The sequence below is a fragment of the Drosophila kikkawai genome, chromosome 2L, assembly GCF_030179895.1.
Source record: "Drosophila kikkawai strain 14028-0561.14 chromosome 2L, DkikHiC1v2, whole genome shotgun sequence".
Taxonomy (NCBI): Eukaryota; Metazoa; Arthropoda; class Insecta; order Diptera; family Drosophilidae; genus Drosophila; species Drosophila kikkawai.
In genome coordinates this window covers 19,920,930-19,993,018 of record NC_091728.1, presented here as the reverse complement: position 1 = coordinate 19,993,018, position 72,089 = coordinate 19,920,930, and the positions used below count along the sequence as shown (strand labels likewise).

The window sequence follows — 72,089 nt, the reverse complement described above, 5'->3', positions numbered from 1 at the left end:
ACTTAGTCTTTTTGATAGCAACGACCTATGTTATAACTGATAAGAATGTGCACATTTCTTCAGGCCCGAGGTCTAGTCGTATTCGATATTATAATTTATGTATATTTATATTATAATATCTGTTTTACAATTTTACATTCATTGAAAAAAACTTTTGACTGCAGGCGTATAATAAAAATGAAATGTATTCAATGTAAAATGTTCACGAAATGTTTCCGCAAAGGTTGCAACATTTCAAACTGCTGTGGCCAATAATTGTTAGCAACAACGAATGAAAAATGTTGTTACGTATACGCCGCGTGGCCGCTTGGAACTCTGTTGCTAGCAACTTTTGTTCGAAGCTTGTCAGCAACTTTGCTTACATTTTTGTTGCCGGGGAAGCCCCTTTCGTACGTATTCACCACCCCCACCCCTGCAACGTGTTGATGCCACATGTTCGGTACAAAATTTCACTCAAACTTGGAGGGTAAAAGTTGCGTCAGGACTATAGCAGCATGTTGCTGAGTTGTGGATTCAGAGTTTATCCGAGATTTTATAAATCGAACCATGGCCCCTTTTTGCCAGTCGGAGTCTGTCTATTTTACATTCAAAGCGTCAAGATGTAGCTGTTTATGTAACTACAAAAATGGAATATTGGCAGGGAATATTTTAATTGTAGGTCTTAATTTTTAAAATTCATTGAGTAAATACGTACATATATTCTTTTATGAATTTAAAAATGTTTTATTGTTAAACATAATAATTTCCACAGTCATCATTTAAGGTTTTTTAACCCTTCAAAGTATTTTAATTTAACAGCAATTTTTGCGTATTTTTTCCTCCTTCTAATCTTGCTTTTCTATTTTAGATAATTATTTAGTAAAATTACACTTTCCACGTCTCATGAGAATTTTATGTGAAAGGGTCAGAAGAAGGCCGCGACTTTGACTGACTGATGACTCGTCAAAAATGAGGCAAAAATGTTAATTAGCCATTTGTTTGTTTTGGGTATCCATCCTTCGTAGTCATTAATTAGTTATTCATATTGTTTCACGCTGGTGGAGCAAATTAACTGTCCACTAATATTTTTTTTGACTTAAATGTGATAAAATGTGATAAGGATAAAAAATAAATACTTTTAAATTAATTTAAATATATTCGTACTGATTAATTCATTTAGTAAAAAACTTCTTATTATAAAATACGGTTTAGAAAAGCCAACAGCCTAATAAGCCACTCCACTTTATTTAAAAATTCCATTTCCATTTAAAAATTCGTTTACAAAAAAATTACTTGCTGATATAAGTTTAGTGCACGCAATCTTCAATGTTTGAAATTATGATTTCAGTCTCCTCTCCCGTATCAAGGCACTTTCCATCTCTTCTTCAGCTTGGTTGTCCTGGCGCCACTTATCTGGCGGGTCTGTATGGAAATAAGAAAATGGCAGACAACCATGGAGAACAATTTGGTTATGCCGCGTTCAAGAAAAGTGAAATTAGCATAAAGTCCTTTCTTTCTCCTACACTTTTAGTATCTGCTGCTGTTGCTTCTGAGTCTGCTGGGTTAACTTTTTCCAATGTCCTGCTGTCCTTATGCATTTCGTTTTTAATTTCTTTGGCGTCGCATCCATTTTTGCTTTGTAGTTGTAGCGGTTTCTGAACAATTAAGTGATGGCAACGGATGCTTAACGAATTAACAAAGTTCTCTGTTAATAAAAGTAATGGAAAGGAAGTCTACTTTTATATTATTAAATTCCATTGCAGTAATAAAGGTTGGTAGGACCCAATAAAGCTGAGTTGGGCATAAGATAAAGCGAATAGAGCAACACAAAAATAAATAAATAAAATAAAATACCTAAAAACTACCACTACCTCGCTGTAATTAGCTTATTGATACTGATCAAGAATATATATGATTTATAAGGTCGAAAATTACCCTTCACTGCTTTGCCAGCTTTTGACTAAAAATGTTAATACCCTACAAAACTATAATAAAAGCCATTAATAATTCATTTTTGCCAACTGAACCTTGAAAATAAATCTAGATGGCTTATATTAATACTAATTAACATAAATTTATTTAATTATAATTCAGTTCTTAAATTCATATGGCGCTGGCAAGCTTGGAACTGACAATATCGATGGCTGCTCTCACATATTTTATAAAGTGGACATGCAAAGTGGAAATTCAATGGCCCTCACACACCGATGCAGAGACGCACAATCAAAATTATTGCATGTAATTTATTAATGCCGTGTGTGGCACAATTTGTTTCATGAAGCATGTAAAATGGATTTAACGCCCTCGATAAGGCTTGGCCATGGTCGGAAAGATAAAAGTGGGGTCGGGAGACACAATGCATTTGGGAGGGAATTGCACAGGCGACAGTTGACCGAACATGAACGAGCATTGACTTTGGCCATTTTCCAGCGATTAATGCTCGACACATATGCATCCTGGTTGGCTCAACTATCTGGCAGCATATTGAGCGACTAATTAAAACTGCACATGTCTCTTCTCGGTATTTTAATCTTTAGTTTCTGCCTGACCCTTCCAGCTGTTAGGCAGCAGCCAGCAAAAGGCAAACAAGCTAGCATTTGTGACAACAACCTGAAAAGCCAATTGATGTCAGCCGAAAATGTTGGCCAATAACATGAAAAGGAAATCTTGTCACATTTGGAAATTAGTGTGAAATGCTAATTAAGTTGGAATTCTTGATCAGAGGAAAATCAATTAATTATATAGTTAAATATTCTGATTATTAGGTCAGTAGTCATAGTTTCCATTGTAGAGAGTAGAGTTTCCAGATACTTGAAACTCAATACGTATCTATATAATTCGTATATGATGTATTTCTTCACCATAAATATACATGTTTAAATTCAAGTAGCGTCTTTGCCAAGCATCAATCATCCCTAATTGATCCCATGTACTTCGGCACGCCACTCACGTTCGATGTCAATTAAAGCCTGGATGAATCTATAAATTTTTAATTGAAACACACACAACTGTGTGGACTGCAGAGAAGTCAAATGGATTAATTATTAATTGTTCGTTTCATTCCCTTACTGTATCTAGTGAAAAACTCTTAAACTCCACTGCGGACCCCAAGCTAATATTGGTTCATTTCAGGCATTCGAGGAGGCGAGGAGGTAGCCAGAGCTCAGGGCAATCGCCAAGTTAAATTCTAAACAAATTTAATTGAAAAACTTTTCCATTTCTTCTTTGGCAAATGGTCAGATTTGACCAGGCCCTGAGAGTCCTGGAAAGGATACAAGTGCATATGCAATTGTTGGCTACTTGAAGTTGCCGTTGCAGTTGCAGTTTCAGTTATATTATTATTATTTCTCTTTTTACATTTTGCGTTGATTGTCGCGATTCACTTGGGACCCGTTTAGCATTTAGTTTTGCTTTCTGGAGTCCGCTGCAGCTCCTCCCCCGTGTGGCTGTTTTTTTTTTCTTATTTAATTATTTGCTAGATGTTTTGGCCAAAAGTCACCAAAGAGCTGCGAAAAGTTTTCAGTTGTTGCCGAAATTGAAATTATAACTTTTGACTACTTTCTGTTGCTCTGCGGCTCGCCCCGAACGAAAGCTAGCGAAGTTTCAACTTGGTTTTTCTGGGGGCAGAATAGCTTCGGGGATTGCATCATTGAACTCCGAGAAATTTGTGTTCTAGTTAAAGTGCATATAGTCTTTGAGAAATTGCAAAATAAAGAGTATAAAGTTTTCAAATATATTGGAGAATATTATTTGAAGAACTGGTACTCCAGGCTTTGGGTTTTGGTAGAGCAAAGGGGCTAATATAAAGGTTAAAGGAAAAATATTAAAAAAATATGCTTTTCGGTTTAATTTCTATTTAATGTCCTACTTTAGTATTTTTCTACATTCGACCATTCTGACAGTGAGATACGTCTGATATTCAAATAGAGATGGACGCTTGCTATTCTCATTGTTGAACTTTAAGTTTTCCCAACTATCTTGCAATTGTGCGTGTCTATAAACCTAAGATTTATATTCACATATGTAGGTTTTTTTTTTTTTTGTTTTAAGCTGCCATATATTTATTTGAAAACTCAAGGATCAACTTGCTGGAGATGCTGCAGCTTCCTCTTACAAGTAGTTGCATTCGTCTGCTCCCGTGTGAGTGAGTATCTATGTGAGCATGACATTCACCGGCTGCAAGTGGCTTCGTCTTTGGCCACTTGCCTGTTTGGCTCCAACGAGCCAACTTGCATCCTCAAGTTGTTGACGACCAAGTTATGTATGTCCTTGCCTGTAATGTGAATACATGGTTTTACAGTGAAATCAGGAAAATCGAATGTTATTTAAAATAATTACAATTAAATCAAACTAAACAAACTAACACTTATAATAAATATAACAAATAAATTATAAAATGTTTATATATTAATACTAAGTAACTCGTTTTCGAGGGTCGCCTGTAATGCACATTCACTCGTATATCCCCTGGATCGTCAGTTATTTGTGCATATTATTCTTTGCTCTTTTTATTTTAATTTCCACTTGAGCGTGTTGACTTGAATTTCTGCCATCCTGCTGTCAGCAAACATACAGGCAGAAGGACAGACGATTCGAGCGGCTGACATATAGTATATCCCATCCATGTTCCATGCATCTCGGCTTCCGTAAAGAAAATGCACATCGGTTTCAGGCTCTGTCCGAGTTTCATCTCTCGGGTTTCTCTCCCAGATGTTGTCGTTGTTGTTTTCGCATCCTTTTGGTTTTTTCAGTGGGGCGACCTGTGCCCCACTTTGCGTCTGCGAATTGCAACTTTTTGTCTTTGTCTGGAGGTTCGTCTTTGGCTCCTCCTGCTGCCCTTTTTGCACTTTGTCGCATTGTGCGGAAGTGTGCTGCACTTGAGAACTACTTTTACTTTTGTGTATACGCAACACTGCAGGCAGCTCCTTACCATCAGCCTCATAGTTAGTATTCCTGGTATTTACGCCAACTTTTGGGCTACGTCTCTCTCATATATCGGCATTCTAAGCGGGACACCTTTAAGGTGAGCTTCATTGTCCTTTCAAAACCTACATTTCCGTTGCGTGTCCTTGCAACTTGAAAGTGTATGTGATATTAATGCCCCACAAACGTGTTGCCAATCCAGGATGAAGGTGAGATTTATAACTTCAACGGGCGGTGACAAATCGGAGAAAATTTTTCCTAGAAATCTTTTCATAAAAAAGGATAAGTAGCTGAGCGGAAATGAAATAATGTAGGTCAATGTAAATCGTTTAAAAGTTATTTTAAAATATTTTAAGAGTTTGTATAGAGAATAGAAGTTTCAGTGTCAAAAACAGAAAAGTTTACAATTGAATTTTGATAAATTCTATTTATAGACCTATTACCTATTACCTAAAGTATATATACTATATTGATTTTATTTTAAATTTAGCTATGCCTTTAATGTTAGTTTCTAAGTAGAACCCCAAGTCATAACATTTTCGACTTGATCAGAATGACCTGCAAAAAGGGCTGGGCTGGGCAAAGGTGTATTTATTTTGCGTAGATTGATAAAGACAGTTCAGGTGTGTCCCAGTCGCGACATTATTAAAACGTGACTGCGAATTTTTAATTGCCCGTTTCTAATTGGACCAAGCATTCTCGAACATTTCATGACCTGGGCTTGTCCCAGACTTAATGCTCATAATAATGGCGCAAAATGATAATGGAGGGGCTATTACAATCAAATTGTCGAGACAAAATTATTTATTTTTGTGAGGTAGAAAGAAGCTTGGTGAAAGTGAGTAAGGTTCGACGACATGGAGAACCGTAATGAAGTCGTAAAATGTTTTACATCGCACCCAATGTTATGTTGTTTTTCTTTTTATTTCTTAATATTTTGTAAGCTAAAATTTGTTATTCTTTTTCGTTTGTATTTGTTTTCTGTGAGGTCTATAATAAAGTTGTAAATGTTTGGTATTTATGGCTTGAAAATTCTTGTTAAAGTGGAGTGAAAATTTCTTTTATTATTAAACTTTGCTTAAGATTAGGGTTAACTTCGGTTTCATTTCAATTAGAAGTGCAAGAGAAAAGAAATATGAAACATAAACTTAAATGTTGATAAATTCTTTTTATTAATTAAGAAACCCTTAGACTGAAAGAATGCCTGAACATATGTAGATAACCTTCATGTAATTAATATATTTAAACTTAAGCGTTTGAAATTATTTTTAACGTGAATTTGTCACTTATATTACTTTATTAATTTTCTCCAAAGACCTATTTGTGTATTTTGTAGTAAATCCTAAATCTAAAGATCCTAAAAGCCAAAAGCCAACTAATTAGTACCTCACACGCTTTGCTCTTAGAAACAACCTGGTCTAAACGAGTAAAAGCAAACAAAATATTTGATTTTCTTTGCCCAGTATTTGGATACCAGAACAAATATGGAACAGTATGGAGCCGCAGGGAAAGTGAACCTGAAACGGAAAGCATTTGCAGTACTTATTTACAAAAAAATGATGTAGAGCCATGCAAAAAGTGAGAGCACAAAATGCAACTGGGGAAAAAACAGAAAAATCCGTGGAAATCGCGTGACGTGTGCGCGTAAAAGTGACAGCTATATCAGGAACAATTTTGCCTTGGGTTCCCTGTCATAGATTTTTTTATGGACCCTTAAGCCGGAGCTGGAAGTCGAGTGACCCAGACGATGGTCAACATGCGATGAGCGGTCGACAAAACACTTTGCTTAACCCGCTGCAAAGCTGTCACTAGCTTGGATTTAAATGACCCCCGCGTCCTCCCCACTTTTCACTCATTCTTTCCCATTATCACATTATCTAGGTTTTAAGTGCTCCATAAAAAAAGGTGGTGGTCCAACATGGCAAATAACGAGTTTAAATGCTCAGCAATTTGTGTTAGTGTGCGTGTAGCGAGCACCTGAGTGATCTTCATTACTGGCGCCAGTGGTGGGAGGTTAATCAATGAAAGTTTCAAGATTAAAGTTCCAATTAAAGAAACTTCAATTTCCCAATAAAAGCAACTTGAAGTTGGTGGGATTAGATACTTCTCTGCTGACGGATTTTTGAAGTCTAATCTTTAAATGGAAAAAATATTTCCAGACTTTATATGTTTAAAAATTTATACTACAAAATATAAAGGTATTTTTAATATAAAAAAATGAAGTAATATAATATTCCTCATATAATTTAAACCCTAAGTTTTATCCTTTGTTTCCCTATGCACCAAACTTAAACGTCGACATCTAATTAAGGGTCGTAGGTAATACCAAAACCGTTGTTTGTCTCGTACTTTCGCGCCAGGTTTTTAATTAAATTGCTTTCCTTTTTTAGCTGAAACGTTTTTGGCCATCCTAGCTCGGACTTTGTGGTAATATTTACTATGTAATTTCCGCACAGGGGACACAAAGCGATGCAGCTCACTTGAATTTTAATAGAAACTGCTGCAGCGGCCGGGAAAGTTGGGTTGGCCAAAGGACACCGAAGATGTCCAAATGTGTGTGAGTATGAGTGTGTTGCCATTATGTCATAACTCATTGCGGTGCCTGCAGGTATGCCTCGCTGTGCAGTTTTTCGCCGTTAAAAAATAATAAGTCAAAAGGAGCAGCGCACGAAGGAGCTCGTGAGATAAACGTGGAAGTCACACTATAATGCAAGCCCAGTCCAAGGTGATGTTAACCTTATAGTGGCAATATATTTTAGTACCATTAACTATTTGTATTCATCTATTATTTATATTTTTTGAAGGAAAAGAAAAGAAAAACCTTAAAAGATGTATCTTAAAAATTCAACTAAAGAAGCTTGTAGGAATTTGTAAACATATAGTTATTTAAATGTACTAAATAAGTTATATATTTATTTTTGGGGAATCTTTACAGCCATTTCCCATATAGATAATATTAATTTTGGTCAACCATAAAAGCTTACCCACATTGGGGTCAAAATTTATTGAAGCCTTCTGGGGTTAACCCGCAGGAAATGGTTTCAACAAGTTACAAATTTTCAGAGTACGTGCCGGTTTCGATTCGGGACAGCCCGCATTGTTATGTTTGTCGCGTAGATCTGATCAATGACCCACGTGGCCCCGCGGTCCCGCCATCTTGGCCATCATCTGCTGTTACTGAGCCGTGTGTCCCATTAGATTTCAATAGGACACAGCCAGTGGTGCTTCGGCGTTCCGTCCGCGATTTACTTTTCAATGCCCTGCAGGAAATCGTGACAAATTGATCGAACTAAATGGTTAAATATTAAGCATCAAATTGACTGTGACAGCGAGAGAGCTTGGCTGGGAGGTTCCCTGTGCTGGGTTTTGTGTGGGCTTGGAGGGTGAACGTGTCTGTCTGGGTGATTCTTTCGCTAACAAGCTGCAGACAGCACAGAAACTCACGCACTTCGTGCTAGACGTGTTTTATATGTCAGTCTCAAGTGCTTTCGCCAGACGAAACAACAACGTCGAGCCAGGCTACAATGACACATCTGTACAATTGTGTTGTTTTTTCAGGCGAGGGTCAAGGAAACTTGGAAGAAAATATTCATTGTAATTATATTAAAATTCCAGTAAAAAATATCAAGTGATAATTCATGTAATAACAAAAGTTGTAGCTTTTTTTAAGTATAAATTTAACCTAAAAATTTTCCAGAAGAGGTATAGTAAAATTTGTGTCTTACGACTTGAGAGGAACCCTTTAATTTTAATCTGAATGTGGAAAAAAAAGAAAAAGAAAAATATTTCTGGGAATGGGTAAAAGCAAACATAAAGAAACCGACCAAAACGAAGATTGATTTGACTTTGGACAGCTTTGTCCACTCTGAAAATGCATTTTTTTTCTTTTGCCTTTCTCAGTTTTTGCAATTAATCAAAGGAAATTGGTTGGTTTTGTGTTCCATTTATGCAAATTGATTAATTATTTTCATTGCCAATGCAATTAGAGGCTAATAAATGGGTTTGCAAAAGCTTTTTCCTGGCAGTCAACTTCTGAATGATGGCTAATTGGAACAAAGAGGTCAGCTAACTTAAACTTAAAGCCACTGATATGATCAAATTTCATATATATTTTGTTTAGCTAAAATATTAATAAAATTCTCACTTTGTAAGATTCTTTAACTTGGGTGGATTTGTAAATCAAATCAATTAGGACACCCAGTTTTACAATTTTATTTTCTGTAACTTTTTGAACTCTATGCCTTTTGGACCTGCCTCGATTGGATTTATTGTTTCGAGTGGCAAATACAAATATCCCTGTACCCTGCACCCACATCAATTCCGGCCGCCCGTTGCCGACTCCTGTCAAGCACAATATGGTATTCTTGATGTTAACAATAGTCTTCAGTGTAGCCAGCCAGGCCCCGTGGATTTGGGCTACAAGCCACTGGAGTTCGGCGAAATGGGACCGTGCTGATGGTTGGCAAGACGCCGCCGCACACTTTGTCACTTCAATTCGATAGGTCGAGAAATTCGTTATTGTTGCTGCCGTTGTTAATGGTTCTGCTGACACGGCCACACGCGAGTATGAATCGATTCCCAAGCGGAGGTAGTGGTTCCCATCCCAGGACCGACCTGTTTGCGGCCTACCAGGACAATATGTGACAAATGCCTTTGTCTTTAACTTGGTCGCTTCTGGCCGCTTTTCTGTTTGTTTTTGCCTCGTGCTTTATTGTCATCCCTCGATTTGACTCTGGACCAAGTTGTAAGGAAGAAGCGCTGCATTGTTTGCCGATTTCCGAGGGATGATATTGTGCTTAAAGTTTGTGCTAAATTCCTATCCTTCATGAATGCAATTCTTCCTCGTTTTAAGGCTTAAAAATAAAGTGTTCTCTGAATGAAATTTATTATTGAATTAATTAGGAAATAAAACCGAGACAATAACCATATGGGCATGTCCACGGGTCGCGAACGTACGTTCGTACGCTTTAAGTGCAAAAAAAAAATATTAAAAAAATGTTTTCCGAAACTTTTTTTTTGCCATTTTTGTTATTTTGTTAGCTCTTTGCTAAGTGTAAATGATGGGCTTCGTTAAGTTTTCATTTTCATAATATTGCCAAAAAACATGCGGTCGCGAACGTACGAAAAATGGAAGTCGACTTTGGCTTAATCTAGTAAAATGAAGAAATCTGCGAATTGGGACGGAATATTCTAAAGCAATAACTTTACTTTTAAAATAGAATCATGTAGCTTTCTATTGAGTCCTTTCCCAAAGAAATATCTCCATTGGTTTTTTTTTAAATTGAATTAAGTACCGGTCGCGAACGTACGGGTCGCGAACGTACGATTTTTCCAACATGGAAAAAAAAAATAAAATTTAGTTAAACCTATTTTTTATTTAAGGAAATATGAAGTTATTCATAAAAATGTAGTGCTAAACCAAAAATAAGCAACATGCTGTATTTGTTTAATTTTTTTTAAATACTACTTCTTTATGAATATCTTCATAGTTCTTTAAATAAATAATGGGCTGTCTAAACTGTGTTTAATTTACATATTTTTACTTTTGCCCTTTATTTTAGCCATCTAACAATATTTATATGCTTGTTAAACAAAAAAAAAATTTAAAAGTTAAAAAAAAAATACTCACGGTCGCGAACGTACGCTACTTTGAAAATCAATATAAAATCAATGGTTAGTAGTAACTAAGAAGTTTTTATATATTTCAAATAGTTCTACCGAAATGACTTTAGACAAGAGGTTTTATCTACCTGCTTGCACTTATCGCAAAGCAATGACAAAAACATGATGTTTTGGGTCGCGAACGTACGATTTAAACATAGATAAGAAGTAAACTTAAAATTAACAGTCAATTGAAAAATATTTCGCTCTCTTTTGAATTTTTCTATTCTTATTAGATTGTAATAAAGAGATTTGGTAGAAAAAGTCCCAACATAACATACGTTTTCCTTGCGAAATAAATTAAAATAAACATGCCTTTAAAAGTAGTAAAAAGTGAAAAAAATACATTTTTTCACTTTTCAGGCTAATTTCTTCCAGAAAACAACTGAGATATAATATGGATCCATTGTATTATGAAAATTTAGACATTTCTTTATGACAATACACCAAAAGAAACCAGGATAACGAAGATTTTTTTTTTCGGCCGTGGTTTACCTTTTGGCGGATATGCCCATATATAACTTATTTATTATGACATAATTCGCATTTCTTATCTAGTTAAATTTCTTAAAAACTTCATATTTTGTCTTGTCATTAAGCCCGCAACTTCCCTATTTCCCTTTCGAAGCAACTGCAATGCAGCAAGAAGGCCATTTGTGTCACTCGTAAATTTGCAATGCCGGCAACAAGCCGCCAGTATTCGCATTCACATTTTATATGCTATTTCCTTCTCTTCAATTTTTTTCCGTTTCCTCTGCTCTCAATTCCCAATGCTGCCAAGTGGCAGTCATTGGCTTTTGCAGTTCGCTGGCCAAAATTGGGATTCCGCTTAAAAATTTCCCAAAATATACTGCTGGAACTAGAGCCCAGAAACCGCACGCACTAGAGAATTTATGTGAGTCCCGAGACTTGACTTTTGCAGGGGACTCTTTGGCGCCGCAGCCAAGGACACTAAGACCAGTGTCGTCACTTTACCCAGTGACTATGCATAATGGGTACACACAGGAAAAAAAATTTTTAAATTAAGATCTAAGAAAATATTGTTATATCGATACTGTATTGATATCTGATACGATAATGTTGATGTTGATTTTATATGTGTTACACAAATATTCTCTTAAATATATTCTAAAAATATCCTTTTCTGCAACTGCTATTGTTTAGCTTGCTATTTCATTCATGTCAATTATTTTATTTTTAAACGAAGCTATATTTTTCAGTAATGATATGATATGGTAGTTCACAACCCCTTATGAAAGTCGGTTTGGTTACCTAATTGACAATAAATCAATGGCCATTTTAACCCATTTTTCTTTAGCTCTTTCCAAGCTAAGAAAATAAACGTTTAAGGTAGAAGAAAAGCCTTATAGATTCGCTTCTTGGTTTTAAATTCGAAACGTTCTTATTTCTTTGACTTTAACCATAGTAGAATTATTATATGTATAATTCTACTATGACTTTAACCACTGACAGTGTTGTCAATGTTGCCGTATCTGACATTTAAAGTAATTCTTTTGAACAGAATTCATTTTCATTTAAACCACCAATCTCATATTAAGGCCCATTTACGGAAATTTCTTATTAATTGAGCCAAGAATGGGCGTCCAGCTTTGTGTTGATTTATTCGCCCAGTGCGCTCATAATTTAAAAGCCAAGGACGAAAGGCCGAGGAGTCCTCGCCATGCTTTAAAAGCCCTGATGGACTGAACGCTGTATTTTCGCACTGAAGCTTAAATTATGCAAGTTAATTTGCAGCCGCCTGAAAATGATGACAAGGAATTCCGCACACACACACACACATACAGAGTGCACAGCAGTGCAGAACAGGCCAGGACTCCGGTGCTAGCAGCCTAACAAGAGTTATTTCCCACAGACCGGAAGTGAAGTCGACATAAATTGCGGTTAGAGCTAGTCTGCCCAACAGCTCCCACCTCCTGCCTGGGGCACGTTGGCTATTTAATACATTACGACAGCGGTTCAGAGGGGGTCTAGGTAGCTACATAGGTCCTTGGATAAGGAACGACGTAACCTTTATGGGGCTTGGCATCACGAGTTTAGATTAAAGATCAAGACATATGCTTAAGCGAAAAAGTCCATCACTTGTACGACATTCACTCCGTGATTTGATTGATTTATATCTTAAATTTCCCAAGACTTTACTTAACTATAGTAGTTTCTGTATAGCACATTTCTCTTTTCTTTGGTTCCTGCTGAATTTAGTCGCCTGTCAAACGCAGCTCCTTTCTCTACACCAAAAAAAGGTAGAGAAAAGCTAACTTGTTGTTATTTGTCTGTGGTAGTTTCCATTTCATTTACAGTTGCAGTTCAAGTGGCAAAATAAGCCTGCATGTGAGTTTTGGCTGCTTGATTTCCCAGGTGCATATATGTGTGCCCCTCAACGGAGACCCAGAATTTTGTATATTTTCATATTTTAGCCTTTTGTTTCTATCTCAGGGTTGTTTCCAAAAACCACAAGCATCACACATAATAGTGTTCTGCAAAGCAAGTGTTAAAGAAAGTCTTGGTTTAGCCCACATTCATTTGAATGAGTTTTGGTTATAGTGGCTCTTTTCTAAAGTCATATTAAAATGGTTTAATAAATAGTTATTGTAATAAAATTATTGTTGGGTAAAATCAAATTAATTTAGAACTGAAAAAAACTGCCTGTACTTGTTAAAAAATAAATCTTAGTACTGTTTAAAGGATTGTGAAAGCAATAAATAAAGCGAAAGCTGAGAAATCTTTACTTAAACTTTAATTTTAAAAATTCAAAAACTTCAATATAGTTTTCTTTAGATTAATTAAAGACCCAACTTTTTGGCAGTTCAACTGCAATTAATTTGCATAACTTATTGGGGTTTACATTGAAGAAGAAACTTGGTGCAGGAAATGACTTAAGTGGCAGTTTATTCTCGATTTTCTTTTAATGAGGAAATAAAATGACAAACTCTTGTCCGCTTTAGTGGAGCTCAATTGTTTGATGAACTTTTGAGCTTACTCAAAACCGTATGTGTGCCAAATTCGGTATTTAGTTGCCGTGAAATAATAAATCCAATAAAACAAGCATTAGCAGCGCCACATTTGCCGCCTAACAGAGGGCTTACAGACCTCGCTGATAGGTTCTTCAGAGCTCCTCATCATCGTTTTATTGTGTTGTGTTTTTTCTTTGACTTATATACCGCACGCGGTTAAGCTTCCCCTTTCTCAATGTGTCACCGTGAGTTCCCTAAGCCACTCAACTGAAAGACTAATCCACTTATGGTGGCTGCCGGGGAGCGATACCAAAATGTGCGGGAACAAAGAGAGCTGATTTAAAGTCCAACAGGGTAGTTTTTACCAACAGCTCAATTTAAATCACTGGGCCGGTGAATTGCGAATTCTGAAATTACAGAGTAACTTTTCCCATCACTTTTTCGGTCGCATTTTTTACACCGAAATTCCATGACTCCTTTGAAAAAAAAGGCAACCAAAGGAACACAGAGCGCACTGTCCTTTGGTCACATGCACACACAGATTTTTTGTTAAATTTTTCGTGCTTATTTTTTTGGTCACAGAGAAGCGGCGTGAAGTCAAATTAATTACTCTAATTGACTGAGAACTAACAAAGCGAGTGCGCAGTGTGTCCAAAAAGGAAACCTGAGTGAATTTTTGGAAAATGTGTAAAGGCTGCACATACAATCGCCATGCCACACAGAAAAATGTGATAAAAACTCGCTTTCAAATGGAATATGTTTTCACGAATGCAATTTCTTGTCACGACGAACCAAATGTCACGGTCTAATTAATGTCACATGCCCTCTCCGAAAATGGCACATATTTCCTAGAACCTTATTTAGATGCTAACTATTTCATTTTAAAATATCAAATGATATTATTTAAATAAAACCTATGTTTATTCGTTATGATGTCAGCGTTACTTACATCTTTCTATTACTCTCATTTACGATTGACAATAAGTTATCATTACTAATTAATTTGAATACATCCTGCCACTGAATAAATACATTTTCTATGCTTCACAATTTTGTGTACCAGCAATCTGCACTTTATATTTGCAGCACAAAGCATACAGCATGTTTCCATCTCCCAAGAGATTTTACCTTCCAATTAGTTGCTGAAAATGGATGCACCAAATTGTCATATCGATTGCCATATTCACATACCATATGGCTGATGGCTCACGTAAATTCCCATTCCCCCATTGCTGAAATCCGCATTAATTACATGCCCCCTCCCCGTCAGTTACCGAAATGCCTGTGGGGAAATCAACAACGCAAATTTTCGCCGAAAAAAAAATGATAATGAAAGGCATTGGAGAAAGGAAACCGAAATTGAATTTCGGAAGCTGTTGCCGCAAAAATGCTTTTAATGCGGACCGAATGCGATGAAGTATACGCCATGAGTGGCAAAGGGAAGATGAGTCGCCGAGCGTATATCATAATTAATGTTAATTGCCTGATTGAATGCCTGGCCGACAATCCCACTATCCAGGCCCATCGCAACTTCACTTCAATGCCCTTATTCGCGTCCGTTTTATCATTAAGTCGCAAGACTTACAGCACCTCTTTCGGCCCTCTTCAGATGGGCTGTCCGGTGGCATTAACACTCACGTTATTAAATTATATTGCACAATGCTGGGAAAATATAAAATTTTAAATATATTTCGGATCAGTAGGAGCAATATTAAACTCTAAATAATCTTAATAATCTTTCACTTTTGTCTTGGGAGAGTTCTATATTAAAAATCTGCACTGTGACATTTCAAGAGTCAAATTAAAAACTCATTAATCTAATGCAGTTGACTCGTTAGCATTATCGATTTATGTGGTAATTAGTGGCTATTTTTTCAGTTGACATTTGATTTGCTGGACCATGTGCAAGGTCTACGCGATACAAGTATTATTTATAAGCTATAATTACATTGTCATTAATATTAATTGCTCTTATTAAGAATTTAAATGATAATAAAATATATTATGATAATCCTGTTTGATTACCAGTGGAAGCTTTAGGCGGTATCTAAAAGTATCTAATGGTTTAAATTTATTTAAATATTTTTTAAGAAATATTAATGAATAAATTATGGTTAAACATTTTTTTTTTGGCTATTGGCAGCTCTAAAGACATACACAATATCTATAAAAAGCTAAAGTATTTTTTGTAGAGTAAAGTTTTTATTAAAAACATGATGATTAATAAAAATTGTACTCTAATATGTCATAAAAATATAATTTATTTGAACCGTATAATGATTATACGTTATATTTTAATATCTTCAACTATAAAAGGACTTTAAAATGAACCTCAATCATGATAATATATAAGTTTGCAAATATCCTCCTTAAGGCCATGAGAGGCTATTCAAATCACCTGCATTTTAGATGATCAACACACGTGTGCCCATAAAGGCCTGGCTGAACGTGGCTTGTTTTTTCTCATGTTTCTGATTTAGTTGCCTTTTATGTACGATATTGTGGGTGGCCAGAAGGTCGCTACACCTCATCTATAGGTTAGTGGGAGGAGAGGTGCAATGTTTAGCACGTATGAACGATAAGGCTGGAGCCTCATTATATAAGAACAAAGGTTCAGAGACTAAATTGCGCTTTAAGGAGGCTATTAAAAGCGGGGCAATGACGTGGTCTCTGTGTGAACGATCACAGCAGTGTGTGCGAGGCAGGGCTTGTCTGCACTATGTGATAATTACTTATTTATATCGCTCAAAACACACGCCTGGCTCATTCCGGCAGCTGCAAACTCACTGCATACTTTGTGGTGCCCCTGGAGGGAATGTACACACACTTCAAGTGCAGAGGCAGGCTAGTAAGGAATGAGGGAAATGCCAAGTTTTTGGCCAGGCTTCCGAAATTTTACCTGCTCTGCAGACAGCAATCAATCTGGTCGAGCTACTCTCGTATCTACTTCAATGGTTCAGGCCCAATCAGTTGCCAATTGGCCGTGTAATGTGGCTTCTTTTATTTTTGGCTAGTTTGCTCAACGTTCTTCTCCCTTGTGGTGGCTGCTAGCTACGTGAGCGTTTTACCCGATATATGTATGTTTAAACAAATTTTCGGTAAGAGCTTTCTACAAATCCACTTGGGCTTTTATACACTTTTCCAGCATTTTAAACTTAAATCAATGTGTGGAAGCACTCGAACTTGCTGCTCAAAGAGAAAACCTCAGCCTCCGTTTTCTGATTTACGTCCACAGAAGTAAGCGCAGTGACAAGTAGAGTGAAAAACAGTTTATCCACAACAAGGCCGAGAATTCTTTGATGCTTTTTCATAAACCAACTGTCTGTCTGGCTGAGTTTAACTTGCCACTTGCATAACACTCAGGTGTGAAATTTCACTGAAAATTCATCCAGCCATTTCTGATTCTCTTATTGCTCCTGTCACTGCCAGACTCTGTCGTATATGGCATCTCAGGCAACTTTTGTTTGCATTTTTGGCATGCCAATGACACTTAATGCATACTTTAATCTGTTCATTCTGAATTTTGTTCTGAAAAGGGAATACTATAAAGGACTTTTATTCTTTTCCAATAATTTAACAAGAAACTTAAAAACTAAAATGGAACTGACTTTAGGAGGTGTTTGCAGTGGCAATTTGCTTTTTAAGATACTTTTAGTTTATTCCAGAGATAATAATTTACTTAAATCTACTTATCAGCCATTTATTTTGATGTTAGGAGGTCAGAAATTATTGATATATAAATATATTTCATGTGAAAGTCTATAAAAACTCTATAGTTCAATAATATAGATATTATGACAGTACCAGTGATGTTTGGGATTTGTCTAAGCTTACGATACTTTTGATAAGATATTATATCTCAAGTATTTCCCTTTTATATTTTCTCTAAATTATATCCCTAAGACAACCTACTGTATAGGTGATATTTATGTGCTTATTTGTTAAATAAATATATATATATCCTTATAACAAACGGACGTTAGGCCTTGCTTGTTCACCATTTCATGGCACATCGCTCTTGACCGTCCTGGTCTTGTTTCCTCTCATCTTGGCTTGTCATGTGAAATATTTGCCAAGGCGTCGAATCTCCGCCGTGCATTTGGGCAATTCTCGAGTCCCAGGAATTTCACTTTCACAGCATTCAGCGCCGTCGGCGCCAGTAATCCCGGCCCTGGCTGCAATGAATTCCTCGGATTTTTCAACGTAGTGTGGTTGCCGTTGCACTGGCATTGCACAACAAGCGCGGTTTGGGGCCAGACACTGGAACAGGAGCAGGAACGTTGTAAGAACCAAGACCCTGTGAATTTATTGCCCTCGCCGCCAAAGTGAAACATAAAACGACGTCATTAAGTAATGTCGGCGCTTCGGTTTGCGGCAAAAAAGTAAGTACAAAAATGTGGCGGAAAGGTAGTTTTGAAAGGACTTGAAGTGGTTTCTGTTGAATTTTCAGTATTGCGATTGCTTCGCGGTTTTTGTGTGTTACCTTCTTTTTTTATTTGTGTGTCAAGGGGAATTGAGCCAAGTTGAATGCAGTACAATGCGTTGATATTTCAATAGATTATGTGATGGGCGATAGAACGAAAAAATATATGGGTTACAAGTGGAGCATAAATTACATCGATAATGGTTGACTGGCTTAAATAAAGATGGTGTTTGGGAAAACCTTTAATCTTCATAGTTTGCATATTTTTGTAATGAAGAATAAGTTATTAAGAGAACGATTACATCATTAATTTTAATATAATACTGATAGAATTTCCCCAAAAATAATATTTCTTGGAGGTCTCTGCAGAGCTTTGCTATGAATCAAAAAAGAATTCACTCTAATAATTCTTAGCTTAGCTTCAATAATTAAAGAAACTGTTTAGATCAAGTGTTTATTTCAAGACAAAAAGGCCACTCTATAAATTCCAATTCGAAATACAATTAAATCCGATAAACAGGAAGTTGGATATTCAATCGATGGAGGCTTCAGGCTTGCTCTTTTTTTGGAGGACATTAAAAATGCAATGGTTAAAAAGAGCTTCCAGCTAGCCAGCCAGGTTCGCTGCCCTGTACGTTCTTATCCCGGCCTCACCTCTGGCCTCATTGTGTCAGTGTGGCAAATTTTGGAGTGCTCGAGTTACGGCAGAGCAGATTGCGCGGGCGGGCAGGACTTGGAAGTTCCCCTCGCCGGGGGCTGCTGCGGTCATTTCAAGAGTCAGATGTCGACTGCAGTTTCATTGGGGTAAAGTTTTATGCCAATCAGCAAACACCAGCAAAAACATACCAAAAAAAGTTTAAAATAAAAGAATCAAATTCTAAAAGCCTCAAAATTGTTTGGTTCTGTTTTTCTGGTCCGCGGGGAGCCAATTGTTTCGCGTATCGTTGTGGAAATAATGAATGAATCTGAATTGCTTTATCGCGAAAGCTATGCCAGTGCTTCGTTCAATTGGCAAACAAATACAAAAAACACAGCAGCAACGTGATTCTGTGACAGTTTTCCACAGACCGTTAACCTACCATTTTATTTTTTTATTTAAAATTTTTCCATATGTGGTTGAACGTCGTTTGCCGGACTGGCGTGGATGTGCGACTTTTAATTGCGGTGACCGTAACATTTTTATGCACTTTCCAACGAATTTTTAGTGAAATGCAAATGCAAAAGCAACAGCTACAAATATTTGCATTTTTTCTTTTAAGTGTTTTCATTTTGAAGAGAGATAAATGAATGCGAATGTTAAAATGTCAATATTTAAAACCTTTATACGGAGAGTGGTACTCATTTGTGCATTATTAAAAGACTTATTTAATGCATAAAATTTGTTCTTAAGGATCAAAGGAAAGATTGGAATTTCCACTGCAAAAAGTAAAGTTAGGAAATTATTACCAAGAAAAATAAGACAGTTTTTAGAAGGCTAAGAAATTATGTTGTAATTCTGGTATTCAATGAAATCGACAAACTTGTTCACCTAAAATATAAATGCAGTATCCAATCTAACAGCATTCTTCTCCTTAAGTACCTTTTGTAATATTTAACATGTAATCTAATAAGCAGACCCAGACCAACCTCTAATTTTGGGCCAAGAATTCGACATTGACTTTCCTAGTTACCAGAAAAATCGGAGCTCTTTTGGTTTCTCTACCCATCTGGCTCCTTCTCTTGGCCATATTTTGTAGTCGGCGAGCTTAGGTCATGGAATTTATGATTAAACAAGCTGTCAATATGCTGCGCAACTATTAGCCAAGGAATTTCTGGGGCTCCCGCTGGAGATACAGATAAACGGCTAAACGGTCCTGGGTCGCCAGCTTAGGCAGTCGAAATCGATTTCAGGGGGATGAAGTGGGCTAAGATGCTGCTAGCAATTTACGCGACCGACAACTTTCTAAGCCAGAAATTATGTGCAACGGCCGGGGGGTACTGGGATAGGGCGGGTAGGGAGCGAATAAAAGTTTGGCGACGTCTTCCTCGGTTCCAGTTCAGTTCTGTGTGCTTGGTCGAAAATTGCATTTCTATGCAAATGCCATACAGTCAATGGCTTTGTCACGACTTTGTAAGTAGTTTGGCCGGAGAGAAAAATCCAAACCACACGAGGGAAAAGAGATTTGTGAGTGCCTGACAAATTTGGTTGGTGATCAACAGTTAGGCCAAAGTTGCCACCGTTAAGTTGGCTGGCTCCGCTGTCCCCCGTTGCCAGGCATTAAGCCAATCACCATTAGTGTAATCGCCTTTGGTATTATGTATTATCGAGCTGCACTCCCGTCAAAGCCGCTTCGAGTCCCATCTCCCGCATAAATTAAAGAGGGTCAGAAGGACCTGGTTGACCCTTTCATTAGGCTCTGGCTGCTGTTCTTGTAGGCAGGAAAGGCGCCAAGTTGTGGCTTTGATTTGAATTCTGTTTATTGACCAAGCTAATCACTGAAGACTGCCGACCTTGTCGTTGTTGCTGTCGAGTTGAGGATGCTGCTGTTGTTGGAGAGGTCAGTCACTGCCTGCTGCTTTCCTTGTTTGTGATAATTTAGTGATTGTTGGCGCAAGGACTTGGTCTCCTACTCAGGCTAGCCATTAATTCCAAGTCGAATCAAATTGACAGTCCTCATGACGAACTTGTGTGTCCGGTTATATTCTAACATTACAAGGTACATGTATTCCCATATATTTCATCAGCTTAATAAAAAGTCTACCTCTTGTAACTATTTTTAAATCATTTATCAACTGAGATTTCCCTATTTATTTCCATTGTCACGAAACTATGGCCAGCACATTGTCCAACTTGTTAGCAAAGAAACCATTTCCGGCTTTTATCTATCACATAAAACAACCAAAGTTCTCTTTGGCCTTTCTGTACGAAACCATGTCGCCACAAAAATGTATCTGCAATCCGTTCTGAGCTTGCTCATCGATTGATTGCATCTCGTACACTTTCCGGCATTCCGCAAAGTTTGTTTGCATTGGCAATTTCACTGCCATGGATGCAATTTGCGTTTTGCATTTTAATGATGTCATGTGGCCCCCCGCCCACAAGCACATATCCGACCATTTTCCCCCGTTTCTGAAAGTTTCGAATGGCATTCACCTCAACCCAAACCACGCTCCAGTTACGATGTCTGCACTGAGTGACATTTGTCAATTTGAATGCAAGTAGCTGACAGGGAAAACCTCTACAAACCTCGCGACTGACAGCTCTGCATTTGCGGTGATATAGTTGAAATTCAGTTTTACAACTAATATCCTTTCTAAGTAGTTACAAAATCCCCTATCTGTATATATATATATTTATTTTGCTTTATCTGATTTCCATATAAATAACTCTAATTGAAAAACTTTTGTTAGTTGCTTGAATCCAACGCGCTCAAAAATCTCACAAACTAAAAATCCTAAAACACAATCCTTTAATGTGATTCCTAGTTCTTTGTGTGCGCTTCTCTGCAAAAGTCAATAAACAGTTTTTTGTGAAATTCTCTCTCTTTTTCAAGTTTTTTTTTTGAGTTCTTCACAGTTTTCCCAATCGCCCTCGGTCATTTTTCCAAGAGATGTGTTCTTTTTCCTTAACGAAAAACTGGTAGAGATTGGGAGAAAGTTGAATTTATTTAGCTTGCAGATTTGTTTGCCTATTTGTTTGATTGGCTTGTGTTGTTTGATAAAAGCCTTTCGCATGGGGAATTCAATTTCTATGAAATCGGCCGCCGGGCACTTAGCTGGCAATTCAATTTATATACAGGACCAGTATGCCAATTCGATATTTTTCAAAACTAGGGCTTTGTAGGTATGCATGTAAGGTGGGAATTAAATCAATTATGAGAGTTTCCATTCAGCCAAGGGTTTTAGCTGACAATTGGCAGTGATTCAATCTGGTGGTCCCTCTTAATTTATTTAATTGAATAAAATAATAGTTGTAGTTTTAATTCAATATGTGTACGATTTATTTCAAAATTTCTAAACGGTAACTATTATTAAATAAGTGTTGTGTGTTTTATACAAAATATTAAATATGAATAAAGTCATAAAATCATTTTTATATCTGTCAGGTTTGCTTTTTAATTTCATTAATCATGAATTGCGTATTTTTTTTGTGCACAATTTGATTAACCTAAATGTCTCTGAATATGTATAAAATCTAGGAAAATTTAGCAAGGCTTCCAGCAATTTCTTTAGCTACCCCAAAATCCCGAAAACTCTGAAAATTCCACGCAGTTTGCGTTCAATTAAGTGAAGTGCAGCGCTAAAATGCTTGCAGAGACTGTACATATATATAACATATATATAAAACGATGTGTGCAGACTTTTAAAGCTGAAACGGAGTCGCGTTTTAAATACAGTCTGCCAGAAGCAGTTGAGCAAAAAGTTGTCAGCTAAAAATTAGGCACGAATTGTGGGCAATTTGTCATGGCATGAAAACATGGCCCAAGCCCCTTAACCCCATGTGTGTGTATGTGGGCAAATATTTCAACTTGGCGGGATCGTTTGGGGTCATGTGGCGACTTCGGAGGCGGCGGGATGGTAGCGGACTTTGGCTAATTGTTGCAGAGCTCGCGGCGTTTTTTCTGTGGTTCTGTTTGCACCTTTCGGTCTGCTTCTATTTCTACTATTTTCCAACTGTCAGCTTGCTTTCTCTTCTCATGTTTTTTCTTCTTATTTGCCTAAGCGCCCGTCGCATTCTTCCCGCCCACTTGCCTTTTTATAGTCCTTTTTTAATTGCCTGGATTTCTGCACTCGGAGCTTTTCTGCCTGAAGTTAACTCGCAGCTGCAGCTCTCTAGTTGGCTGGCATTAGTTTTCTCCTTCGCATTTGAATGCGCCTGAAATGTTTGTTGGCAAGTTAGCCACATCCCCCCCTTGGCCATCATCATAAATGCCTTCAAGCCCAGCCAGCCAGCCTCTGTTGTCCTTGTAATCGACTTCTAATTACTTAAGCCGGTTGTATGTTTAACTATGCAGCATTATGGCCGCAAAGTGGCCGCCAATCCAGCTGCAATTATTGAGACGCGAAAGCGCAACGAATTAGGCATGTAATGTAAACTAAGGAGAAGCACGAGAATAAGGAGGCAGCTGTGAGTAGAATCCACTTTTTAAATATTCCTTTTGCTTGCTATCGTTTTGGCTTAATTAATAGTAAGTCCTTGAAACGGAGAAGAGCATTTATTACATCTTGTTAAGTTCCAGGGAGATAATTGCCGCTTGAGGACACAGAGAGATGAGTTAACGATCGAGAGAAACTCTGATAACAAAAATTATCTAAGAATATTTAAATTTTTAATATTTTAAAAATGAATATTTCAACCATACTCAGCGATTATCTTCTTTAAATAGTTGTTGATCCCTAACTTACAAATGTGAAATAAAAATATAAATAAATATAATTTCTATCCCTATTTGTAGATCTAGTACATACCTCCCACATACTCAGGGACTTTCTTTTGTAAAAACATCCTTGTATATACTTTTCAGTAAATGCATATCCCCATTGCTGCTGTCTTCACTTGCCGCAAGCCCACTCAGCTGGCAACATCATTGAGGCACGACGAGGCCAAGGGATGAAAGAAATTTGTGCCATACCTGCTAATAAACCGTAATAAACTGATGTCCTTTGGGCGGTACATGCACCCCACGCTCACGTGTCTTTCGCCTTCCATCTGGGATAATCCCCGTCCCACGTCTCCTTTACCAAAAGCATACGACAAACATTTAATCTGCACACAGACACGCGCTTAAACTTAACAGCAAGAACAACAGCGCAGCAACGGCAACATTTTCCTGCTTTTCTTTTTTTCCAGGCTGCAGCCAAGAAAAGGGAAATAAAAAGAAGCAAAAATGGTAGAATTAAGACCGGAGACGTGGAGCAGCGGGGAAGCTTTTGTAAAAATTATGCGCCTTGTTTGGCGTTTTGGCATCGTTGCCGAGCAAAATACACACGGCAGATGATTATGAGATCACTTTGTGTGTGACGTGCTGGGAAAGCAGAGTTAGCCACGCCCATTGCTGCGCTGATTTATCCTCCCCGCCGGCTCACCTGTCGCCCAACGCTATCCTACCTATCACTTGCTGGCACCGGGCTTTAATAATAATAAATGTTACTTGTAATAATTTCTTGCACGTCTCCTGCAATTTTCTCATCATTCTCAGGCAAGTTCTTATTCTTGCCTTCTTCTTTAACGTAGAAACTTTATGTTAAAGGAATTAAAATGTTTAATATTTACAGAATTGTAATTCTTTAACCCTTTAACTCCTTTTTAATATATTTTATTTTCAAAGCAAACAAATTTGACTATAGATTCTTCTTTGATATAAATAAATAAATGGCTAAATGATTTCGTCTAGTGATATCGATATCCTGGTGATATAACATAATATCAATATATAATCTTGACCTAAAGACGAAAAATCATTGTTTTGAAAACAAAAAATACAATAAAGTTCGCATCAACAACCAGATGTGTAAATATTTTTTTACAGCGCAGTTTGTTAGGAACATTCGCTTTTAAAGACTCATTTCTGTTTCGCATTTAAGTCGTGTGTTGCTTGGTCCTTTGAAGACCCCGCACAGAGGACTGAACAGGTGTCGAGTGGGTGGGCAAGGGGGGTTCCCCCACTTCCCGAACCAGTCAACACTTGTCTGTTGCTTACTTCCTGTCTGCTCCATTGTGCTGATGAGACGTCTGCCCTGCCAGAGGGCCGAAGGGTGAGGCACCATCAAGGGGAGTCCTTCCCGAGTCCTTTGTGGAAAAGGAAAGGTGCATAAAATATTAATAATTGCACGCGTGGTGGTAATGAAAATACATACAAAAACATAATGCATACATTTTGGGTTAATAATATCCTGGCAGACGCTAAATTGGAGATGGGTTGGCATCACCATAATGTGGCATAATGATGAGGCTGGGCAAGAAGCAGATTTCAGGGGGGGTTACTGCCAGCTCCGGATTTATGATGATTGAAGGGTAATCAGAGGAAGGCAAGTGGTGGCAATGACCTTGACTTTTGTGACATATTTCTCGGACTGGGAATTTATCAGCCATACTTCGCTAAAGAAATATAAAGAATGTTTTTATACTTATAATTATCCTATTATCCTCAGGTACAAGCACCGAAGGCAAAAATAAAAACTAATTTAAAAACTAGTTATGCTCGTTGACGAAAATAGCTTTTCCTGCAGGACTCATTTCTGGGTAGGTGCGTTCGCTGAATGCCGTACATCATTGGCCCGACATAAATATATACAGGGATCCAAGGCCGTCGGTCTGACAACCGACTGACTTGTCTGGGAGTTTATTCGAAAGTCCTGGGATTGACAGGCAGTGTGTTAGGTCCTGTCAGCTACCTTTCCTGTCAGCTACCTTACAGCCATAACAAGGTAATTGAGGGAGGCTCCGTGACGTACATTGTAAAGCGATCCGGCGGAGAAATCTGTTGTTGTTAGAGGCTTGATTCAAAGACGCATATCCTGGCTTGAAAGTTTTCAGTAATTGACACTTATTGACTAAACCACCAGCGTCTTGGAGACTGAGCATTAATCACCTAAACTTTGATTAATTCTAAGGGCGCCGACCTCTTGGCTTTATTAGCTAATTACTGGTTTTGAAGGATGCCGTTGAAGGCTGGCTGCCATTAAACCCACTCCTCCTGACCTGACCTTGAACTTTGTGTCGCCACCGCGTCGCCCATAATCGTCAACAGCGAAAACAACAATTACTAGGACGGAACTTTTTCCCTCCTGTTGTCAGTTTCACTTTTCGTGTTCACAGTTTTTCGCCACAACTTTTACTACTCCTTTAGCCATCCTTACTGCCTTCCTTTGCGTTTTGTTTTTATAGTTGCCCCTCTATGTCCTTTTTTTTATGTTATTCCAATTCAAATTTAAGTGTGCCGGTGCTTTGGGGTTGCCCGAAGCTCGAAATTGTTGCCACTGCAATGGGTGTGGAAACTTTGTGGAAGCCCCTGGATGCCACCCCTCTTTGTCAGTGTCCATTTTTCAGTTTTGTTTTGTTTAGTTTTGTTTTTCATTGCACCCCTGGGCAAGGGTTGTTATTTCTTGTTTTCACTTTTTATTGCAGCAATGTGGTGATTTAAAGTTTAATTGTTGCCTTTTGGAGTTTAAAAATTCCTTACAACTGAGGCTATAGAATTTATAATTTTTTAGAGAATTGTAATAATGTCTTATTTGTTGTGATATATTTAAATATTTTATGGAAGCTGTTAAAATTAGCAATTAACCTTAATTTTTTTACATTTCTTTTTCGCTGGCAGAGTGTCCATCATTCCCTTCATCCATTTATTTCAAAGGTATCAAATGCTCGGAAAAGCTTTAAAGTGTTGAAGAATTAGCTAAAGGACATTTTCAAAGGAAATTTTTTAGCACAGAAGCTGTTAAGATTTTCGTAATGTTTAAGTATTAGCTAACGTTTTTTTCTAAGCGTTGGTTTAAGCTTTTAGCACATGCTAGGTTTCTGGAAAAATAAAAGCTATTAAAAACGTTGTGTATTTTACAGATATATGCGTAAATTTACAAGAAAAAAAAATATATTTTGTCATATTTAAATGTATAAATAACCATTATAAATGCACTAAATCATAAATTAATAATCAGAGTTTAATAAATAATGTTTTTCGTACTTGAATTGTATATATTATTGCTTAAAAACTTTTCAATTTGAGTGTTCTCGATACAACAAATAAGCCTGTGTTCACTTGAGCTCACACTGAACGACCCAGTAATTTAATAGCATTTGCATGCAACCAATTAATCCTTCAAGTGCGAGCTCACACATGCAAAGCCTACTGGGCAGGAGTTTGATAAATTAATAAATGCACATTTATGCACAGTTTGTGCACTGTTGCAGAAATTGTGAGTTAATGCAAGCAGAAAACTAGGTAATTAGAATTCTCAATAAACTATAAACTATATAAACTTATAAACCAATTTCCCCTTTCTAGTAACTATAGTATGTATAAGAAGTTATACATAATAAATTCTGTTGCCTATGTATCAATATTTTATGTCTTTCAATGTAAACTTGCATAACAATCTCCAATTAAAGTATATATAATATGATTTATCATATTTTTCTCTTTAGTGATTATTAAAATATTTATGCACAAGTTATGCATCGCCATTTATGCACACTTGCGTGCACTTTGTTGTTCCAGTTGGGGAACTAAAATAAAATCGCTGAACATTAACCGTGCAAGGATTGCAACTAGGCGACAACATTCACCCTCCCATAACCCAAATAGGAATACAAACACGCAGCCCATTAAGAATCTTTACACGCTGTGCTAGTAAGTCATATTTCATTTAATAAGTTCAACTTAGGGTTGATATAAATAAACAAAGAGCTCTTGTATATATATAAAAAAAATGTTGGCACGACGGATATTGCCACGGAAGTGGAAGCAGGGCAAATGTCGCCAACAAGGACATTGAGTGCATGAACAGGGCATAGCAAACAACCCGCCTCCACTCGAGGAGTCTGCAGTGCATCCTGCCTGTTGTTGGCACTTCCGACGGCTGCTGTGGGTTAATCTGCTTCAATTAAGTCCGTTTATTTGAATTTAATTGCTTTCCGTGAGCGCCTTTAACCGTTCACCGGTCTAGAAGTTTCTGCGTAACCAAGGACGAGGACCTGGCTTAAGCTTCCACAGCATCTGGCTGAATTTTACTCAAAGGACTGTACGTCCGTCTAGGCCAGGTCACCTAATGGAATGCCATTTGTGGGATCTAATTGAGGGTTAATGGCAAAAGACCAGAATTTACTACTACTGTATATAGTCCTGTTAAAAATTTAAGTATCTGAGAAAACTTATAGTGTTTGGATATTCACAAGATTTAAAGGATTTTTGTTTTCGTATAAGTATTGCCCTAAATTTAAGTATTCTCAAAAGTCAATTAAATAAAATAAAAGGACTTAAACACAAGCCTGAATTTATGCGTATAAAGTGCTCCTGTCGTAGACTCTGGGTGATTTTCCAGTCGCTTAAATCTTGGCGTGTGCGACACACGTGCTTTGCCACTAGTGTGCGTGTGCTTTTTGCTAATATTCCCTGCAGTACCACATTTCATCAATAGGCCTTTTCATCAACAATTCATCAACGCGCCGACTGCGACGTCGACAGAATCGACGCTCTGCCGACTGCTACTTGAACCCGAACTCCCTTCGGAGACCCGAACTCCCTTCGAGTCCGATTTGTCGGTGCATGCAAAAAAAAACAAAAACAATTTGCATGGGCTTCGTTTTTTGAAGTCCGAAACAAAGTAGAAGACGCAATTAAAATAGATTCTCGAAGGTTCGACTCCATATTTTCGGAGCAGCGGTTTTCGGTTTCGTCTTGCTTCTTCTTATTCCCTTTGCATTACAAGTTGAAGTGTTCTCCACTGCAGAAGTGTCGTGTGTTTAAAATATTAAGAAATCAAATAATTCAATAATTACGTTCCGGGCCATATTGGAATATAAAAAATGGTGAGTAAAAAGATTGTTCTTAATTAAATAGAAGCCTATAAATGTACATATGTACATATATTATTTTATTTATTATATGTATGTATATAATATATTAATATATTATATTTCTATATGTATGTATGTATTTTCTTTTCAGACTGCAGTAATGGCCAATATATTGAAACGAGGCTCTTTTGGGTAATTTTTATTTAATTAAATTATATTTTCCCTTGATTAATTATAATTTTTTCTGTAGATGCAATTTCTCAAGTGACTAAAACTGAGCCTCCAGAGAAGATACTGCGCAATAAATTTGGTCTTCATGAATAGAAAGCGGAACACCAAGAATCAAAAAGACCTTAAGGCCTTTTAATATATGGATGTTTATCTTAATTTTTTTATATTTGTGTTATAGTTTCGGTATAGAATTAGTAAGAATAAATAATATTAATAAAAATTTAAGAGTTTTATTTTTATATATGAAAAAAAAAAATCATCAACAATTCATCGATGAATTGATGATGAAATGTTGATTAAAGGCTGATGAAATGTTGATGAATTGTTGATGATTTATCGATGAATTGTTGATGAATCATCAACAATTCATCAACATTTCATCAGCCTTTCATCAGTAATTCATCAACAATTCATCGATGAAATGATGATTAATTGTTGATGAATTGTTGTTGATGAATGCCTATGACATGCCCATGTTAAATTCATCAGAAATTTGTATGGCCATTCATCGATGAATCATCAACAACACCCCTTCGGCTATTGATGAAACGTTGATGAATTGTTGATGAATGGTACTGCAGGGTTAGGCTAAAATGTAAGAGTCCTTTAGGTGTGTATGTGTGTATGAGCTCGTTCATTTGTTCGGCAAACTTTTTTTGCCGCTCGTCGGAGCTTGTTCTGGTCTGCATAATTACACGGACGTGAGAGCTTTAAACTTCATGCACTCTCAGGCTGCTCCATAAAACCCATTCACTATCACTTTCACGCTCCACAATACCGGCAAAGGATGGGGGCGGAGCAGACAAAATGTTTATGGCGGACTTTGTTCATTAGGAAATGCACACAAACAAATTTTAATGTTTTTAAAATAGATTTTTAAAATTTAAAAGAAGTCTTGGAATTAAAAAAATTAAATGTTTAATTAAAATTTGAACTGTTAAAAATTGCGTAGCACCCATATATTGTAAATACAATTGCAAAATGAGAGGCTAAAATTCATCATGAATTCAGAATTCCCACTTTAATTACTGACGGAGTTTTTGTATAAATCGGTCAAAATATGAGTAATATGGAACCCATTGCTAAAAGGACTCTACTCCAAGGAAAAGCCACATATCAAATGCTGAAGCGCAATTGCTGTGGTCAACCTGTACATTTTACTTTGAAGCTACCTGTAAATTTCCTACGGTTGACAAGCCAACATTGCACAGTGTCTTAGAAGTTGTTGACAGGGAAATGAAGGATAAAGAATAGCAATTAAATTAAATCCCATTGAAATATGAAATATCTGTTCTTAGTTATTTTTACCTAAAGGCATTTATTAGAGCTAGACGTTTGGTGGTTCCTACAGCATATTTTTAATTTAAAAAGATTCAAAGAATATATATTTTTAGCTCTCTCTGTTTTCTAGAATCAACAAATTTTTCTAAAGTTAACTAAATGTAATAATTAAATATATATTATCTAATCTACCCTACGAACCAGTAAAACTACACAAATGCAAGCCACCTTGGGATCTCCCAAATCTCATAGATACAACATTCAGAACACACAAGAAACAAACTACACCACCAGATACTTACAGAAAACTATACCAACATACCAAAGACAGCCATAAAACACACAAATTCATATTTACAGACGGATCAAAAATAAACTCCACTATATCATATGCAGTCACAACAGATACCAATATTGTTAAATATGGTATCCTACCCCCATACTCATCAGTTCTTTCCGCTGAAATAATAGCCATCCTAGTAGCGATCGACCAAGTCAAAAGCACAAGGGGGAAGTTCATGATCTGCTCTGACTCTCTCTCAGCAATTGACGCCATAAAAAACACTAACAACAACAACTTTTACTCAAACAAAATCAGATCACTTATAACAAAACTAGCCCCGAAAATCAAAATATTGTGGATCCCTGGTCATGTAGGCATAGCAGGCAACGAGCTAGCCGACCACACCGCAAAATCAACAAGCAACATGCCCCTTATTTACACCCCAAACATTAACTTAACAGACATTAACAGACACTTAAAACTAGAATTTCTCACAAGAAATAAACTTAGCTTAGAGCACTGTAATCAATGGTACAAAACCATAAACAAAAACAATTCAAACATCGACAACTACTACAGATCCTTCCATCCCAAATCAAGCAGACTCGATCAAACTAAAATAATACGCCTTAGACTAGGCCACACAAAACTTACACACGAGCACTACTTCAACCAAAACCAACCTCAACCCTGCCCTTTTTGCCAAGGCGACAATACCATATCCCACCTTTTAAACTCCTGCCCATCACTCCTCCCCACCAAACTATCCATTTTCAAAAACACAGACCCAACAAATCTCCTCAGCGAACTCAACCCAGATAATCTAGAAAAAATCTTAATTTTCTTAAGATCTTCCAATCTTTACCACAAAATATAAAAACATACCCAAAATGTATATAAATAAAAATTACCAACTATATAGCCAAACTACAATGTCAAATATGTAATTAAAACAATATATATAATATCATGAATCTTAAAAGCCGAAGGCCCTGTTGCCAGCGCTTTACCAACTAAGTTAGTTTAGTTTTGTAAACTTCTCTATCTTTAATAATAAATAAATAAATAAATAAATATTATCGACAAAATTGTTTTTTTTTTGCTGTGTACCTCCGCTTTATATCTCCGCCCCCCCGAATGCACTTTATGCAAATGTGTTCGGGCTGTACATTAGCTTGTCCAGACAGCAGTCAGCTGGCGCAACTACACTCCCGCTTTCAGTTTCATTGTTTCAGATTACGCTGCGTATACGTGATGCCAGTACAGTGAGTATGAGTGCCGTCAGTGCATTTTGGGTCAGCACGAAAGAACTTTGCAAACGCTTTCATCGCTCTTTCGACCCACTGTGACATAATTTTGTGTTAGCCATTGTTTACATTAAATTACAACGCTTCTCCCCCCTTTTTCCGGACGGCCATTTAAGTCGTTTGCGGTTTGCGCTGGGATTGTATTTCGCCGACAGCTAAATAAACTATTACGCGTAATTAGACTGACTTTTGTGGCTGGGATTAGTTTCATTGCCGTTGTCGTGCCAAAGGCATTAGCGTAAATTGAATGGAAAAATTTGCCTGCGGCCTTCTTCTTTGCCAGGTGACAGGACTTAGCCGAGTCCTGATTTACTTTATGGTGATTAGACAAATTGTTTCCGGCTCCTTCGGGTTTCTAAACCAGTTTCCCTTTGCCTGTTGCCTCCTGTCGTAATACTTTAACCCAAAAACCTCGAGCTGCAAGCAACGTACTAAAGCTTTGGCTGAAGTTGAAATGTAATTATATACGAATCTTCATGCAAAATCCTGGCTAGGATTTTGCTGAAGGTGGTTATAATCCCACAGACACACTCCAAAAAGCATTTTAAGCAGGGACTTATGCAGAATGCACGAAGGCAACTCATTGCACACAGGCAAACGAGACTGAAACTGAGGATGGCAGCAAGGACGAACTTGGTGGCATACATATGTTCATACGGAAAACGGACAACAAATTAAGATTTCGGTGGTATATATTACAGTCTCTTTGTGAAGGCAGAGCGGCCGGTTAATGTGGTTATCAGAGGTAATTTTCAGTCCGGTCCTGGGCCCAACTTTCTCTCCTTTGAAACTCCTGGAAATATTTAATCATCAGTAGAGCGCCTAAAAGCAGCCGCATAGGCACATCCATGTGTGTGTCGCTCGCACTCGTAGCACACTTTGTAGCTGTGGGCCCTGGGCTTGATATATGTACACAAAGCGCAGGGAACTCGGTTCCGATGTGCGCGAAAGTGAGTGAACATTACACGCAAGTCAAATAAAATTGTGCGCTGCATACACGCTTATGTGCTATGTGTGTGCTATGTGTGTTAGTCGAACTCGCTGCCGGCACTCACACACACACAAAAAGGCGCGCATAAAAAGCGTCTTTAAAATGCGCCCGGAAATTGTTGCATGTGACATTCCGCTGTACTAGGAGATCGGGTCCTGCTATTGTTTAATCTTGGCGAAATATAATAATTTTATTTTTAAAATTTTAGGAATCAAACAGCTAAGAGCCCTTGGATCTTGGAACCAAAGGATGAGAGATGGTTTCAGATATTGAAATGTATAGACTTCTTAAGAATAATAAAGTCTTTGCTTGAACTTAATTAGTTTATGGTAAATATAGATTGTTTTGTGTTGTAATAATTGTTTTAATTTATTAAAAGGTATATTAGAAGCTACAGAAACTTTAATTATATTATTCCCCTCAAAAGGAACTATTGAAAGTCTATTTCAATATCCGTTTTATAGAATCAGGCATAACTTTCATTTTACTTTATGTGGAAATATGCCTCAGCTGAAGTTCAGGTTTTGGCATTAGCCTTTGTGCCAGGCAAACATGTGACAGTGTGTTTGCACGTGCGGTTTTTGCAGTTGGCAGTACACACACACACTGGCAGCGCTGTACACACTCTCACCCACAGGGGTGGCCTGGCAAGGAAGCGCACAACTCAGGACGGCACGCAAAACACATTTCATTTACGTTGGATTTTCCACGGCAGGGAGGACGGAGCCTCACTGTTTATAAACTGCCTTCTGCGGCTTTCCAAATACCTTGCATCAATGTTGTGGACTGAAAATAAAATGATTTCTAGCCAAGTTTGTGTTGACATTGTTGAGGGTTCAGGAGGCATTTAAGCGTACAATTCCGTTTAGTTCTCAGCCAGCCGGCAATGCCATAAACATGAAATATAAAATACCTAAACAACACTAGAAAGTTGAAACAGCAACATGACACAAGCAGAAAAGTGTCACTGAAATTGAGGAGAAATTTATCGTAGTTCAATTTACTGCACATTCAATATTGGTTTTATAGGCCAGACAGCTTGACTGGGGATACGGAATTATGGGGGATCAAACTTATTTAAAATTGACTATGATATATTTTTTTCCCGCCTACAAGCTGCAACAATAAATAGCCTTTTAATAGACTAAAATCCAAAAGGTACATATTCACATAATTCTTTAATATTTAAGAAAGGTAAGGCTATTAAATTAAATTTAATAAAATAATTTTGTTTATTAAAATCCATATTGGATTAAGTGTTGTCTTACTCTGGAACACTTAAACGTTTAAAGTTTAAACCCCGTTTCGTTACCCATTTTTAGATGGCCAACATTTATCCTTGGTTGGTCCTTTTTAGGCTTTTTTGAAACACATTTTTTGGTAGCCTTTTTGTTGGGATTTTTATAGCCGCAGTTTCTGTTTATATACGTAGTATATCTATACAAATCTGTTTTATACATTTTTTTGCGCTTGATGCTGCACAGGGGCTTATTTGTCTGTGCTCAATTGATTGAGCTTTATTTGTGTTTGTGTTCCCGGCGAAAAGCAAAGAAGTTTTTTTAATTAAATTTGAGCGGATTTTAAAAGTCAGTGTGTGTGTGTTGCTCTTTTGGGTGGAATGAATTGTTTGCTTTCCTGTTTTCCATTTGTAAAGCTTTGATTTCATTAAAAAGAGGTCACTTTCCTTGTGTAACTTGCATCCACACGAACACATATCTGTGCATATTTTTTATGCACTTTTTAAACACACATTGGGTTGAAATTAATACCGGCACTGCATACATTTTGATACTGTATTGAAATAATTTAATTATGAGGTAATTAAATTGGCAATTGCAACTTGTAATTAGGATTGAAAGTCACACAAGAAAATGTGCGGGTGAAGGAAGGGAGGGAGTTATCAATTGGCAGCATCGGTAACGTTTTAATGCGAATTTAATTTGCTTGCCATTAATAGGTAATTAGTAATGAGAGAGAAAATGTTCAACTATGCCATTGTTGTTTTCCGCATTTTTGGTTATCGAGCTTGTATGAAGCCAAAATTGTTATTTATGGAATTTGAATAATGTTATGGAATTTAAATATTAATCCAAGTCTCACAGAAATATTCAGAAAATTTTTAATTTATGAATTAAATTAAAGTATAAAGGAAAAGAGTGTAGCTTGACTTATCTTTTAAATCATTATAAGCATGTATTAATTTTTAATACACAATTAAAATTATGGTCTCCTGCGTTCTGTGTTTGCCCTTAAAAGAGGGTAAATATTTGTAATACTAAATGTATTATATAAAAAATTATATAAAAAATAAATTAATAATTTTACATTTGTTCACAACTTCTGAAACGTTTGTAGAACGTAACTCTACTTACTCTACAGTCAGAATACTCCGTTTTATAAAAAAACATAGAATTTAGACGCCATAAAATTGTACGTATTTTTATCTTATATATATATATATATATCTTACAAGGATCTAAAAAGGTATAGAATTTTTTGTTTATAAATTTAAAATTTATAGAATTTAGCTTTACAAAGCTTTTTTGTTGATATAAAAGAGTTTGTGTAGGACAATTCTTTATTTATGATTATATCAGTTGGTTTATAGTTTCATTATAAAGCTTTTTAAATGCTTAATATTTTAATATGACAGTATATCATTTTGTATAGAAAAATATATTTTATACATTTATAACAGCAACTTTATGGTTCAAAATTGTAGCTTTTTGTTATACCAATCATCCCTCTTTCTAGTGCTTTGCTAAAAGTATAACTAACATGCTTGCAACCCCCATATCACAATTTATAGAAAGGAAAGGCCCCTGTGGCCATAAAAAGTGATTCATTTTGATTTTGTAGCTTTTTGTTATACCAATCATCCCCTTTTATAGTATGCTAAAAGTATAACTTATATCTTTGCAACCCCTACATCACTATTTATAAAAAGGAAAAGAACTGTTCTCCAGAAAATGGACTAAAATGCGTTCATCCCCCTGGCGCCATAAAAAGTGATTCATTTCTCATAAGGGGACACTGTGCCACTGAATGCTTGTCTATTCATCGTTTGTTTCTCGTTTTTTCATTTGTTTGTCGTTGAAGTACGAGTATTTTGCGGAATTTAATTTAGTTGACTTTCATTTGCAGTGCTATGCAGAAAAAGAATGACAGGATAATAAATAGCTTGATTTCAATTGCTTAAGCTTAGCTTAGGTTTTTTCCTTTTTAAATAATGCTTTTGAGAGCGAACCAGAAGCCCTTTGATATGCCAAAAATTCTTTAGTTTTATGCAGAAAATAATTAATATTAATAGGAATATTTGTATCAACATCAATAGCTTGTATTGGTTATCTGTCCCTCATAAAAGATTTCTGGGTAACCCTATAGAATTGTTTTGATTAGGTTAGCTTATGAATGTTTTGATTTATTTAAAATGTAAATTTTTGTTTATATTAATTCATAAAATTTAATATCATATTGTAAGAATTTGCTTTATGGATACTATTGAGCATGTATTATGAATCAATTGTGTAATGACTAACTGATTTGTGGGCTCAGCCATAGTTACTACGATTAAACAATATGGATCATTGTCGATTTAGCTTGCATTTCTACTCTTAAAATCCTTTACTAATATGAAAAATACTCTAAAAAATATTTTACCACATTTTATGAATAAATATCTTAACATATGCAAATTATCCCGCTGCTTTACTTTTGTGAATTTAATTGCTAGTCAACATGCACTGAAACCAACCGAACAACGTGTGAACGTATCTGGGTGTATTATGTTAAAAAATAAATTGATGGGACGACTGTCTGCTCGGTGGCTTGCCAGAAAACCGCAAACAATATTATACAAAAGAGACAGAGAAAAAAAAAAACGAGAGGACTGTTGATTGGAAAACTTAACACGCACATTAACACGATGCGAAAAATACAAATTTCGCCAGTGAAGCGGAAAATTAATGAAATAAAACTTAACCTCAAATTTCATAATAAATGCCTGGCAATTTTCCCTCTATGAGTGTCAAAGAGAGATTGCCAAAGTTTGGCATAAAACTTCCGGCCTTGTATCCACACACACACACAAACGCTTGCGGTTTCCCCATTCTACGCTCGGGTGAAAAAACCCACCCAGAGCGGAGTCAACTTTATTAAAAATCACTTAAAAATAACCGAAAATAGCTGGCAGAGTAACGGCGATGGCCGCAAATGATGACAATGATGGTGCCGGGCTAGCTCTGGGTGCCAATGCTAATGATGAAGTCCGGGAAACGGGAAATGGGAAACTGGGGGACCGAGAAGCGAAGGACGCCAATGATGAGGCTGCTGATGATGTTGTTTGCTCGAGTCCCCTTTTGGCGGCTGTGGGCGTAAATTTAGCATAATTCAGGCAACAGCTGTTGCCACAAACGATAAAGGCCATGAATGGGGAATACAGTCATCCAGAGTCTTCCCAGCCAGCCCCTTTCTCTACTCCCCTCCCCCAAAAAAAAAACGATGCTGGCCGGAAGCTTACCAAAAAACACACAGAAACACCACCCTTTGGCATTCCGCTCCCAAAAGCCACCCCGTTTCATCAACTGCTGCGAGAAAGTATATGGCAAATAAAGCTATTGGAATGTTTATAAACACACAAAAATTTTAGCACGACTTCATTTTTCAAATTCCAAGTTTCCCGCCCAGCAAACCAGGAGCTGTGGGTGTGTGTAAGTCAGAAGCCAGAAGTCACAAGGAGAGTGGAAAAAATTTGCCGCCGAGAAGTCAAAACCAGGGCCAAGTCGTCGCTGGCAGGTGTTGCATTGAATTAATGGTGCAAATGGCATTTCTATTGCCTGCGAAATTGAGTTGCAATAAATATTTATGCAGTAAAGTGAAAAATTGGCAAAGCAAAAGACAGCATGAAAACTGAGGGGAAGAAAACTTCGACTATTCGTCGTAGCATGTGTATGCGTGTGTCTAAGTATGAATTTCGTTCGTCCGGGCTTTTGGGTAAAATGAATATTCCCCATTATTTAACTTCATTTTTCAATCGCTCCTGGCCTGGCCTGGCCTGGCCCAGTCCGGATCGGATCGGACCCCCGGTCTGACGCATCATTTCGAATGCGGTGCATATGGCCCGAAGGGTCTATTAATATTCATATATCGGCTGGCTGCCAAAGCCGACAAATCAAATGCAGCAGGCGCCAAATGCAAACGAAGTCTGGTGAATCTAGGGGAGAAAATGAGGGGTTCGTAGTAGTAATATATGTGAATTGATTAAGCTCTAAAGTTTCCCTAATGTTTTCACTTTAGAATAAATAATAATATAAAGATTTAAACTGAAACTGTAGTTAAATAAGAAGTCGTTTTATATTTATATTTTATATTTTAAAGCAACAGAAAGAAAAAGCTTTGCCGTTTCAACTAGATTATCAGATTAAGATTAAGAATGCGATGACTACAAAATGAAATCTGTCATCTTGAGTATCACGAAACAAATTTATTTAAATTTAAGATTGTATACAGCACATCTTAATGGCTTGCCTTTTCATGACTCTTTATGATAAACCCGACGTTATTAAACCATATCGTCGCTGTAGAGGCTTTCGTTTCAGTCGTTAGTTTGCATATGATTGGCAGGGTAAGGGCAAGGAGCTGACAATGGCAGTTTCCCTTTCTCAAAAGGTTGGTCAAGTTGGATTCACTCTTACCGCCGACAACGAAGCCAACGATGTCGTTACCATTTTGTCTGCCATTACGTTGGAAAAAATCTGTCAATTACAAGCAAGGGAAGCGCAAAAGCATGTCGATCACGCAGCAGTCCAAGTCCACTCCGGCTCGGTTCGGTTTGGGCAGGCCCGGCCCAATCCATATTCCAGACCTGTCTACGTCTGTAGGCCGGCCGAGGCAGCAGGAAGGCAGGAAAAAATCAGTGAAACAAACAACCACCACTGGAAGGGGGACGGTTGTGTGGAGAAGTTGCCCCTAAAGTGGTCGTGATGGGCAGGCCAAGTATCTTGCAGGTAGTTAGGCCAAGGCGGTGGGGGATAACCATCGTAGCGACCGAAAAAGGTGGAAACAAGACCGCGTCGGGTTGCATGTCCAGCGTTTTGGGGTCGCTTGTCCAACTCCTCCCACTATCAATTATTCAATTTTCCCCAATTTCATTTTAGGACTTGATCTAGTTGTTTGGCGGAAAAATAAATTCAATGAAAATCACACAGAGATATTTTGCAGAAAGTTATTTATAGATGTAAAAGTCTAGGATGAATCCATTAACACTATTTTTAAGGGTATTTCAAGTTCTTTATAAATCGCCTTACATCGTCATGGTAACAGCTGGTGGTAATAATAAGAAAAGAGAAGAGAAAATATAATAATAAGTGAAATTCGAAATCAAATAGTTGAATTAAATTTTGCAGTTTCTTACTCATTTTTTCCTAAACTTTGCTGGCTCGGTTTGTTTTTCGCAAGAGTCTGACAAACCTGTCACGGGATTGTTCAACTAGAGCATGCCACTGGACTAGAAAGATAATAGCAAAAAAGTAGTAGCAATGCGAAAATCTAAAAAAAAGGAAGCTTAGATCCTTAAAGAAAATGCAAAGAAATATGAAAATATTTAAGCTGCTTTAAAGAGCAGGAACTACTAGCTTAATTGTGCTAAGACATGAACTCATTTTCAGTGTGCTCCATCATAGATATTAAATATATTTAAGTATATTCATTCAATTGATGTAATTTTCCTTTTTAATTTACAAACATGTAAAATACATTTTTAAAGCACTTCAAGTGTCATTCAGTTGCTTAAAATAATATTTAAGACACTTAATTTAAGCCCTTTTTAAAATCAAACAAGAAGAATACATTTTCACATCCCTTGTAAGCTTTTGAGTGTCTTCTGTTTTTCTAAAAAATATAACAAGTTGGTCATTAGTTTAAGCTAAATTTTGTTACAGCACCAACAAATATTTTTAATTTTAAAAAATATAATTTTTTCTTATATTATATCTAAGTGTTTTTTATACCCCTCGAATTCTACTTCCAACTCCGCCTCTGCCTTGGCCCGGTCTAGCTGTTAGGCCGGCGTTAGCTAGCAATAATGACGTGGCCCAGTGCCTCCATCGAGTCCCTCCTCGCCATTTGCCAGTCACTTGTGCGGCGCTTAGTCCCTGGGTCTGTCATCGCCGTGGGAGGGTCCTCGCTGGGGATAAAAAAAAAAGTTAAAAACGAAAGAGAGAATCCTTTTCGCTCATCCTGCCATGCAGGCCAGAAGACCGGCCTGCTGTACCTATGTCATAGCCATAGCCATGGCGACGATATTTTTCTAGTGGCTGAAGCTTTTAATTGAATTTTCCGCTATTTACGGGCTACAAGAGACGCCTAAAGAAGCAAGGGGAGTTGCGTGGACAGGAAAGACAGAACTAGAAGAGGCGACCAGAGGAGGCACTGACAGGCCGACCGGCTGGCTGGCTCAAAATATGGCTCTTAAAAGTTGAAGAAAAGCAAGAGTTGCCTGGCCAGACACATTCATTAATGAAGAAAGACCTGCGACGAGGACCAAAAGGTTTTTACTAGGCAAATTTATCAGATTCTCAGTAGACAAAATATTCTAATAAAAAATATAGTTAACCCAGAAACTAATAACTTAAATTATAAATAATAATTTAGTCTTAGAAATTAAATTGATCATAAATACCTTGTATTTTTCTCTGTGTACTTTTCTTTGCTCTCACTAAAACCACAGGCTCCCGCTCAGGGATTTTTCGCTTTCGCCTTTCAAATAAAATCAAAAAATTTGTATTATTGTGTGAAAAACATTTAAAGTGAAGCTGGAGAGGACAAGGTGTGTAGGCAAGATACTTATTCCGCCCTTGTTTTGAGTAATTATGGGTAAAAGTTTAATTTCCCCAAGAACGTTGCAAATGGAAATTCACCGTGGGACAAGTGACTGTCAAGGGAATATAATAGGCTTTGCTAGCCATGGCAACTGGGAAATAAAAATATATTTAACAAGTTGGCTTATTATTATGCCAGGAGTGGAAAAACAAAAATTTTCAACATAAAAAAACACCAAGCCTAACCAAAATCCAGTTTTAAGCGAGAATGTATTTCGTTTCTGATTACTAAGGCGACATCAGAGTTGTCAGATGTCTCTCAAATGTCCAATTGTTTTTCAAACCATTAAGGAAAGGGAAACAAAAGACAGTTGGAGCCTTAGAATTTCTCGGAATCTGCCGGAAGGCTATATTTTTCAATATCCCAGTAACGATTCGGCAGTGTTGGCTTCATTGGTGACCACAAGCCACAAACCCAGTGGCACGCACATACATATCACTTAATAATAATCAAATGCACTCGATGAACATATATCTTAATTTTTGGCAATTGGAATTAGACCGTAAAGGCTTCAGAGCCACAGAGACCAGCTAAGCCAATCTTTACCACAACAATTGGGAATGAGTGTAAAAAGGACTCGGTTGATACTCTAACTAAAGAGATGTAAATTATAAAAACATAAGAAATATTTATATAGTTTGCAATGAAAAGGTTTAATAGAAAGATATCATACTCAAGAATTCGTAAAAATATTGAAAATGGTTCAGCAAACATTTTACTATAATAAATGTGGCTCAAGTCTAAAAAGAAACCTATTATTTAAACTTAAACACCTAAATACAGGTAGAAATAATTCATATCTATGGCAACTTTATTTAAACTTAAATTGAAAAACTTTTGAAAGAAAACATTTCCGAAAACAAAGCGTACTCAACCGATTCGGCAGCCTCGTTTACTTGTTTTACATTCATTATTATTTTTTTGTTGTTGCTTGGACAGAGAATTATTTGTGGGAGAAGCTGGAGCATTTGGTTGTCATCTCGTTGTCGTCTCGTTTGTTGGTATTGTGCAAGTGCTTGCACTTTGTTTATCAGTTTTCGTAGCACGGACCTGTTCCTGAAGTGCTGCAGGATCTCCAGGAGCTGCGTCCTAGTCCTGCGTTTGCTTGTTGGTACAAAAGTACACGTAATTGGGCTAATGGATATTTGGGTACTAACACAATTTTGCTAATAAAGTTCGCAAACACACGCAGACGGCCAGACGGTCGGGGGACCGCATCTCCAAAAGAGTGTGGCGGTATAGGCAAGGACTCTTTGGAGCGGCCAGGACTCCTCGCAGGACAGCGGCTGCTGCAGCCGTCTGGCTGTCTGCACTTTTTGTTTTGCCTCCTGCAGCTGCAGCAACAGCACATCAGCAACATTTTTGCCTATATTGGACCATAAGTGCGTCTCTATGTTTTTGTTGACAACTCCTTACTGGCCGCACAAACACGGTCTCTCCCTGCACACATACAAACGCACGAGCACAAATACCAACACTGCCGCAGAGTTGCACTCTGATTTACATAGCCATGGCTGTGGGATGTGAGATGTAGGATGTATAAGAGGCAGGATGTAGGATGTTAAAAGCCATAGATTTAGCTTGACCATCGGAGCGTACAGACATGATGAAAAGTAATGGGGCAGTGTGGTCTAGGTATTCCAAGAATCTTAATAATTCGGGAGCGGTCAGAGAATTGAGGTTTTAATTTAGAGGAAAATAAAATATTAAATTGATTACGTCAAGGAATTGGAATCTTTTTAAATTAGAAAACACAAATCAATGTTTTTTGAAATATTTTTGAATCCAAAGAATTTAAAAAAATATATTGTTTAAAATAATATATTTCGTATATTTTATTTAACCAACAAATGTTTATTCCAAATAGGTAATGGCGCGCCACGGTACCTCATTGACACGTTTATATTTCAAATGAAAATCGATCAAACCTCCGACAATTTGCCACTTTCTGATTGCACTTGCCAATTGTGGATTGATTTTGAGTCGCAGGAAATCAGTTGCAAGCTGGGGGGCATCGGGACACATCGAAACTCAGTTATGCAGCCTCATTCCGCCAATCCAGGGATGACGATGGCAGCCGACTTGGAGCCTTCTTGATGGCGTCTGCCGTTTACTTTCCACCACAGACTGTGGCTGCTTGCCGCAAAAGGAGGTTGCTCCATCCCGGCGATATGGTAGATGGTGCGTGAGCAGTTTGCACTATGCCCAAGTTTGTTTTGCAGATGAGCCCGTTCGAGTGGGCCGGCCGTGCGTGTTTGAGTGAGAGTGTGGGGATACGGATACCCCGGGCCAGTGTAGCCGGTGTACTCCATTGAAATTTTCCAAAAATTGCGGTGCAACACTCTCTGGCACAGAGTGTGCGTGTGTGTGTGTGTGTGTGCTGTGGCACATATAGCATAGGTGGATGCATGTCCTTCGGTTGGCTTTGACTCGACTGGCTTGGCTCCTTCAACCACAAACAAAACCCATCCAAGCAGCTAAACTCATAACCCCCAGCCCCCGGTCTCCACCGATGCCATTTCCCATTTTGCAGTAGTTAAACTCAATTATTATGCAAAGTCAACAATGTCTATTTGAGCCACCAAAAAGGTGAAGTCGACTGCCATGAGTAGAGCACAGCTGCACAGGAGCTGCGGAGGCAGGGACAGAGTCGGAGACAGAGCCAAGTGGGAGCTGTATACCCATCACGACCAAATGCATTTAAATACATTTTGATTTGCAGTTAAAGTGAAAACTGGGAACATGTTCCGAGCTACGTGGTGCGGTTATCTCCAGTCTGGCATTCTCCTACCCGGCGGAGTGGATTTCTCAGAGGCTTACAGAGTGGGGCGCTCAGATGACAAATAATTTCTGCAGTTTTATTGAAAATGTTTGACTTTGGTGCCGGGGCTCCGACGATTTCCCTAGCTTGAGACAAAAATATGGCAAACGGGAAAGTTCGTTGCTGTGCATGTAGTATATGTATGTGTTTATACTACAAATTGGTGCCTCTTAAATTAAAACTACTCGTAAAGTTCTGGGTTCTATGGAGAATCGGTTTATATTAATATTCGGAGAAACAGTCTTCTGGCTTACAGTTTCAAATATAGTTTGTTTCAGTGGGAGCTGGACTAATGATCCGCTTTCTTTTTCGAATCAGACGAACGGAGAGTCCAGAGAAGGCGAGCTTCAATGTGGAAATTGGAATCCACAGGCAAACTTCTCTCACTCGCTCCGCCGTTTGTCGTACTTTTGCTAACAATAAGTTTTTAAGTAGTTTGACATTTGAACTTGCATATACTTTTTGAGCGCAATAAAAATGCGCAGCTATCCGGAAATAAGAGACGCAACAAAACAAATAAGCAAAAGGCACAAAATGGTGCCCGCACTTCCGTCTCCGTCTCCGCCTCCGTCTCCGCCTCCGCTTCCTTTGGTTTCGGTCTGTGTCTGTGCCGGTGTCCTGGCGTCTTGATGGTGGAAAGGGCAAAACTTTGTCAGCGAAAAATTGCGGCGCAGTTTATTGCAAAAGTTCATTACAGTGCAAATGTTGCCAGTCTTGGTTGGGCTGCGGGAGGAGGCGGCCGGGAAACGCCTTTAAGTCCTCTTTGTCTTTTGAGTTGTTTAATTATAAAGTGCGAAAAATGCTTGCATACTTTTCGGCTGTCTGTGACACTGATGAAGAGCAGGTGATGCAGCCAGCCACCCTCCAGTTCCCCTTCTCTCCCTTTTTTTTTTTAGCTATTTACTCCATGAGTAGCGGGCTGTGGCAAAGTTGGCAACTAATTTGCATTTTCTCATCAACGCAGCCCGCCTGCATAACTAATATGAGGCGAGGCAAGCAGATTGATGGGGTGGCGGAGAGATGTGCAGGGCTTAAAATATTATAAATAGTTTGGATGCGATTTTGCATAGTTTTGCAGACTGCGACGACCCTGGATGGGGACCGCGGAGTGGGTACTGGTGGCTGGATACTGGATACTGGAGACAGAGCCGGGCTAAGTCGAGGCCGGGCATTAGTGCACACGTCAATCATACGACATGTGGTCCACAGCAACTGGGCAATTTATCATTTAATGTGGTGGAGAGGCTCGGTAGATTTTGCACACTTGATAAATGAAGATGTCACTTCGGTTTCGTGGGCATTTCCTACAGATTTCGGCTTTCCCTTTTTTCTATTTCGGTTTCGGTTTGGTTTTATGGTCGATTTATGCAAATGAGCGCAAAGAATTTTTCATTTGTAGTTTCCGGCTCTTGCGTTGTTTTTTCCTTTCGCTAATAGAATGTCATCCTGGGTTCGGGATAAAGGTGTTTCACAGCCAGCAAAACGGTGTTGATTAATGACGAATCTGGCCAAGGAAATGCCAAACTGTGCGAGTGATTGAAATATCTTAAAAGTAAATTAATTTTGAGGATTAAAGGAAATAGATTGGAGTGATAAAAAACAGGACAATAAACAATTAAATAAAAATTACTTTCCAACCAAATTTTATCACATATCTGCCAGTGCGATTGGAATTATTTATTATTTTATTCCATCACACACAATCCCTTTGGCTGCCAACTTAAATCTTTATTAAATGCGTATTTTCATGAAAATTGTAAAATCCACTTCGTGTGATTGTCACAATAACAAACAATTCGCTTCGTAAATCAATTTCCCGCTAACAAATGGTCAAGCCTTTTCCTTTTTAATTGATATCCCATTTTTTTTCAACGGACTCTGCGCTTTGGTTTGCTCTGCTTTGTTTGGGTTAAATAAAATATTCATTTCTCTTAGGCCGATTTCAATTTAACGGTTCGCGTTTATAAACTCATAACTTTTATGGACTAATTTCTGATGGCTGCGTCCGCGCCCACACACCCCCGCTTAAGTGGCCAAACCTGCCAAAGTAAATAAATGTGACCCTAAAAAGTTTACGATTTATACGCGACTTTCGCAGACTGTCGGCTGCCAATAACTTTCGCCAACAGTATTTTAACGCTAATTAAATTTCCAAAACCAAATCATCGTCGACGGCAATAAGTCATGCATACCAAATGAATTGAGTTTTGCGGATCTCATCAATTTTCCGTTGCTTTCCTCCATTCCCAGCCCTAATTTCGGGTTGTTTTTATTAATAATTTCCCGGCTTCCCTCAATTGTTTTTATATAATTTATTGCGCTACATGCTCGATTGGCCAGGCAGTAGTCGAGGCCCACAAGCAAGTTGGAAAGAGGCGGAAAAAAAGGTCTTAGAACAACAGGTGTCCCAGGCAATCAAAATGCCATGGCGAACACTAATCAGCTTGAGGACATGCGGTGAATGTTCCAAGTAAGCAGGTGACCTTTTTTTTTCCAAAGGGTCACACCGAGGGGTTCTCACTACCAAGTTGATAATTTTATTATACAATCTACTCTAAATTTCTGATTTTAATATAAATAACATATAACTAATCTGTAATTACTAACTTCATCTTCATCTTTACTTTACAGTCATCATTAAACTATTATGGAGACAAGGATCTCTTCTTGTACTTGATTGTGCCATCATGCCCCTCGTACCCAGCACATACATAAGCACACATAGAGGACGCAAGTGTAACAATGAAGTGGAGCAGGCACTTGAGGCGAGCACTTGCAGAGAGCGAGAACATTGGCATAAGTACCGCTCAAGGCGGTTACAAGGAAGGTGGATTCCGCCGCCCATCGCTCCTGCCACTTGCCCCGTGGCCATATCTTTCACACGCTGTTTATATTTGCATACACTTAACCTGCGGCATGGCTTCGTGTATAAATGTTTTTCCTGCCCTCCTAGTTAGCGGTATAGGCGGAGATTTGTTTTTACAACTTTGTTGTTTCTTTGCCTTCATACCTAGATACTTGATGATATAGGTATATATCTCTTCGAGTAGGTGCTACAGCAATCTCAATAGATTTGTAGTCATTTGAAATGGTGTCAAGAGGTATGTTAAAACATTATACCTACCTTTAATTTTGCAAATTATTCATACATTACTACACATCTGCAATTGATTCGGCTATTTATGTGTTATTTATGTGCCCTAGTTTTATTTATTAAAGCCATTTACATTTTGAAGCATATTTTGAAAGAGCAATCTAGAAATTGGGTATAAAATCAATTTCGAAGCCTGAGAATTAAAATGAAGATAGATGCTATGGTTAGATTTCTCGTAGAACAAGACTTTATTTAATCCAAATAAATATTTACATTTAATCTTGATCATTAATATTAAATTTATTTTTTTTGCGAGGTAGTTAAATTTTATTTATTTAGATCCAAAATCAATATGTTTTAGATTACTTTTATTTTTAGCCCGCAAAGTTGATTAAAGCCATTAATCCTGCATATCAGCACTCACATACAACATGAAATAGTGGTGAATTTCATATCTCTAGGAAGTTATCTTTCTCGCGATGATCGGCACAAATCGGATTAGAGCACAAGTAAGGAAAAAAATCACCAGATTGGCATGGACCTCTTCCTTGGAGTGGTCGTGTCTCTTGTTGGACTCGGTGGTCAGTGGGCGAAACATGTTGACTGCAACTGTACAGACTTTTGTGAATAGGTTAGACAGTGGAACCTGCACTTACGTCGAAAAGTAATTTGGAAACGATAGGATTGCTTCGTAAGTTACACTGTTACAAATAGACTAAGAGAGAAGCGATTTTCAAACAATTTGTAAAACTGAAAAGTTTTGACAGTAGAAACAAGGTCCGTATGATTTAAACACATTTATTTAGAGAAACCTTGTTTTACACTTTCTTATCGGGTAAACAATGAAGTATGAATACCATTGAGTACCACTTTGCCAACATTTGCTATTAAAACGAGAGTATTTTATTGCAAATTTAATCTCTGGTTATTAAAAAAGTCTTCAATCTCCCTGCAATCCGAATTCAGTGGAATTCGTAAAGGAATTAAGAAATTTAAAAACAATTTCGAAAAATACCTTAAAGTCTTATTTGTTAAGCCGATATAATAATTAACAGGTTTAGCCTCTCTAAAACGTTTAAATCGAAATTATTAAACAAATCAACGATGGAGCGACGTTATTCATTTAAAGTGGGAAAAAGTGACCTTTTTTAGCTTATGCCCATAACAATGCATAGTATAATCCTCTCTTTTTTCTTTAGCAATTCAATCCCTTTCAATTGCACAATTGAATAATTTACACTTCACAGACCGGTTTGCCAAACGGCTTACGTAATTTCAATCGGAGTTTTTTGATTTATGTACAAAATTTGAGCTCTGTTTGGGAAAAACCAATCACATGTGCGAGTTTTGTTTACTTTTTCCTGTGTTCCGCGGAATGCGGTTATGTACACGAAGCTGCCTTTTTATCTGTTGCACTCACACATGTACTAGCAGGGGCAACTGGATTGGGATCAGGACATTTATAACAACCCGTCAGAATATCAAAACGGCAGCGAAGCCACTTTCTCGCATTCGGTTATGGGGAGTAAAGGCCAAAGGTGAGGCCTCACCGCTTCCCATTCTCAGCTCGGCCTCTGCGGCCAAGGAAAATATTTACACAATCAATTGAATTTTATTGTAAAATTTATTTTTATGAATTATTAATGACCTTTGCCTTGCGTCGGAGCCAATCCAGCAGAGTCTATACGTCTTATCTGTATCCGTTCATCTGAATATCTACCGTCGTACTCAGCCACAAATATTTCAAGATTTTGTGGCATTTTTTATTGTTTTTTTTCGTCTTCTTCTCGGACGATAAATAATGGATAGCCGAAGGAGACTAAAATATTTCAGATATTTGTGTAAATATCTTAGCAATTTGCGGTCGCCTGTCTCCTTCAAGATGTGTATGTTGCACACACCTGTGTCCAAGTATAAATTTAAGAGTTATTTTCATTCAACGAGCTTCAGAAATTAAATCGAATATGTTTGCACGACAATTTGCTGGGCAGCAGCTGCTGGTAAAAGTTTGAACAGCCTGAAGGCTCCTGGCTTTTTATAAGCACAATTCTTGGCAGGAAGGACACCTTCATATTGTATTCTGAATGCTCAGTGTGATTAATGCTGAAGGCATAGAGAGTGTGGTGAAAAGGACTTTCCTCAGTTGATGCAAATTACAAAGAGTTGATAATAGAATTGAATGGGCTAGGAAGAAATTATATGCCAAATTTGGGGGATAATTTTGAACTTTTACATGAACTATTATTGTCAAGGATTATATTAAATATAATGAAAGTATAAATACTTGCCTTATCCTTTATGGATAAGCATTTGAAAATGCTTAGTTCTATATGAATATGAATGTTAAAAGTACAACTTTATGAAAATGGTACAATAATATTCATTACTTAATTTCTGATGGATCGATTTATCATCTAAAAATCTATAATTATAAAGATTATATTCTAGGACTATTTTTCAGGAGTCTAAACCTGTTTTTGAGCGAAAGTAAACGCTAACAGAATTCGCACACAACTCAAAGCAAGGACTCACTCAGTCCTAGGGTGTGCTCTTGAGTTTGCAGTTATACTCATCTGTAAAAGAGAATATATTCACTCTAACTCAATTGCAGTCTAGGACTAAGCTAAGAGTATTTGTGAGAATATCTCAAAATCTAGGACTCACTCAACAACAAGGATCTCTTTGGGTTCATATGTTCTCAAATTCCCGAACGATTCTACCCTCTGGGACTCTGTTCTCTAAAGTCCTTCGAGTCCTTCGTGTATTTTGCCGAACGTCGGAACTCACCACGGAAGAGAGCACATCGCACGAGTCCCTTTCTCTTTGCGCTCTCGTCAAAGCTCACTCAACAGGACCTCGGGAAGCTTTGAGTCACTCGGTTTTAGCCGCTGAACCTAAAAATATTTTGCAAAATTTTTAGTACACAACTAAAGACACAGATGATATCATACTCTCTTTGAGTGTGTGTGCCTGTATGAGTGTGTGTGCAGCACGTGAAGTTTTATTTATTTATTAAATTTATTTTTTCGCCTCTTTCCTGGCTCTGTGTTGCGAAAGCTGGATGCTTGCTCTCCACTCTTATAGTTTTTATTTTGCTTTGTTTTTATTGGGATAAAGCACAAACGGAGTTGGTTTTACTTTTTATCTGTGTGTGTGGATTTTAGCTTATTTTTTTCGTACCTTTAGCCTCGAATTTGATAGATTGAATTTTGCTGAATTGAAAAGTAGACGACCTGCGGATCCGTCCGCCTCTCCGGCAACTATCGATCCCCCAGCTTCCCCAGTTTTGATTTCGAGTGTCTGCCTGAGTCCTCGGCTTAGGGAACTTCAGTTTGGTTTTTGCACTGTCGCTAGATGATTGTTATTTTCGTTTAAACCCCTTCAGGTTCTACAAAATATTTTAGGAGCAAGGGGGCACAAAAAAAGAGCGATTTGGAATAGAAAACAATTTAAATTCGGCACAAAAAAGTTCTAAAAAACTTTAAGAAAACTTTTTAATAATTCCTCTATGACAAACGATTTATATAAATACATAAATGAATAATTTTATAATCAATTTTAGTAATCAAAATGTATACATGAACTTTATTATATTATATTATATATATTATAATATTATATTGTATACACTTTTTACCCTTAAGAATATGGTCAACCTTCTGCTCCTTGGTTGTAGTTTTAGTTGTGGTTGCGATTCTCCTATCCCAACGGCAGGATGTGTTCTGGGTGTGTGCTCGCTTGGCTTAGACATGTTAATTTCGACTTAATGCTGTTTAAGTAAAGCCCCAATATTTGCGCCTAATACGCATACAAGTGTAATGAATGTAGGCATGTAGGCGCTTAGTCACACATGCACACTGCCACCACACGCACACCGGCGCACTCAAATATGAGTGACTTACATGTGTAAGTCGGTAACACGACGAAAACAGATGCTATCTTGCATACGTTTAGGCGCACGGGCCCGGGTGATTCTGGCCGAAATAAGACCGGGATTGGCCGTGCGACAGGGACGGAAGCGGAGACGGAGACGCTTACGGAGGCTGAGCGAGTGGGAAAGGGTGGGACTGGAACCAAGGCGTCAGTCACGTGCCCAGAACAAGGCCAAGGGGCCTGGGGCGGGGTACGAAACGGGAACGGGGATGGAGGCTGGATGAACCCATTCGGGTCAGTGACGTAGCCTGTGGAGCGATAAGCAAACATTGTCCATCAAAAACACACCAAGGCATCTAAGCCACATTCACGCACACCCGCACACCCCACACCCACAGCCACACTCGCATTCACACACCGCCGCTTTGTATTGAGCATGACATATTTGTCGATTTGCAAATTTATGTCGGGCTGCCAGCTGACCAATCCACACGGTCCCAGGACCAGACACAACTCCCAGGACATTGGCTTAGAGGCGTCCAAGCCGAAAACGACCAGCACCAGCCACCGAGCAGGCCATAAAACAGGGCTTCGAAATGAAATTAAATATTTTGTGGATAAAATATCCAGCTGCAGGCCATCCCTCGTAAAGGAATGGGATTTAATTTAGCCACAACCAAAGAAAAACAATTTTAATAGCAAATAAATATTTTAAATTCCCTTGGAACGGAGTTACTTTCTAGGATTTACAAATATATAAAAAGCTGAATTGAAGAGGAACTAATTTGTACTTAACAAACTCTGAGATAAATACATTTTAGAGAATTAAATAATATTATTTAATTAAATGTTTGATTGTAGTTTTTGATTTGAAAAGGTTACAAGTAAATAGATCTTAAACGGAGAGATTAAATAGTTAAAAAAATGGGATTTTTAAAATTTACAAATGTAATATTCTAATTAGGAGTCAACGATTTATTTTTAAACCAAATATGAAAACAAAAAAATCTTTTTAAGGCGTTATAGATTGATTTTAATATTAAATCTGTTGTCTATTCAAAATAAATTAAATGCATACATTTCTGCAGATTTACAATAAAAACAATTAAATTTCCATGATTTATTCATTATAGTTTAAGTGGCAATTAGCGTATTTTAATTCAAAAGCTGCTTTAATATTTAAATATTTGTTTTCAAAAACACGCTTTAAGTCTGTCAGGTAATATATTCACTAGAATTAATATTGGATAGATTCCGACAGCAGCAACAACAGTTCAACGAGCACAACAACAATGCAGTCCTGAAGGGCAACCAAACCCACACTCTTATGGAGTCAAATGACTTTTACCAGCGCTTTACATAAAATTATTCAATTACATTTTAATGTGGCATACTTTGGGCTGATTTGTGCACGCTCCTATACACACACACAAAATAAACACTTACTCGGGCACGTACACATGAGTGGGCAGGGCTAAGCACACACACACACACACTCAGTCCACTGCCCACTTCATTAAAAATCCTGTCAATACTTATTAAACTCAAAAATCAAATCAATTTTGCGCTATAATTACAAAAATGTCTGCCCTCGGTCGTAAAGTGCTCGTCGGCGCACAAAGACACTGCCACATATTCAGATGTATATGTGGCTATATGTCTGTACGTGCACAAACCCACACATAAACAAACAAATGTCAATTAAAAAGTAAAAATTGCTTGAAAATGGCGCTCGACCTGACTAAAACAAAGGAACTAAAACCATCCACGACAGACCTGGATGGGGATGTGGGCAAAGGATACCAGAGGAGGAGTAGGAGGCTGCTGCGAGGACGACTGCTCGCTTCTGTTGGCCGTGAGTCCTGCATTCGACAAGCAGAAGCTTTTGGCATTTGTCGTGCATTTTGTGTGCGCACAGAACTTTTTCGGCAAATGCCAGGAGGACATTTTTCAACGCCAACGCCGCCACCAGTTTTCCGAGGCCTTTTCCATCTGCGATTTTGGCTGTTGTTGCTATTTTCGCCATTGCACAGTGATCGAAATAATATTTGCCACTAGGAAAGGTTTAAATTAATTTATTTCTATTTGAAAACTAAGTGAAAATGGAAGGGTTATGAATCATTTTATAAATTTGATCCTAGTTGTTATTTCTGATAGGAATTTAGATCTCATTTTAAGGACTTTTCTTGGTCTCCGTTTTGTCAGCTTTATTTGAAATTCCAATTACTTTAAATCAAAATTATCTAGGGAGTTAAATTTAAAATAATTCAAATAACTTAATTTCAGTATTTACAATATGTAAATGGAATTCCTTTAACCCAATGTGCCTTGTCCTGGTATTGAGTGAGCACAATTGGTACATATAGTAGCACTAGATTGGGCCAGGTTCGGATAAGTTCTCGGAGGTGTGCTGCCGCTTTGGATGATTCGAAGTGGTGGAGCGGCAGATTGGGACTTAGTTAGTTACAGTGAAAAGCGACTAAGTGGCAGCGGAAGAGTTAAATTAGTGACTAAATTGGTGAGTGGATGGGGACGGAAAGCCAGGGGGCAGCTCTCAAATCAAAAGGCCCATCGGTCGATGGGTATAGTTGTCTGCTGATTAAAGCAACAGCAAAGTCAAATGACTAAGTAATTATATGGTCAAGAGAGTTCACTAGAATGAAGAAGACTCTTGGTGAAGTTACAACCACTGGTCCAATTTAGTTAGGATTAGAGAATTGTCTAAATACAAATTCTAAAATATAAATAAATATTTTTTAAGTATCCCTTTACCCCTTTATAATTCCCATTAACTCTTAAATTAAAAACCTCTTCCGACGCTATTTGATCTTAAAACTTTACTGTACTTGGATTGCTGAAGTGCATCAGCGGAGCGGAAGGACAGCACGAATCGCTTGACACGCTGGCCAAGTTGCTATTTGCCACTTGAATCCTTGAAGGAGTGCATGGAACGAAGAGGGCAAGGACTCGGCCTAGACAGCCAGAAAGCGACTGGCTTCGCGTGCCATTTTGCAATAAATATACACATATACAAATATAATAAACGTATATAGCCCGATAAATATATATTTACGGGGCCTGGAAAAGCCCAGGCGGGTCGAGGGAAAATGGGAAAGCACTCGCTGCGACGACAGAAATCAACAAGCAACAATTACAGAGACAGATGAGGAAAGCGGGAAAGCGAAACAAAAACATCGTGATTGAGCTTCACTTTCCCTCAGCTCCTCCTCCGCCCTCTCAGCCCTTATGCCTTATCCTTCGGCTGACAAAGATCGAAGACGTTGACAATGGACGCGGGCTTCAGCAGCGATAAGTGCATTGCTCGATAATCGAAAATGAAGCAATAAAAACAAAAGCTCAAACAGGAAGCCAAAGTCAGGCATTGAGCCTGGCAGCGGGGCGATGCAGAGGACTGTGTGTGCCAAGGACTCCGAGTGCCAAGTAGGCAACAACAATTATTTTCCTTGCAGTGATTGGTGGGCGGGGAAACTCCACCAGCCATTCCCGCCATCCGTTTAAATCCGAAGTGCTGTGGAAAATTCTTTCCATCCCTCGTCGTCGTCGCCGCCGCCGCCTCGCCCCATCAGAACGTATCCATTCGGTCTCAGCCTCTCATGCATAAATAATAACGATGTGAGCAATGCGTCTGGTTACATGATATATTTGTGGGATGGGTCTGTGCGGGCGTCATGCAGGTGAAATCAAAATAACGGTTTTGAAGTAGCGTTAATCTCTTAGCAGGTGGCAATGAAGTTGGCTAGAACAAGAGATAAGGTATCATTGGGTTATGGAAGGATATCTCTAGGAGGTTAAAGTAAAAGTTTTAAAGAAGGATTAACCTTAAGATTTTTAATTTTTATTGAAATAATAGCAAAGATAATTTAAAATCTGTTTTTACCAGAATTCAGGAACAAATTATACTTATGAAATTTTAAAACTAAGACAGAAAGTTACAAAGAGTTAAACATTACCTAATCCATTTTCAAGCTATCCTTTTTAACCTTAAGACATACGCAAAGAAATACAACAATGTCTCTTGGTAATTCTACAATTTCTTATATGTATTTAAATAATTTCTTGAATTTATTTCTTGAAAACCTAACAAATTAATGTCAGCTTTTCCGTGCGATCTTAAACCGCAACGCTTTCAGCTATCATCCATAAAGCGTCGCTGATTTATTCACACACAATTTAAGCCCGGCGTAGGGAAATTGCTTTTTTCTGGCTCCTTTCATTCCCTGGCACTTTATAAATTATGATTTAGCCCTGATAGCTAGCGAAGGCTCAAGTGTTGCCAACAAGTTGACAACAACACACTCGGGTCATACTCTGAACGCGACGCCTCATTTGGTTTATAAATGGGTAAAGTAGGCGAAAAAAAAACAATGATACGGGGAGCAGGAAGGGCGGAGTTGTATCTTGCGAAAATATCAATTACAATTAAATAGATTAAACCTTATCATGCAACAACTGTCGCAAAGTGTCCCGAACAAGGACGAGACCGAAGACAAGGACGACAACGCGGCAAGTGGCGAGGCAGGAAACATGGAACCAAACTCACTCCCGGTAAGAGAGAGAGAGGGGGGTGGTCGCAGGACATGCCAGGCTGAGACAAGCACAAACCAATATAAACATACATATAACACACAAACGCAAACACACACACACACACCAGCACAGGCGCAACAGTGGAGAACGCTTCACAAGATTAATGAACGTGCAAAAGTTTAGAGACAATGACGACGCCGGCGACAACAGGCAAAAACAAGAACAGCTACAACAAGAACAAGTACAACAAAAGCCGGCAACACCATGACATGCCCAGCACAACAACAACAACAACAAAAAGAGCAGCAACAACAACAACGTCCCGAATAGCGACAAAAAATGAGAGAGCAGGAATATATGGCATACACTTAGGCGCGCCAAGTCGGTAAGTCGTGCAAATTTATTTGGGCGTAAATTTCATTTCACTAATCGAATCGATTCTTATGCGTTTCATTTCATTTTCAGCTTACTGACTTTTCGCCCATCTGCCCTGGTTCCAGTCCTTGGCCCAAACCCCCCCTTTGTTTGGTGTCCATCACGGGTCTGATAAAGTGTATTGGGCTAGGTCAGCGGACTGAAATATGGGTGCGGGGTGATTTCGGCCGCCACTTCATTGTCCGGCCAGAAGACAGTGAAGGATGCTCGTGTCATTGAAGAGCGGAGGAGAGGATTCAAATAAGGTTCGTTGGCCGGGTGATACGGGGCGATCCTTTTTAGATGCTAATGAAATGAGTATTGGATTCATAATTCAATTAATTTGGGACCTTCGTTGGGTTTGTATTTAAAAGGGAGGAAAAAATATATATGCTGTATTGAATTATGTGCTAATTTAATTACTAATTTACATTACTTACTTTAAAACACATTTTATGGGTTTATAGCTCTTATAATAATTAATAGTAACATGGCCAAAGGCTGCACTTTTTTTTTTTAATTAAGTCATTGTCACGTCTCTCCAGCTGAGTCTACGCCAAAGAACCATTCTAAGTAACACAAAACTTGGACAGATTATGTATTTTTCAAAGGAACTACTTAGTGGCGTGAGACAAACTCATTACTTTTGTTTCCTATGCACCCCGCTCATCACATAATGTAATAATAATAATGTCCGCCAAGTATCTCCTGGAATTTGTGTGAAATAGAATAAATATTCCCTTGCTCCATACTTTCCGGTACCCACGAATTCGTTCCCTTGCCATTGTTTCTGCCCCTCGTGGAGCTTCCGCCTAAGTTTCCGCTACAAAACGCACATACCCTGTACGACTTTTTCACATTCCCGCCAGCTCTTGCTTTCCTTTGGCAGCATTCTTTTTTTTTATATTGTTTTTGCCCTTGACAATCTTCCGTTTAGTCGTTTCTGCTTATTAAACATTTATTGTGTTTTTCTGAGCTTCCGCTTCAATTTGTTTTTTTTTTGTCCTTCTGTTAAAATGTTCACATTTTACCCTCTTGGTTGACTTTGGTGCCTACTTAGAAGTATTTGGAATCCGTAACTGATTAAATATCAATGGGGTAGTAATATTTTTTGAAGCCCAAGGGCGGAGTAGCAAGATTTTTAATATAAAAGTATGATTTTATAAAAAGCTAATATGGGTTTTGACTCACCAGAAGCTTTTTAAAGATAATGGCCTACGAATTCTGAATCTTTAAGTTCTAAATTAACTTGAAATACATTTTCTTGTGCTAGCAAAACAATATAAATCAACAATTAAATAAAAAAACACAATCTAAGCCAATTTTAAATAAGAGGAAAATATCCTGTAGTGAGAATAAAAGTAGAATGTTTAAACATTTAAGGCCATAATGGGAAATAAGTGGCATTGCTTGGCATCAACACACAATTCGAACAATCATTGTCCTAAATACCCATTTGCACACATCAGAAATAAGCCAAAATGAACGCACAGAAATAAAATAGAAATAACAAAACATACCATACACAGCGGCACTGAGAAGGCCAAAATGAAACTTTTTATACATCCAGTTATAACCTGCCCCTAATAGTCAACTCAATACTCACATGCACAAATAATAGCGCAATTTGTGTGAGCAACAAGAAAATATATGGCCATGCATTTTTTATGATTTTTCCTGAAAACGGAAAAAAAGAAATGGGGCGAGCGAGTGGGCGGTGGGAGGAGGGAGGCTGGCGGGAGCAAAGCGAAAACAATTTAAGTGTCCTTCGGTTGCCACGCTAAACGCCTTCAATTTAACGCCAGACACACGCCACAGGGCAGACACACGTTGGGGGAACCGCGAAGGGGGCAGATGGTGGGGATTGGTGGGGTCGGAAAAGCGGCTGGGAGTAAGTGCGAATGTGTGAACTGATGCCGCAGTGCGTGTTGACCGCCGCCTCCGATTTTGCCGCCACTTTAAAAATCTGAACGCATGTGAATGGCACCCGAAAGTGCGCTACAGCGAAAATCACTTAAGCGTTGAAAATTTGTACTGCCAACACACATAAAAAAAAAAAACACACACACACACAAAATACAACAAAAAAGGAGAGGAAACCCTCTAGTAAAGTGAAACTTTCCCGAAATGTTGATGAGGTGTAGGACGCTACAACAACGGCAATGTCTAGCGAGAAGGTAACAAAACTTTCATTGAAGAAAAACACAAACTTTCGCCCCACTGCCGGGCCAGGCTTTCACTCTTTATCAACCCCACAACCTCATTTATAGTATGGAAATGTTGAGTAGCTTTCTCCAGGCATGCGTGCATGCGAAGGGGGGCTCCATGTGCACAGCGGAAACTATTTTCATTTTAGTCATTTATAATCAAATCAAATCAAATTTAATACAATATTAAAGTTTAAGGAAGGCCCTATCTATGCTGTGCCTAATTTAAAATATTTTAAAATATATAAATTTCAAGAGAAAACATTTTTACCGAATATTTTTTCAGTGTATGCCAACAGGGCTGATGCAAGTGCACTTTGCAATTATGATAACATGTGCGCCCCTGCCGCCGACCGTCCCCCCGGCATGGTCCTTAGGGCAACTGCCTGCTGCCAACCAAACAAGTTAATAGTTTTTACGCAAAATTTTCTCAACAGGCAGCTGCCTTGTTTCAGGTTTTTGCGGCATGTTGTGCTCTGCTGGCAGCAGCTTCCACTGCACTATGGGGCGAACGACCACCTTATCTGGCATAAACCAATTTTTTAAAAGTTGTTAAAATACTTTTTTTTTAACCGGAATGTATTCTTATAACATTAATCTAACATGTTACATACCCAAAAAATAAACATTGACGCGCTCTGTTAAGTTATTCGCTGTTAAAGTTAGCTGTTAATGCAACGAGAAGTGAGCGCTGTTAAATCGCGTTTTTATTCTGCAGATTTTAAATGCTAAAAAAATGTAAAAAAATCTAAATAAAATGCTAATTTTTTGATGCAATCTCATTCATGGTGCTTCGTAATATATGTTAGCGGAATTTAACTCCAGAAATGTAATAGGTGCCCCCGCAATCTTGTATAATTTGTAACCCTTATAAATTATATAAAATTTAAGTGTTAAAGTGAGTCCAGCACAGTCCACCTCTAAAATTGGATATATATTGTAGATTTGGTAATTCTTGTTATATTCTGTGAGTATCAAGGTGCACTTTTGCGCACTTTCTCTGAAATTTAAATTTAAAGATGATTACCTTACATTTAAAAAATATCGAGTTTTTTACCCTTTAGAACGTTTAAACGACCAATATTGGTAAAGATATTGCAATTTTTATTCATGTTATAATAAATCTGTATACATTCAAGTCATATTACAGAAAACTAGGTTGTTTCATTTAAGTTTTTTTGAATAAGAGGCTTCAGAATCTTAGAGTACTGCATATGCTTGGTCGCCTGCCCAAGCAAATGAAAAATTATGTGATTTGACTTAAAAAAAAAATATTTAGAAGACAATTTTTACATATTTGTTTTATTATGCAATACTTGTTTATTATACATAAAAAATAGCAAAAAAAAAATTTTTTTAGCACTGAAAAAAAATTTTAAATCCTTAAAAAAAGGCGAGACCACGCCCATTTTGAGTAAAATATTTTCCTTTTTTTATATTAAACTTGATTCAAAAAACAGAACTTAAAAATTTTAACTCGTCTTAAAGTTATTAATTAATGCCACAAAAAGTGGTCGTTCGCCCCATAGTGCACTGGTGAAAGTGCATTTGCTGCTTTGGTTTGCTGTCGAGCTCTTTTAAAATAAATATATACATATATTCCTTGTGGCAGAAGCTGACGAGAATGTGGAAGGCATAAGGGACAGCCAATGTGGCATTGTTTTATTTGACAGCTTCTGAGACCGCTAAAAATAGAAGTGAGGCTCCCAGAAGACACTCATCTTAATAGAAATGGTTTCCATTAAATGTAATATTGGTTTGTTTATTTATAAACAATTTTGGAGCAGTGAACACAAGCACATTATTCTGCAATGGATCAAAACAAAGGAATTATTCCTGGGTTACTTCATTAATTAGCTTTTTCATGATTTATGAAAACTTAAAACTACTTGCTTACAGTGTTTTATTCAGCTTAAACAGCTCAATAAAAATTTAATTTACTTTGAGGCTATTCTTTGTTTTTGATTTTTATGTTGGTTTAAAGATTTAATCTTTAATCCATGCTCACATTGTAAATTGATATATTTAGCCTCTTATATTATTACAGCTTAAAAAGCCTATTAAAATTTAAAATTTCACGAGCTCATTAATTCTCTCATAATAATGATTAATTTTTACTCTGTTGAAAATTACTAAAAACTTAAAGCAGGCACAAATTTGCCGCAACTGTGAAAGCCTCACGAGCCATTGACCCCAATCATTTCCTACACTTGTTCACTTCGCCGCCTTCCAGGATGACTGCTTACCCCGGCTCGACCTCAGAAAAAATGTCGTCCCCTCTTTTGAAAATACCAAAAAGTTGCTACACAAAAAAGCCAAGCAAAACTGAACGAGAACTTCTGTGGAAACATTTCCCATTCAACTTCATTCGTTTGAAACTGAACAATCCCAAGGCTTTTTACAGCCACTTGTTGTGGTTGCGGGGGCAGGGGGCAGTAATCCAGGGGGGGGGGGGGGGGGGGGGCGGGGCTGATTTTGGGGGCTGTGGCTCCAGCCAGGAACACATGTAGGCCACGCCCACAATTGCTGAGCGCCAGCCGCGCTGTTTTGGAGTAAAAACGCGAAGTCAAACAAGCAAAACCTCAGCAAACAGAAAATTATTCAAATTTAAATTAAATTTTAACAAAAACTAAAGATTTTATACAAAAAAAGGTAGCCAAAAGGAGAAAAGTTACAGTTTCAAGGATTACCATAAAGGCCTACCCTACCCAGAAATATGGATTTTGCGGAAAATCAACCAGAAATAACAACAACCAAAAGCAGTTAAAAAGTTTTTAAGTGCACAATTTATAGCTACCGATTTGTTGTCTGGTCCTGGACCGTTACCTCCTCGCCCCAATCCTCGGGACCTCTCGAGCGTAAAGCCTGAACAAAATCAATATGGCCTGGAAAAGCGCATAATGAGAGTGCACTCGTATGTTTTTTTTTTTTTTTTTTATATTCCATTTATTTACAACATTAAATCCTTAGTAATATACAAATAACAACAAACAGAAAAGAACGAAGACTGCAAATTGTTTGATTGAAGGCTGCTTTGATTTACGGTGTAGAGGGCCTTGGTCGCGCGGTGCACTCGTATGTGTGTTTGTGTGTGTGCGACTGCATTTTAGAAAATATGAAAAGTCAAGGAAAGTTTATGGCAAATGAGTAATGAGTGGCAGAGGCGGCATGACTCTGGTTCCCTCTCGAAATATTAACCCGCTCACTTAAGGCCAAAATTCGAAAACGAAAGGAAAACTACATGCCTCGAGTTGGCTCAAAAGGAAATGTTGGAAAACCTAAAAATTTCTGGTGAATTTATATTAAGAACTTCTTATTATTCTTAAATAAATACTGGTTTGGCAAATCAATAATAAAGAGTTCATATGGGTTTTTCGTGAAGCCTTGAACTTGCAATATTTAATATTTAAATTCCACGCTTGAAATTTACATATTGAGCTTAAGGATACTGTATTTTTTGTGATCCACGTTTCTCCACTTCACAGCTCGATACAAAAAATTACGAAATAATTTTGTGCTGAAAGCTGCTCTCAGGCACTTTAACATGCTGCATGCTGCAATTGCTGGTTTGCTCTTTTTTTTTTAATTAGTTGTTGTAGATTAAAGTTTGACAAGTACTTGGAAAACTTTTTTCCGCTTGACATTTAAATGCACATGTGTGTGTGTGTGTGTGAGGGCCGTGCTAGACTGCCTGTGTGTGTGCTACGGTCGTGTGAATTAATTAATTATATATGAGATGAGCTTGGCTTAATTGGAAGGCTGGGAAACGGATTCAGTATTTACTCTGATCCGCTGAAATCAGTTAACGTCAAGAGTCAAACGGGCGAAAGTCCATAGATTTATATCAGCGCTAAGTTAACTTAATTAATTTAAATATGATTGACGACACAGTACACATACAGTGCAAGCTATATTACGAACAAAATATGATTAATGAGAGCGTTTTCTGGAGCAAAAAATTAAACATTTTTTAATTATAATTTAAACTAAATAAGTGGATGGTTGAGTAATTGATTTAGTAGCTATTTTTTCATATATTTGTATATGTATTTTATTTGAGTATATTTACTTACCAAGAATTTACCAAGAATTAAATTTTTTAGGAATTTTTAATATTAGAATTCCCTACTAAAGCTCTTAAAACCCTCTCGTAACTCACATTCCTACAGTCTAAATTGACACTTTTTCTTACGTGATCTCCAACCCAGCAGACGGCTATAAATTATTATTACATTATGCAGAATAAATCAGGAGGAGAACCAGCAATGATATCAAAAAGTGACTTTGATGCTTGGCCCGAGGTGGAATTTTTATGCGACTAAGCCCACGCCCACAGTCTATATTTTTTTCTGGGCTCGGATAAAATACTCGAAGGAGTCCAAAACGATGGGGGGTCGAGAGTTAAAAATTGTTGATTACATTTGAATCCCACTCATAACTGTCAAAAAGTTGCTGGTCTGCTGCTGGCATGCCATCGGCACTACACCGTGGCAACGTGGCGTATGTGTAATGTGTGCAGTGATGCCACCGATGTTGCTCCTGCCGCTGCACAGGGTCCAGGAATGAACTGGCTGTCATTATGTCATGAACATATGAGAATGCGAGATGTTTATACTTAAAAAGCGCTCATAATAAGGCTGCCTGTCAGTTCCTGGCTGAAGGCCAGCGGTGGTAGACTCTGAGAGCCGATGCGATGCGATGCGATGCGAGGCGATGCGGTGGAGCTGCCACCTGTCGGAGAGTTGGAAGCTTTTGTTTTATGCCACACAACTCTTGGCTCCCCACCACACCACACAGCAGTTCATTATATTATCTGCTTAAATTTAAATACATCGCAATGATGATACATGTTGGACTGCAATCTGAAAGTATAAGCTTACGAAAAAAAAAAATCAAAAGAAATTATTTAACCAAATTTTAATATTTCCCTTTCCTGGTTGCTTTTATATCTTGAAATGGAAACCTTACAACTTCTTGCCATAAATATATTTTTTAAGATACATATTTACCATGTATTCTGTGGTTTTACTCTGTATAAGCGCCTAGTCTGCAGCGGCTGTCAATATTGTGCAAAATGTTGTAATTAAAATTGTTATCTTTTGAAATTGAAGCGCCCAGCTATATATGTGTGTGTGTTGGTGTAACGGATATCCATGCAGGATGTCAACCATTTACACTATGCTACGCGGCTGGCATACTAGTAATTTTACACCTGTCTCGGTGACGAGGATGCTTGATGCCCGGCACCCTGCCAACTAACCCTGGCTGATCTGTCCACATCCTCTGTGGTCCCTTGCCGTGCTCTGATTTGGATTAAACGTTGAAAATCATTTTAGCTACAATAACAACTAAAGTTGTAGTGTGCACGGTGCTTAGGTCGATTGCCGGGTCACAATTTAAGCTATTTCTGGAATTTTACAAAGCTCGATGTACTCTGGTAAAGCTAAAATGGGAGCCTTTGAAAATGTACTTACCACAAGAAATAAATACCCCATTTTAGTATGCTTATGTTGCCCTGATCAGCATGATTTGTGCATTTGGGTGCCTGGATCTCACGTAAAATAGAACTTAAGCTTTAATTTCTATAAATTGTTAATTACTTTAAAATGTAATTACTTTGTCAAAATTCTGGCGGATACAGTAGCCTTCAATATATCCTTAATTTTAACTTAGTCACTTTTACTGTCAATCTCTGCTAATATCTCCTTCTTTTTGTACCAAGGGACTACAGCAAACGAACAGAAGATGGTCTTTCCCTAACGTGCTCATTTATTAAGTGCTAATAGACGAGTGTACATGGCTTCCATTCAGGCTAAACTAGCCACCCCCTGGCTACAGCCCGAAAATATGCCAAGAATTCGGCACTGCAGCCACTAAGTGAGAGTTGACAAACTTCCTGGGCAAAGGAACTGCCAAGTGTGGGCTGGGCGCCGCAACAATTTCATAAGAAATTCGTGCAAGTCCGTTGACGTCGCAACATATTACTCACCAGATCCGTCGTGGGCCTTATCCTTGTTAGCCAAGGTTGGGCCCTGGCATATGTAAAACTTTTAACAAACATGACAACACACAGCCAAGTAATATCGCATGCCATAAATTACACTTAAGTATTTAACAGCTTTACGCCCCCAAAAACCAGAGCCAGCCAAGCAATAAAATAACGATGAAGGCCGATAGCCAAAATGGGCGGCAACCTAGACGGCTATGTATATTCATGTATGCTCCCGACATATAGTCTTGAAAATTATTTTAATCAAGGCTTTGGGCTAGTCTCTGCCATGGCAGAAATGTTAAATCTAAGACCGATAAAAAGTTTAGTTTAGCATGAGGAATTTAATTAAGTTTATACTTCAATTCGTGATTTAGTGTTGCAAATGTAGTACAGTGGTTATTGCCACATTATCTCCAGCAAACTATGAAGATCTGGGCAAATGCTAGGCTAAATCATTCAAAAGTAAAATAAGGTATTATCTTTACAAACCATACTTCTTTCTAGACCCAATCCAAGAGTTGGCCTGCAGCCATTCCAGAAGTCTTAAAATCAATCGGTAATTGTATACTCGTAATATCGGCTTTATTTATTCAATTTACAGGGTCTCAATGGTCTTCACGATCCAGGTGTAGAGTGAGGCAACGTCAGCGTAGACGCCGGGGTAGTTAGTCCAGGCACAGCCATTGCCCCAGGACACGACGCCGACCAGCTTACCATCGGCGACCAACGGGCCACCAGAGTCTCCCTGGCAGGCGTCCTTCTTCTCGCCGGTGGCACAGACCATGGTGTCCTGGATTTGTTCGCCGTAGTTGTAAATATCGGAAGCGCAATCCTTCTGTTGAAGCAGATCCACGTCCACTTTCTGGAGGTTATCGGGAGAGCTGCACAGCAGGAAGCAGGTGGTGCCCCAGCCGGAGACGACGGCAGTGGTGCCCGATGCGGGGGTAACTTGGGCCAGTTCGATGGCACGGATCTTGGTGGTCTGGCGGACGGGGGTGCTCAGCTTGATGACGGCCACATCGTTGACCATGAGTTTGCTGTTGTAGCCCTCGTGGAACTTGAAGGTACGCACGCTGACAACCTCGCCGCCGCTGCTCCTGGAGGTGGATCCCAAGCGCACCTGTATTTCATCGGCGGTATAGGACTGCATGCAATGGGCGGCGGTCACCACGGTATCCGAGTCGACCAAGCTACCGCCGCAGAAGTGGGAGCCCTTTTTGGTCTGGATGGACACCTGGTAGGGATGGCTCTCGATCTCGGCGGCCTCGCCGTTGACGATGCGCCCGAAGGGGAAGTCGATGTCCGGATGGGCCTGGCAGCAGGCGCACAAGGCGACCAGCGCCACCACACTCAAAAGCAAACGATTCATTGTCACAGCTCAACGATCACTGGGCTCCACTCCGCTCCGTGTCCATGTTTTATAGGGGGCCAGCTATCGACCGTGCTCCTTCTGAGTTGTAAATCAGGTCGGCTCTATCTGGAGCCGAGTTCCATGACGTCCCAAAGATGTCTGATGATTAGAGCACGCTATCGGCCATAAACGCGTGCCAATCCAAGGCATTATCGAGCGATAGTAAATCTATCTGACAGGAAGCTGAAGACAATCGCACGAAAAGATTGCATTTGATTTGGTTTAAGAAGGAAAACAAAAGCAAAGTACATTGATATAGATCTTGGCTATTTTTGGGGTAATGGGAATACCATAATAACTTTATGGTTTGACCTTTTGGTTTCCCTCTCTTGCTCAGGCAGAAATCTCTTGGCTTTTCCCATACACAATAATAAATATTGAAAGATTGTGTGCTTAATTCAATACACAAATGAATCTTTAAAGTTGATTTAAACGCAAACAAATTAATTCTCTAGCAACTAGCGTTTTCCTGCCGGTTCATAATTCAATTCTGACAAATAACCCGTCTTTAGCCACTAACCCATAACCTCATGTTATACAGTTATCTTAACTCCAAGCTGAAACCTCAGAACGCATTCGCATGCCGGAGACAGCTGCAATCTGTTCCACCGACGCAGCAGTCACAAAGAACCGCGAACAGAATAAAGCTTTATCTTATCATGGTGGCTCTGAAGCCAGTCCGTAAGTAACTTACAAAGAACGGACATCGACGGTGGGGCGGGGGACGCGCAGCCCCGGGGCCACGAACAAGACAAACTGTACGGTATCCGAGTTGACCAGCCACGATGGAGTGCAGCAAAAAGTTAACATGACCATGAATTTGAGCTGTCAAAGTTCATTTTTAATTTAGCGCTCACACAACTAAACCCGTGCTAGCTGGCCAAGGCAAACGCACTCCGAGGAGAACAATCTATTAAACCCGCACAGCCCGGGCAGTGGGTTTCGTGTTCAGCTTGTTCCGAAAAGTTGTTGATATCTATTACCGAAGATTTGAAGCAGTTCGCCGGCATCCCAACTCAACTTAACTCCTGGAGGAGCCGGGTTTCGGGGCAGGATGTCTATGTCTTGTGGCAGGGACTTAAAGACTGTTGCCAGTTGAATGGAACTGACTGCAAGACTGGGACCACCCCCAACCCCCAACCCCGGCCACGTCCACATCCTCACACATGACATGACAGTTGGTTATGCCGGGGCCACAAGGCACGTAGCGCATTGCAGTTAAGATTTGGATTTCCTTCGCCGGGCGTATCAAAGGAAACAACGCAAAAAATCTAGAAAATACTACAAAACACTTATCTGGGTGACAAATAGAAAACGAACCAAACGAAAAGCCGGCGGAGGGGCGTCCGACATGGCAGCGGGAGCCAACAACATTGAAAGAAAAATGTCTGTGAGTAGATTAAAAAAAAAAATAGAAAAGATGAGGAAGGGGATATAAACGAAACGAAGAGCGACTGGAAAATAGAGCTGCACAAAGCAGGAAAATGGCTCGCGTTGTCGTTATAATAAAGGCATGACAACACTCCATCGGACAGTGTGGCAGGGATATGTGTAAATCGGGCTAAAATATATTTTAACAATTATTATAAAATATAAAAACAGCCTAACGTAATTACTGAGTTAAAAATTAAAGACTAATTTAAGTATTAAGTCGGATATAAAAGCTTTCTTAGATACAAAATATTTTATATACATTATGTTTTGGTGCTTAGATTACAACATCTTTCTCTAAAATAACAAGCAAATACTAAGCAATAACTACATACTACAAGTTTAATCAAATATTTTATTATTTCAAGATATAAGATATAAGATATACACAATTCTCACCGATATAAGCCCACGGTTGCCGCGACACGGTCGCTGGGCATGGTCATGGCTGCTCATATGTGCGTCGCTCTTGTTTCAGCCTCGACCGCCTAGACAACCTCCGTGTCCTCCACTTTCTTCGTCTGCTGTTGCCATTTCTGTTCAGTATTTATTTTTTCTATCAACGTACGAGTTCTCTGTTGTTGTTAATATTTGCAAGACGCCTTTATCTTAACAAGATCGGGCCAAGGACTCGTGGGTGGAAGCGAGTGTGCGATGCGTCTGCCGTTTCCTGTGTTATTTAAAATCATTTTGCAAGTTTTGAGCTGTCTGCGAGTTTGTCTTTCTATTCCGCTTGGCCCGACCCGAACCCCGCCCCGGCATTGTTAGTCCATTCTTTCCGCACACAGAACTGCTGTACACGGATTTGTTTCGTTATCGTTTCTTGGAGTGTCAGAAAGGACAAGTACAGGGCTCAGACCGATGTCAATTGCCGGGAGAAGACACTGCCTTGAGTGGGGGAGAGACACAGGCAGTGCATACAAAGCCAGGGGATCAGGGTGTGCGAGTGCTAAGTCCATCAACTTAGTAGGGAGATTTTCCCCCTTTGATCCGCTTCGATCCAGGTTGATTCGATTATTACTTTGGCTTGGTACGGATGGGAGCTTCAGTTGGCAAGTTCACTCTTGGTGCTCTCGTACGAAGAAGCTCTAAACTAATCCCATTACACATCTGGCATCCTAAATTAACCCTAGGTACATCCATTACTCTGCTTATTTTATGCCCCTCCAACTTAGAGAGCATTTTTCATTTGCCCAATTTTAGCTGAATTAACTTTACCTTTTCCAGTCATGGCAGAATAATTTTCTGACCCACTCATAAACCACTTTCAACTCCCGGACGGACACTCTAATAAAACATAAAAAGATACGAAAATATGATGTGTCCCAAGTCCATAAACCATTTGAGAAAAATCAACAAAAAGAGCGTCCCGCTATGGGGATGCAGACGCATTTTCACCGGGACGGTCTCCAAAAACTCCTGGCAGGACTCACTCCTGGCAACGCACCCACATATGAGCCATAAAAAGAGTAACAACAAATGCGGCATTTGTTATTAAATAACAACATAACGATATCTAATTTCAAAGGCCGGGGAGTAGGCTGATCATATTTAATAAATTTTGTTAGATAGGTTTAAGGCGCGAGGGGAGGTGGAGGCGGAGGCGCGGAGGTCATAACCAGGCACTGCATATTTCTCCCATGGGGTCCCATTGTGGCCCATTGTTGCCATGGCTGCTAGTCGGAGGCTTCTGCTCCCGCTCCATCTCCCTTCTCCGGCTCCACCCAGCGTCGGCCTATTAACCACATTTTAAGCATAATTGAATTTCGTGCATAAATTTCGGTTTATGGGTCGTCGCAGGGAGACCACGACCCGGCCAGATTATTACATTATTTACTGGGTGTGTGGGCCTGTGTGTGTGTGTGTTTCTGTGCATTTGTTGCTGGGACCGACAGGGACAGGGCGATTGGGGGTCTCGGAAGCGAGAGGACGACAGGCTGCGACAGTGGGGAGCAGCAGGCCAGGTGGCGCCACCAGACGACAGGGGCATCAATTTTATATGACGCTCAGCTCGGGTCGAATCTCTCGTTGTTTCATACTTTTTTTGCCCTTTGAAATGGTTCAGTGCCTCCCGCTGCTGTTGCTGCTGCTGCTGAAAGCCCCAAAATATTTATTAAATTTGGTTTTTACGATATAAACACAATCATACGCCCAAACACAAGCGGCTGCTGAAACAAAGCGAGTATAAAGGCCAGGCAATTGGTTGCAGTAACATCTCTAATATGTTTTATGTATAGAGTTAGGCAAGGTAAAGGTGTGCCGGGGTCCTGGAGAGAACTAGAGAATAATGGCTCTGACCATAATAACAAAGGTAAATTATTGTTTTGTTTATGAGATCACAGAAGTTGTAAGTCACTGGTTGTACGTTATTTTACGATCAATAACCATATACATACATATAATATTGTGTAATAAAAAGGTATTTCTGGAAACTGTATTATCTTTTACCCACTATCTCAGCCTTAAATTACCAACCTTAATCAAACCATTCTTATCGAGGTATTGATACAAATAATTCTAGGAAGCTACAATTATCTACACAATTTGACATTTGAAATTACTTACCCCTTAACTATGATTCTAGGAATCATCCTCAGACCTCTAAGTACTCAAATCCTGAACAATTTTCCAATTGAGATCAACCGAATCAGTAGCGGGGAAACTTCGTTGGCGGAACACACAAATCTTTGGCTCCCCAAGCTAGCAAAACCAAAGTTTCCAAACAAACAATTGCCGCTCCATTTAACAGACTTTCCCTGCCACACACACACACACACACACACAGCACACATATGGACCAGTCATATGTTAAGCCCCCAAAAACGTGGCCGAAAAAAAAGCAGGGAACAGAAATTTCAAGTATGTACAGCGAAAGTTCATTGCCGCTTTTTAGGCGCCAACAGAAGCTTACTTTCCCAGACCAGAGTGGAAAAAAAGGCCTGGCACAAAAAAAAGCAGCCAAGAACAGAGGCAACACATCAACTTTTTATTAGCTGCAAAATAAACACAGTGCGGCAGGGGGGAGGGTGGTGGCTGGTGGGGCCAGAAGGTGCAGAACTGGGCTAAGACGCAAACAAGAAAACAAACAGCCGACAACACAAAACGCAAACAGCGGCGGCAAGAGTTGAGTAACAAATATTTACAACGCGGTACGTACAGAGTGCCCCAATGCCTTCTTTTCCTTCCTTCCATCTTCCCTTTTTTTTTTTGTGTATTTTTTTGTTGGTTAAGACACTGCCAAGGACCAAGTCAATGTCGAGGCTCGCCGCGGTCCTTCGCGACTTAATAAATCTTATTAAAGTGCGCACAGCCTCTAAAGTATGCTCCGTTTTTATTTTTCGCGGCCCACCCTTGGCATAGAATGCCTACTGTAAGCGACGCGGGGGTCTGTCTACCTTGTTTTCGCTTTACATAAATTTATTTCTCACTCCGTGAGTATTTGGCAGGCGCTGGGAGAGCGGGCCGACTTTAATGAACATCAATTTGGGCTGATTGTTGGACCTATAACGCTGGGATGGAGAAGACAACGACCAAGTTCTGGACGGGATGGGAGCAGATTATGCATAAAATTGTACTACACAATATGACTACGATGAGGAATCGCTGGTAATGCTGGGAGCCAATTTCATTATTTATGGCCATTTCTTGTAGAAAGCGGTTTGTGGTTTACAATATTACTATATAAATAGATATCAAACTGCATAGAGGTATATAAATATCTTATCGTACAAACGGTGGACTTTGACAGGTCCATCGGGTTTAAGATTTCATGGTAAAGTCCAATGGACTTTGGAAAGGAAATGAAATTTAAGCCCAGAAATTCTAGTAGCATAAACTTATTTAAAGCCATTTTATTTTACTCATCATTCCCCCTCCACTACTTGCGATGTTCAAACATCTCCGCCAATGGACATTATTCTGGTCAACATTCGGTTCCATTCACGCGGCACCTTGGGGAATGGCATCGGCAGCTGGCGCCCATAAATTTGCGGTCTTAATTCAGTTTAGTGGCCTGCCCTCGATTTTGTTTCGCTGTTTTTCTGCTCTGGCCTAATCGCGCTAAATTAGATATAAGCCATGGCTGGCCAAAGCCAAATACGTGGTATGAAAGTGTGTGCTCGGCACCCAACTGGCGAAGAAGTCTGCGGTGATTGCTTTTATTTTTTGCTCTTTGGCATATAGAACAAATTATCGAACTAGTTTGTTTTTGTGTGTGGCCAATTTTTATTAGCTGTTTAGCGCATTATTTGGTTGGGAAAATTGTTTTTCCCATTTGTTGTTTCTCCGCCTTCCCGCAGAGCACTGACCAAAAACATGTTAATTGTCCGGCAGTAAATTAGGTTTGCCCTTGCAGACAGCTGTGAAAAGTCTACGTAATTGACAATCGCCTTTGCCCGATTAAAAGCGGAATTCCCAGGGCTCTGCTTATCTTATCGATTTAACTGAAATGGTCGACTAAGTGCTTTCGTTATTTAGGAATTCCCCAACGAATTGGTCATATTTTTGGGTGCCTGATTAGGAATTCGAAATTGCTGCTTAACTTATACTCTTCAGATTAATTGCAAGTTTACTTTTGAATACGTTTAATATTTCTTTACAACTTAAAAAATAATAGAATATGCTTCCTTCGGGTATTTGTCCAAGGGAAGAAGTCACAGCTCGCCACTTCAAACGACGTCATCATGACTGGTATAACCCTTGGGCAAACCATAGTAATTGTGATAAGCATTGGCCGAGTGCAATCAATCATAGGGTATAGATGACGACCAGTCAGATTGATTGCCCATTGTCGTAGGTGGGGCCAGTGGGAACGGGATCAGGAGCGGAGGTGGAATCTCTGTTGACGGATACGGATATCATCTCGGCTCGAACTGTTGATTCAGTGGATGCCACATACGAATGCCTGCTTTTCAGCAAAATAAGTTTTCACACGTCTGTATCCACTTCTTATTCCGGCCATCCTCTTCCTGCTGGCATTTTTTCTGCTTTTATAAGGGCGCTTTTCGGGCTTTCAGTGCCCCGGCTCGGCGACTGAATAAACACTATGGGTGCTCCGGCTGACCAAGTATGCCAGTGCTCAGATTTCTTTTGTCGCGACCGAGGCAGCCGCGAGCCGCCATATATTTCTCACGGACCAGCTCGTACAGCTCCTGCTGGAAGTAGCCGTGATCCAGCCAGCGTGCATCCTTGTGGCCGCGTCGTATTTGCTTATCCCTCAGCCGGAACTCGCGCCACAGCATCTGGAGCTGCAGCCATTTTTTGGCAATGAAGTCCAGCGTTTTTCGCTCGGATGGGGTCTTCTTGTAGTTGGAAATCGCGTGGAAAATGAAATTTGCATTGATTTGTTGCTGCAGAGCCAATTGATCCAGGGCCAGCCAACTGCCCTCCTCCTGGATCCCAGCCAGTACAGGATAGCTGGCGCTGAGCTTTAATGCGACAATGTTTGGCATAATTTTTGTGTTGCTTAATTTACCGACAGCACTGTCACTAGTTATAATTTATTTGTCAGGCTCTGTGTCCTCAATGACTTTTACTACCTCTCTTTGACAGGAACCTGCTTCGCCAACTAAATGTGTTAAAATGACTTTGAGGTGTTTTTATAGCGGCTGGAAATTCGATGTTGATAAAAATTCGCGCGAAAAAGTGTCGAAATGTGTGTGTTTATTAATACGTTACCTTCCAATAATAGTCGATGAGGTAATGTGAGTGCAGGTGATCAAATACAGACAGGGTTTTTTTCTATGATTTTAATTTAATTGCTTTGCTGAGTTTTTATAAGGAGACCCCTACGCAAATGCTTTCTTTTTTTTATTTGTTATTTTTCTACAAGGGTACAAGGTATTTAAAAATATCTTTAAACTAAAATATTTG

The 72,089-nt window shown here is 38.6% G+C and overlaps 2 protein-coding genes and 1 long non-coding RNA gene across 3 annotated transcripts; all 3 read right to left on the bottom strand.

Moving 5' to 3' along the window:
* Positions 1-46,693: 46,693 nt before the first annotated feature.
* LOC108072542 (uncharacterized) lies at positions 46,694-47,164 on the bottom strand. Its single transcript, XR_001770623.3, has 2 exons — positions 46,999-47,164; positions 46,694-46,951 (listed from the first exon to the last, which is right to left on the bottom strand). It is a non-coding gene; the product is annotated as an uncharacterized lncRNA (long non-coding RNA).
* Positions 47,165-63,936: 16,772 nt separating this feature from the next.
* LOC108072495 (trypsin) lies at positions 63,937-64,760 on the bottom strand. The gene has a single exon (XM_017163661.2). It carries the CDS (start codon positions 64,743-64,745, stop codon positions 63,972-63,974), a length of 774 nt encoding a protein of 257 aa, XP_017019150.1. The 5' UTR covers positions 64,746-64,760; the 3' UTR covers positions 63,937-63,971.
* A 5,655-nt stretch (positions 64,761-70,415) lies between these two features.
* On the bottom strand, positions 70,416-71,770 carry LOC108072518 (uncharacterized). The gene has a single exon (XM_017163689.2). It carries the CDS (start codon positions 71,666-71,668, stop codon positions 71,261-71,263), a length of 408 nt encoding a protein of 135 aa, XP_017019178.1. The 5' UTR covers positions 71,669-71,770; the 3' UTR covers positions 70,416-71,260.
* Between the last annotated feature and the right edge of the window lie 319 nt (positions 71,771-72,089).

Coding starts and splice junctions, on each gene's coding strand:
- LOC108072518 (XM_017163689.2), bottom strand. CDS start 71,668: ATGCCAAACATTGTCGCATTAAAGCTCAGCGCCAGCTATCCTGTACTG.
- LOC108072495 (XM_017163661.2), bottom strand. CDS start 64,745: ATGAATCGTTTGCTTTTGAGTGTGGTGGCGCTGGTCGCCTTGTGCGCC.